This window comes from Eleutherodactylus coqui, chromosome 5 (genome assembly GCF_035609145.1).
Source record: "Eleutherodactylus coqui strain aEleCoq1 chromosome 5, aEleCoq1.hap1, whole genome shotgun sequence".
NCBI classification, from domain to species: domain Eukaryota; kingdom Metazoa; phylum Chordata; class Amphibia; order Anura; family Eleutherodactylidae; genus Eleutherodactylus; species Eleutherodactylus coqui.
This window is the reverse complement of record NC_089841.1, coordinates 269,147,002-269,219,090: the sequence shown is the minus strand read 5'-3', so window position 1 is coordinate 269,219,090 and position 72,089 is coordinate 269,147,002. Positions and strand designations below refer to the sequence as shown.

General features: G+C 50.3%; 1 protein-coding gene across 1 annotated transcript; it reads right to left on the bottom strand.

Annotated features, from left to right (window-relative positions):
- Positions 1 to 30,179: 30,179 nt before the first annotated feature.
- Positions 30,180 to 49,963, bottom strand: WDR18 (WD repeat domain 18). The gene is made up of 10 exons (XM_066604658.1): positions 49,621 to 49,963; positions 49,437 to 49,547; positions 47,317 to 47,450; positions 42,787 to 42,928; positions 40,609 to 40,752; positions 40,102 to 40,160; positions 36,409 to 36,533; positions 36,166 to 36,329; positions 33,247 to 33,315; positions 30,180 to 31,096 (listed from the first exon to the last, which is right to left on the bottom strand). Exons 1-10 carry the CDS (start codon positions 49,828 to 49,830, stop codon positions 30,971 to 30,973), a joined length of 1,284 nt encoding a protein of 427 aa, XP_066460755.1. The 5' UTR covers positions 49,831 to 49,963; the 3' UTR covers positions 30,180 to 30,970.
- Positions 49,964 to 72,089: the final 22,126 nt, after the last annotated feature.

The following is a 72,089-nucleotide window of genomic DNA, read 5'->3' as shown; positions in this document are numbered from 1 at the left end:
AGGGGGGTGATTTAAACTTTTATAACTTTTTTTTTTTTTTTAACAATTAAAAAAACTTTATTGATTATTTTTTTTACATTACTTTGAAGTCCCCCTGGGGGACTTTAACATGCGATGCTTTGATCGCTCCTGCAGTATGACGTAATGCTATAGCATTACGTCATGCTGCTTTTTTACAGGCAGTCTTTCAAGCCACCCTGTGTGGATGGCTTGATAGGCAGTCTGCTAAGGCAGCCCTGGTGCCATTGATTAGGCCCCCGGCTGCCATGACACCTGCACGGCTCCCCCGATCTCACCGCGGGGGGGGCCGTGCGGGACCCCCGAACAGCATTCGGGGGATTTAAATGCCGCTGTCAGAATTGACAGCGGCATTTAAAGGGTTAATAGCCGCAATCGGCCGAACGGCCGAGCGCGGCTATTACCTGCGGGTGTCAGCTGTAATAAACAGCTGATGCCTGCGCTGTATGGAGGGAGATAGCGCCGCTACCTCCCTCCATACACGTCCTGCAACAGCAGGACGTAGTTTTACAATAGGGCTGTCACTAAGGGGTTAAAGGTGTTTTCCACTCTAAAAAATTCTAACAGCTGAGCATGGCAGAAAACAGCAATAGAGGTAATGTCTGTGTTTAGCCCCCTGGGAAACAGCTGAGCAGCTTTGATGATCCCAGTGTGGAGGGGATCCAGCAGAAGTCAGGTGACAGATGCAGCCAATCAGAGGCTGTAGACAGAGGTGTAGCTAAAGGCTCATGGGCCCAGGTGCAAAGGTTTACCTTGGGGGCCCCCAACTTGTCTTAACCGCTTAATGCAGTGGCATAACTTGAAGCATCTGGGCCCCCAACTATAATACCTTATTCATAGTACTGGGTGCCCTATATGTAGAAGAGAGACCTTATGGGCCCCCTAAGGCTCCTGGGCCCGGGTGCAACCGCATCACCTATAGTTATGCCAGTGGCTGTAGCATCACCGACTGTTCTCCTGGCTCACATCCTAGGTGCCATGATGCCAAAAGTTCAGGATGGTCATGCCGTGGTCTATGATTGGCTGCAGCTCCCACCTGGCTTCCACCGAGCGTACATACCAGGATTGTCCCCGGCTGTTTCTCAGGGGACTGAAGAGAGGTGAGCATTACCTCTTTTTTATTTTATGCCGTGTCCAGCTGTTGAAGTGTTTTATAGTGGAAAAAACATTTAAATCCAGGGTTAGACAAATTAATAACAAATAGTGAAAATTCTGAACTGTTTCTACTCTCCCTAGGAATAAACGTTCTGTTAAGATAACCCCATTAGCACAACAGTCCAAGCTGAAAAAAGTGAGAAAGAACCCAAGAATAAAGGCGCATTTAAACCAGCCGATGATCCCTTAAAAGATCGTTTTAGCGATAATCAGTGCGTTTAAATCTGCACCCATGGTGCGCTTTTCAGGCACTGCTAGCTTATCGTTAAATTCAAGCTAACCTAAAAATCGGTGTTCAGCCTTATCAGCAGTTCTCCACGGGGAGTGCTGATAGCATTGTTTCCCATGGAGAACAAAGGATCTAAATGCAGATAAGAGCCCTCAGGCTATTAACTGCATTCAGGGAAGGCTTCATTTGCACACTTAATTGGTACTTAAAGGGGTTGTCCCGCGAAACAAAGTGGGTCTATACACTTCTGTATGGCCATATTAATGCACTTTGTAATGTACATTGTGCATTAATTATGAGCCATACAGAAGTTATAAGAAGTTTTTCACTTACCTGCTCCGTTGCTAGCGTCCTCGTTTCCATGGAGCCGTCTAATTTTCAGCGTCTAATCGGCAAATTAGACGCGCTTGCGCAGTCCGGGTCTTCTTCTTTTCTCAATGGGGCTCCGTGTAGCTCCGCCCCGTCACGTGCCGATTCCAGCCAATCAGGAGGCTGGAATCGGCAATGGACCGCACAGAAGCCCTGCGGTCCACCGAGGGAGAAGATCCCAGCGGCCATCTTCAGCAGGTAAGTAAGAAGTCACCGGAGCGCCGGGATTCAGGTAAGCACTGTCCGGTGTTCTTGTTTAACCCCTGCATCAGGGTTGTCTCGCGCCGAACGGGGGGGGGGTTGAAAAAAAAAAAAAACGTTTCGGCGCGGGACAACCCCTTTAAGTAGCTGAGTAGCTACTTAATAGTTTATGCAAAATGATCTCTCAAAGCTGTCACTCAAACTGTCGTTTGAGTGATCTTTGAGCAATCATCGGCCCGTGTAAACCAGAATTTAAGCCTGGTTTAGACAACGATTATCACTCAGAAGATGTCTTTTGAGTGAATTTTGAGCGATAATCTTTGTGTGCCTTTACAGCACAAGGTGTTATACAGCTGAGCGCTCCGAGCGGGGTATGCAGAACACAGCTGTATCCCGTTGTGAATTCCTGATAAGGCTCATCGTTCTCTTTCAGCTCGCTGAAAAACAACAATCAGCGATTCTTTAACGAAACTGCACGATGTAGGTGCACTTACACACAACGATTATCGCTCAAAAGACGGCTTTGAGCGTTTTTTCAGCGAAAATCGTTGTGTCTAATCAGCCTTTACAAACTGTAAAAACCTCAGTTCATGTGTCCACTCTTAGAAAAACACAATAGTAGTGTTCGTGGAAGGACACCATGATGCTCCCCAAGCCTTAAAAAAACATTGTGGCTTGTCTCAGATTTGCCCAATCCCACCTGGATGTTTCTCAGTGCTTCTGAAGAAATTGCACTTTTTTCCAACAATCCAGATAAGACAATAATTCATCATGCTTCAAGAGCCTCATCACCTGAGTCATGGCTGAGATGCTACATAACTAACTCTTTGCTACAAGATGTCCCTTATGTAAGCATGCACCTTTATATTTACATGATGTAATGGTAGACGGCACTATAGTCATGTTACGGTTTACATTGTTGATTTGTTATGTTACTCTAAGATTACAGGTGAATAGAGATGAGCGAACGTACTCGCCGAGCTTGATATTCGTGCGAATATTAGGGTGTTCGGGATGCTCGTTACTCTTAACGAGTACCACGCGGTGTTCCGGTTACTTTCAGTTTCCTCTCTGAGACGTTAGCGCGCTTTTCTGGCCAATTGAAAGACAGGGAAAGCATTACAACTTCCCCCTGCGACGTTCAAGCCCTATACTACCCCCCTGCTGTGAGTGGCTGGGGCGATCAGATGTCACCCGAGTATAAAAGTCGGCCCCTCCCGCGGCTCGCCACAGATGCCTTGTGAGTTAGCTGAGGGAAAGTGCTGCTGCTGGTGCTGCTGTAGGGAGAGCGTTAGGAGTCAGTGTAGGCTTCAAGAACCCCAACGGCCCTTCTTAGGGCCACATCTAATAGTGTGCAGTACTGTGTTAGCACAGTATTTATTTATTTTTTTCCAAAATTGGATCTGCAGAGCATTGCGCCCTGCAATAGGGACAGAAGTGGGGGTTAGGCAGGGAGAGTGTTAGCAGTGAGTGTAGGCTTCAAGAACCCCAACGGTCCTTTCTAGGGCCACATCTATCCGTGTGCAGTACTGTCCAGGCTGCTGTTAGCAGTGTTGCATTTTTTTTTTTCTTTCTCAAAACCGGCTGTGCAGAGCATTGCACCCGGCATTAATACTACAGGGATAGAATTGTGTAGGCAGGGCCAGAAGACATACATTATTCATTGAATACACGCAGTGTGGGTGTTCCTTGTAAAAAGCAGGGAAAAAATTCTATTTGGCCTGCCTCTTACAGTACTCAGGGCTCTGTGTACGTGTGTGCTGTTCGCTGAACGTTCAGAAAAAATCAGACGCAGTCAGCTACGTTTTACCGCAGGCGTGCGGCAATTTTTTTCCTGCATGGGAAATCCCTGATCTGCTGTAGGTAGCTAATTACTTTGCATCACTGCAGTTCTGGGAAAAATTGGCAGGGCCACAACACAGTTATTAAACTTAGTATTCATTGAATACACGCAGTGTGGGTGTTCCTTGTAAAAAGCAGGCAAAAAATTCTATTTGGCCTGCAGGCTTGCGCCAATTTATTTCCTGGCTGTGAAATCACTGGTAATACAGCATGCTGAGGGGTAGGGGTAGGGCTAGAGGACGTGGACGCGGCCGAGGACGCGTAGGCCCAAGTGAGGGTGTGGGCACAGGCCGAGCTCCTGATCCAGGTGTGTCGCAGCTGACTGCTGTGCGATTAGGAGAGAGGCACGTTTCTGGCGTCCCCACATTCATCGCCCAATTAATGGGTCCACGCGGGAGACCTTTATTAGAAAATGAGCAGTGTGAGCAGGTCCTGTCGTGGATGGCAGAAAGTGCTTCCAGCAAGCTATCATCCACCCAGAGTTCTGCGCCGTCCAGTGCTGCAAATCCGAATCCTCTGTCTGCTGCTCCTCCTTCCTCCCAGCCTCCTCACTCCACTACAATGACACATGCTCAGGAGCGGGAAGACTCTCAGGAACTGTTCTCGGGCCCCTGCTCAGATTGGGCAGCAGTGGTTCCTCTCCCACCAGAGGAGTTTATCGTCACTGATGCCCAACCATTGGAAAGTTCCCGGGGTCCGTGGGATGAGGCTGGGGACTTCTGCCAACTGTCTCAAGACCTTTCAGTGGGTGAGGAGGACGATGACGATGAGACACAGTTGTCTTGCAGTGAGGTAGTAGTAAGGGCAGTAAGTGCGAGGGAGGAGCGCACAGAGGATTCGGAGGAAGAGCAGCTGGACGATGAGGTGACTGACCCCACCTGGTGTGCAACGCCTACTCAGGACAGGTCTTCATAGGGGGAGGCAGCAGCAGGGCAGGTTGCAAGAGGCAGTGCGGTGTCCAGGGGTAGAGGCAGGGCCAGACCGAATAATCCACCAACTGTTTCCCAAAGCGCCCCCTCGCGCCATGCCACCCTGCAGAGGCCGAGGTGCTCAAAGGTCTGGCAGTTTTTCACAGAGACGCCTGAGGACCGACGAACAGTGGTGTGCAACCTTTGTCGCGCCAAGATCAGCCGGGGAGCCACCACCAACAGCCTCACCACCACCAGCATGCGCAGACATATGATGGCCAAGCACCCCACAAGGTGGGACGAAGGCCGTTCACCGCCTCCGGTTTGCACCGCTGCCTCTCCCCCTGTGCCCCAACCTGCCACTGAGATACAACCCCCCTCTCAGGACACAGGCACAACCGTCTCATGGCCTGCACCCACACCCTCACCTCCGCTGTTCTCGGCCCCATCCACCAATGTCTCGCACCGCACAGTCCAGCCGTCGCTAGCGCAAGTGTTGGAGCGCAAGTACGCCGCCACGCACCCGCACGCTCAATCGTTAACCGTCCACATCGCCAAATTTATCAGCCTTGAGATGCTGCCGTATAGGGTTGTGGAAACGGAGGCTTTCAAAGCTATGATGGCGGCGGCGGCCCCGCGCTACTCAGTTCCCAGTCGCCACTACTTTTCCCGATGTGCCGTCCCTGCCCTGCACGACCACGTCTCCCGCAACATTGTACGCGCCCTCACCAATGCGGTTAGTGGCAAGGTCCACTTAACTACGGACACGTGGACAAGCACAGGCGGCCAGGGCCACTACATCTCCCTGACGGCACATTGGGTGAATTTAGTGGAGGCTGGGACAGAGTCAGAGCCTGGGACCGCTCACGTCCTACCCACCCCCAGAATTGCGGGCCCCAGCTCGGTGCTGGTATGTTCGGCGGTGTATGCTTCCTCCACTAAAGCACCCTCCTCCTCCTCCTCCTCCTCAACCTCTGTCTCGCAATCTAGATGTGTCAGCAGCAGCAGCACGTCGCCAGCAGTCGGTGTCGCGCGGCGTGGCAGCACAGCGGTGGGCAAGCGTTAGCAGGCCGTGCTGAAACTACTCAGCTTAGGAGATAGGAGGCACACGGCCCACGAACTGCTGCAGGGTCTGACAGAGCAGACGGACCGTTGGCTTGCGCCGCTGAGCCTCCAACCGGGCATGGTCGTGTGTGACAACGGCCGTAACCTTGTGGCGGCTCTGCAGCTCGGCAGCCTCACGCACGTGCCATGCCTGGCCCATGTCTTTAATTTGGTGGTTCAGCGCTTTCTGAAAAGCTACCCACGCTTGTCAGACCTGCTCGTAAAGGTGCGCTGGCTCTGCGCACATTTCCGCAAGTCCCACACGGACGCTGCCACCCTGCGGACCCTGCAACATCGCTTTAATCTGCCAGTGCACCGACTGCTGTGCGACATGCCCACACGGTGGAACTCTACGCTCCACATGTTGGCCAGGCTCTATGAGCAGCGTAGAGCTATAGTGGAATACCAACTCCAACATGGGCGGCGCAGTGGGAGTCAGCCTCCTCAATTCTTTTCAGAAGAGTGGGCCTGGTTGGCAGACATCTGCCAGGTCCTTGGAAACTTTGAGCCGTCTACCCAGGTGGTGAGCGGCGATGCTGCAATCATTAGCGTCACCATTCCTCTACTATGCATCTTGAGAAGTTCCCTGCAAACCATAAAGGCAGCCGCTTTGCGCTCGGAAACGGAGGCGGGGGAAGACAGTATGTCGCTGGATAGTCAGAGCACCCTCCTGTCTATATCTCAGTGCATTCAGGAGGAGGAGGAGCATGAGGAGGATGAGGAGGAGGGGGAAGAGACAGCTTGGCCCACTGCTGACGGTGCCCCTGCTGCTTGCCTGTCATCCTTTCAGCGTGTATGGCCTGAGGAGGATGAGGAGGAGGAGGAGGAGGAGGAGGATCCTGAAAGTGATCTTCCTAGTGAAGACAGCCATGTGTTGCGTACGGGTACCCTGGCACACATGGCTGACTTCATGTTAGGATGCCTTTCTCGTGACCCTCGCGTTGCACGCATTCTGGCCACTACGGATTACTGGGTGTACACACTGCTCGACCCACGCTATAAGGAGAACCTTCCCAGTCTCATTCCCGAAGAGGAAAGGGGTTCGAGAGTGTTGCTATACCACAGGACCCTGGCGGACAAGCTGATGGTAAAATTCCCATCCGACAGCGCTAGTGGCAGAAGGCGCAGTTCCGAGGGCCAGGTAGCAGGGGAGGTGCGGAGATCGAGCAGCATGTACAGCCCAGGCAGTGCAACAGTCTTTAAGGGCCTGGACAGCTTTATGGCTCCACACCAAGACTGTGTCACCGCTCCCCAGTCAAGGCTGAGTCGGCGGGAGCACTGTAAAAGGATGGTGAGGGAGTACGTAGCGGATCGCACGACCGTCCTCCGTGACACCTCTGCCACCTACAACTACTGGGTGTCGAAGCTGGACACGTGGCCTGAACTCGCGCTGTATGCCCTGGAGGTGCTTGCTTGTCCTGCGGCTAGCGTCTTGTCGGAAAGGGTGTTTAGTGCGGCTGGGGGAATCATCACAGATAAGCGTACCCGCCTGTCAACCGTCAGTGCCGACAGGCTAACACTCATCAAGATGAACAAAGCCTGGATTTCCCCAGACTTCTCTTCTCCACCAGCGGACAGCAGCAATACGTAAGCAATACGTAGGCTGCACCCGCGGATGGAAGCATCGTTCTCTCTCACCATCCAAAATGGGGACATTTCTGCTTCATCAATCTGTGTCTAATATTCCTCCTCCTCCTCCTGCTCCTCCTCCTGAAACCTCACGTAATCACGCTGAACGGGCAATTTTTCTTAGGGCCACAAGGCTCACTCATATAATTTTTCGAAACAATTTTTATATGTTTCAATGCTCTTAAAAGCGTTGAAACTTTAACTTGAACCAATTTTTCGTTAAACTGGGCTGCCTCCAGGCCTAGTTACCACTTAAGCCACATTAACCAAAGCGATTAATGGGTTTCACCTGCCATCTTGGTTGGATATGGCCAATTTTTACTGAGGTACATTAGTAATGTTGCTACACCAATTTTTTGGGGCCCTCACCTACAGTGTAATCATAGCAATTTGTATGTTCTTCGCCTGCACTCATGGTACAGAAGTGTGTGTGGGGTTGGCCTACACTTTAGCTACATAAATGTAACTTGGGCCTTGGCTATACTGCAGCTACTGAAATGGAACTAAGACTGCGCTCCCACTATACTGCTGCTTCGCAATTGTTATTGGGGCCTGTCTTGAGTGCTACTATTACTGACATGGAACGAAGACTGCGCTCCCGCTATACTGCTGCTTCGGAATTGTTACTGGGGCCTGTCTTGAGTGCTACTATTACTGACATGGAACGAAGACTGCGCTCCCGCTACACTGCTGCTTCGGAATTGTTACTGGGGCCTGTCTTGAGTGCTACTATTACTGACATGGAACGAAGACTGCGCTCCCGCTATACTGCTGCTTCGGAATTGTTACTGGGGCCTGTCTTGAGTGCTACTATTACTGACATGGAACGAAGACTGCGCTCCCGCTATACTGCTGCTTCGGAATTGTTACTGGGGCCTGTCTTGAGTGCTACTATTGCTGACATGGAACGAAGACTGCGCTCCCGCTATAATGCTGCTAGTGATATGTTAGTGGGGCCTGTCCTAATGCTACGGCTGAAATGTTACGAATTCTGGGCTCTGCCTATACCGCTGCTAATGGTATGTCTCTGGGGTGTGGAAACAGAGGCTTCCCAAAGACATGATGGCGGCAAGGCCATTTCCCACCAACGCGGTTACTGTTAAGCTGCATATAACCACGGACACGTGGAGAGGACACGTAGTGCCTCAAAAACATCCCCCTCCTCCTCTAACAGGGAAAACATTCTTGGCAAATGCCTTTGCATTGGTTCGTCTGGTGGCAGTCCAAGAATTTCACCTTTACCGACACTACAAGAGAGCCCCCCCACCATCCCCCCGCCACGGCCCACTTAATCCTGGCCACATTCCGAAAACCAACAAAATAAAACCGCGCTACTAGGTCCGCAGTCACCACCACATTACCACCAACGCGGTTACTGTTAAGGTACATATTACCAGTCTGACTGGGGCATGCAGACACCTTGACAGAATGAATAGTGTGTGGCACATAGGTTCCCCATTGCTATGCCCACGTGTGCAGCTCCTGATGGCGGTGGCACAGGATTCTATTTCTCATTGCTTCTGTACAGCATTGTGGGCTATCGCCCCGCCCCTTTTAAAGAGGGTCGCTGCCTAGCCGTGCCAACCCCTCTGCAGTGTGTGCCTGCGGTTCCTCCTCATGGCAGACGCACTTCTAAATAGACATGAGGGTGGTGTGGCATTAGGGCAGCTGAAGGCTGCCTCCCAGCTTTTAGCGCTTACCACCTCCCTCGGACCTATCACAACTCTCAGACTCACAGAGATGGCAACACTCTCAGCCTAATTTTTCTCCGCCTCTGCTCTGCCTCTTACTTCACTAACTCCCCCCTCCCACTCTCGGATCACAACCTCTGCTCTTTCGCCATCAGGCACCCTAACATCTCCCCAAACTCTCCCACATATCGGACCTCTAGAAACCTCCAGACCGTCTACACCCCGTGACCTGGGCCATCCACTGCAGATGACGGCAACCTTGGCTCACGCCCCAAACGTGCTTCATTTGGCAGTGCTCTTGGCTGAGCCGAATGGCTGTGGAGAAAGTCAAAGCTGCCCGCAGACTTCCTCCACTTCAAATTTATGCTCAAAACCTACAACCTCGTCCTCCACAATGCCAAACAAACTTATTTCACCTCCCTCATCTCCTCACTATCCCACAACCCCAAATAACTTTTCGCTACATTCCACTCCCGCCTCAGCACTAAAGAACAGGCCCCTGTGACGGATCTCAGTGCTGGAGAGCTAGCCACCCATTTCAAAGAAAAAAATCTAAAACGTCCAAAAAGAAATCTCCGAAAACTGCATGGCTAGCCCCGATCTCTTTAGCATCTATCATTATCCACTCACTATCTATACTACAACCAGCAATAGAGGAAGAAGTCTCCAGGCTGCTCTCCGCTGCTCGGCCCACCACCTGCACTAGCAACCCTCTTCCCTCACACCTCCTTGGGTCCCTTTTCCCAGTTGTCATTACCCAACTCACCCCCATCTTCAACCTCTCTCTTTGGTATTTTCCCCTCCTCATTCTAACACTCCATCATTTCCCCTCTGCTAAAAAACGACCCTTGACCCAACCGAAGCTGCAAATTACCAACCCATTTCAAACCTCCCCTTCATCTCAAAATTACTAGAATGCCTGGTCTACTCCTGCCTTACACACTTTCTCTCTGAGAACTCTCTTCTCATCCCTCTCCAGTCCAGCTTCCACCCCCTACAGTCGACCAAAACCACCCTCACAAAAGTGACAAACGACCTGATGATGGTGAAGTCGAGGGGCGACTATTCCCTACTAATCCTCCTCGACCTCTCCGCTGCATTTGACACTGTCGACCATGACCTCCTCCTCGCTATATTTATCGGCCTAAAGGACACTACTCTCTCCTGGTTCTCCTCCTACCTTTCTGACCGCTCCTTCAGAGTCTCCTTCACTGGCTCTATCTCCTCTCCCTCTCGCTGTTGGGGTCCCCCAGGGCTCGATCCTCCGTCTCCTACTCTTCTCTATCTACACAGCCACAATTAGACAAACCATCTGCCGATTCGGCCTCCAATACCATCTCTATGCTGACGACACCTAACTATACGCCTCTTCCCTGACGTCTCAGCACCATTCCTCCAAACCATCACCGACTGTCTGCTGCTGTCCCTAACACCATGTCCTCCCTTTTTTCAAACTTAGCCTCTCTATTAGGGTGAATACCCCCTAGCGTTTTTTTTTTCTGCTGCAAATTCGCTGCGTTTTTTTTTTTCAATTGTCAATGGGACTTTCTAATGTTAAAAACGCAACGCACCAAAAACACAAGTTGCGTTGCGTTTTTAACATTAGAAAGTCCCATTGACAATTGCAAAAAAGAAACGCTGAGAATTTGCAGCGGAGAAAAAACGCTAGTGGATAGTCACCCTAAAACTGACCTTCACGACTTCCCGCCTTCCAACTGACCTCCCCCAGCATCTCCATTCCAGTGTCTAGCATCATAATAACCCCCAAACAGCACGCCCACTGCCTTGGGATCACACTGGACTCCAACCTCTTCTTTCTCCCCCACATACAATTTCTGTCTTGAACATGCCATCTGCGCTTCAGAAATATGGCTAAAATCCAGCCGTTCCTCACCACAGACACGCTAAAGACACTCGTTGTCACCCTCATCCATTCCTGACTTGATTACTGTAACTCACTGCTCATTGGCCTTCCCCGCACCAGACTCGCTCCACTCCAATCCATACTAAATGCGGCAGACGCTTCTCAGACGATTCCACGCTATGCCAATTACTGCACTGGCTACCCATCCACTATAGAACTAAATTCAAACTCATCACCCATACCCACAAGGCTCTCCATTGCACTGCACCACTGTACATCGCCTCCCTCCTGTGCGTACACCACCCAGCCCACACACTGCGATCAGCCAACACATTGAGATTAAATGTCCCTCTAATACGGACCTCACATGCTCGCCTCCAAGACCTCTCTAGAGCAGCACCGATCATCTGGAACACATTACCCCAAAATACCTAGACGATCCCCGACGCACGGAACTTCAGACTCGCCTTAAAAACGCACCTCTTCAAGTAGGCATACCAAACCTACTGGTCTAGTACCCCACCCCTACTTTGCCTATCGTATACATCTTCTGCACCTCTACTTCTTTATCACCACCCCCCATTTGTTTTCCAATAATTAAATACTGTATGTAACTTTCATACTGTTTTGTTTTCCCCCTGTACCTCCTCTCCTGCCCCTCTACCTCCTGAACCACCCCCAGCCCGTCTCTCTCCAAATAAGTTTATGCCACGTGTAATTGTCTTGTCTGCGTTCTCCCATGCCTGAAAGTGCTGCGGAATAAGTTGGCGCATTACAAGTAAAGATTATTATTATTGATCAATGTTTACACAACACCCTCATCTTTCTCTCTGTTCAGCGTATTGACCAGCATGGTTCTAACAAAACAGTTGGAAATATAGAGGTTGAAGCCTTAATTTAGGACATGTCATGTTGGAGACATAGAGGTGTCTATCTCACAGTCAGTCCTGGTTCTGTGTGCCCACCACAGTAAGTGTCTACCTCTCATATGGGCAGCAGCCTAACCAGGTCTTGTAAAATGTTCATACATACTATCATATGTACCCTATCCACACGGAGTCTCACTATCACTATCCCTTTCTGGCAAATAGATCTGCCAAAGGTCTGCATCCATCCATGTGATGCCCACCACAAGAATGGACAAGTTGTTGGCGCTGTTAAGGTTAGCCATGGAGGCTCAAGCCTTTCAGTGTTTTGGAAGAAGATCTGGCACAGTTTGTTTGAAATAGTCACTGGTTTGGAGGTCCTGACTATCAAAATGCCAGCACAAGTCTGTTGATATGAGCCTGTACCACTGGGAAGAATCCAGCATTTTTGTCTCTGAAGTGCTCTGGAAGACAGTAGAAAGAATTTCTACTGCTAATTCATCAGCTTCAGAAGTCATTAGTTTGAAGGTAGCAGTTCTGTGCAGTTGGGCCAGCTAGCAGCACAGTCTCTGGCCAAATGACCCAGTTCATTGTCTCACCAGCATCTCAAGTACACTGTTGGGCAACCTTATTTGCCCTGTCTTCCATGATTGAAGTTGGTATTCCTCATCTGGGCATTTTCTCCTACCAAATCCAAATCAAATCACAGAGTTCCTTGATGAATTCCAAGAAGGATCCTTTGGTGGTGTTAGTTTGGGGGATGACTCCCTGAGCAGTTACATATACATTCTCATCCTTGTCTCTCACTAACTCTGTCTTCATGACCCAGATCTTGTAAACTGGCTTTGTCTTCCAGTCAGGCACAATCTCATTCTCGTAGCCCCAAGACAAATTGATCTTGCAGTAGTCTGTTCTGGAGCCTCTCCTTCTTGTGGTCTCCTGGTGTAAAATTTTTCTCTCAAATCAGTGCATGTTGTGATATTTTCATAGTGCAACTCTAAGTGGTCAATGACAGCGTCCATTATATACCTCTATTCTAGGGTTAATATACCTACGACCTTCTGAGACTCTGGTTTATGCAAATTCATAGTGAATTTAGAATGGGCTGTCAGTACTTGATATATTCTGGCTGCAGTTCTCAATCTGACGATCAATAGATTTTCCATAAATATTGGATATGTAAATCATTACTACTGCCATGGGAATAACTATAGGTGTTGTTAGTCCCATGCTCTTGGTGGCCTCTGAGGTCTTTCGACTTTGGCTAATCCTGCTTATTTGCCAAAATTGTGGGAGGATCCTGGATTGATGAAGAGGCCAGTGAGATGGCTCTTCAAAACAGAAATTTTATTCCACCAACAATAGGTCAACACAAGAAAACACAAGTGAGCTAAGTAACTGCACAGATGCTCGGTGAAACTGACCGCCATGAGAGGTTTTACTGGGGTCCACCCATGCCTGGACAATATCTATCAAGACCAATGTGCCTCCACAGGTCACTTAGCCCCCCTATACCATGCAGAATACTACAGCAGTTGAGCATGACCATGCCGGTGGTCCTGAGCATGCTCTCCAGAAGGCACATGTGCACAGGTCATTATGGTGTCTGGCTGCTACATCTTACTAGGCTGACATGCCACTTGTTGGCACTTGGCATGCACAAATGTAGTGGCCCAGAGTTGTCAGGGCCCCTCCATAATGTTATATGCCAATGTCTTGTCAGTGTCTTGTTTATAGCATGCATCAGATTTATGTGTATTGCATGGCTGCAGATTGAAAGTGTTAATGCCTGGTATGTGCTGTCCTGTCTGAGCAATCTATCATTTCGCATGTGTCCATTGTAGTCACGTGATGGTGTTTGATATATGTCTTGGCTGAATGCAATTGAGGAGAGACGAGTAGGAGAGACCAGCAAAAGAGAACCTGAGAGGAGTAAGTCAGCAAGTCGGTCTGTGCGTGGGACATGGAGGAGGCCGAGCGGCTTCCCCGTGCCCAGCCTGGGCCTGCCCAGCCCAGGAGGCCTCGGAGCTTCTGCTTCTGCTGAAAGAAGGACCAACCTCTAGATAGCGAGAAGAAGAGAGAGTGAGTGTTTGCCAGTAGAGAGAGAGAGAGAATGTCCCGGGAAAGGAAGTTCGCAAATAACTTGGACTGTGAATGATCTGAATATCCAGAGAAACCTCCCTGCTAGACCACTACAATTTATTGCTATGAAAGAGACTATTTGATTGGTTCTGAGTTCAGAAGTGTTCAGCAAACAAGCAGAACCGACCGTTCCCGATTCTTTTTCAGAAAGTTACCCTGTGTGTGGACTACTTTATTTCATCTGGATATCAGCCGCAGAAGACATAACGGATGAACTTAAGGTACCCCCGCTACAAACCCCCTTGATATTCCCCAGCAGTAACGTGGTTGGGTACCAAGCTACCCCCATGGGAGGAAATGGTAGAGCCCTATGACAAGGCCGTTCCCCTGCCTGCGCTGGACATGTTGCCTGATCCCCGCACCTAACCTGCTAGTTGGCCCTCTGAACTGCGTCTTCTACCGCTAGCGCTGTCAGATGGGAACTTTTGCATCAGTTTTTCCACCAGGGCCCTGGGGTATTGCATCACTCTCGTACCCCTTTCCTCTTCAGGAATGAGAGTGGAAAGGTTCTCCTTATACTGTGGGTCGAGAAGGGTGCACACTCAGTAATCCATGTTCGCCAGAATGTGTCTAACGCGAGGGTCGCGGGAAAGGCAGCCTAACATGAAGTCAGCCATGTGTGCCAGGGTCCCAGTATGCAATACATCGCTGTTCTTACTAGGAGGATGACATTCATGATCCTTCTCCTCCTCCTCTTCAGCCCATAAATGCTGAACAGATGAGAGGGAAGCAGCATAAGTACCCTCTGCAGTGTAGCCAGCAGTATCTTCCCCCTCCTCCTCTTCCTCCCCCTCCCCCTCCTCCTCCTCCAAAATGCACTGAGATATAGACTTGAGGGTGGTCTGGCTATTAAGCGACATACTGTCTTCCCCTATCTCCTGTTCTAACCGCAAAGCGTCAGCCTTTATTCTAAGCAGCAGGATGGTAACGCTAATAATGGCCGCATCGCCGCTCACCATTTGTGTAGACTCCTCAAAGTTTCCGAGGACCTGACAAATGTCTGCCATCCATGCCCACTCCTCTGTGAAGAACTGCGGAGGCTGACTACCACTCCGCCAGCCATGTTGCAGATGGTATTCTACAATTACTCTACGCTGCTTGTAAAGCCTGGCCAACATGTGCAGCATAAAATTCCAGTGCGTGGGCACGTCGCACAGCAGTCGGTGCTCTGGCAGCTGGAAGTGATGTTGCAGTGTCCTGAGGGTGGCAGCATCCGTGGTGGACTTGCGGAAATGTACGCACATGTGGCGCACCTTGCCGAGCAGGTCAGACAAGTGGGGGTAGTTTTTCAGAAACCGCTGAACCACCAGATTGAACACGTGGGCCAGACATAGCACGTGTGTGAGGCTAACAAGCTGCAGAGCCACCACCAGGTTACGGCCGTTGTCACACACAACCATGCCTGGTTTGATGCTCAAACCCTGTAACAGCTGTGGGGCGGTGTGCCTCTTGTCACATAAGCTGATTAGTTTCAGCACGGCTTGCTGACGCTTCCCCACCACTGTGCTGCCGCGCCACACCATACCGACTGCTGGCGACGTGCTCACACTTCTTAAGAGGTGAAGGTGACGGAGGAGGAGAAGGGGGGAGGGTTTGGAGGAGGTGGCATAATACGACGCAGAAACCATCACTGAGGTAAGACCCATTATCCTCGTTGTGAGTGGGATGTGAGCGGTCCCAGGCTCTAACTTGGTCCCAGCCTCCACCAAGTTCACCTAATGCTCACCTTCAGGGAGATGTAGTGTTCCTGCCCACCAGCACTTGTCCACATGTCCGTCATTAAGTGGACCTTCCCAGTAACCGCGTTGGTGAGGGCACAGTTTATATTGCGTGCTGGTGTAGGGCGGGGATGGTGCACCAGGACAAATAGTGGCGACTGGGGACCGAGGGACCGCCGCCGCCATCATGTTTTTGAAAGCCTCCGTTTCGAATAGCCTGTATGGCAGCATCTCCAGGCTGAGTAATTTGGCAATGTGCACATTTAAAGATTGTTCATGCGGGTGGGTGGCCGCGTATTTCCGCTTTTTCTCCAACGCTTGTGTTAGCAACAGCCGAACGCTGCGCTAGGAGACATTGCTGGAGGCAGTGGAGGAGAGGGTGTGGGTGCAGGCCGGGAGGCGCTCGTGCCTGCCTCCTGGGAGGGGGATTGGATCTGTGTGCCAGGTTGTGGCACAGGGGAAGAGGCAATGGTGTGTGGCCTTCGTTCCACATCGTGGGGTACTTGGCCATCATATGCCTGCGCATGCTGGTAGTGATGGCTCCCCGGCTGATCTTTGTGCGGCACAGGTTGCACACCACTGTTCGTAGGTTGTCCATGCTCTCACTAAAGAACATCCACACTTTTGAACACCTAGGCCTCTGCACGGAGGCTTGCTGCGAGGTGGTGCTTTGGGAAACAGTTGGGGGATTATTTACTCTGGCCCTGCCTTTCCCCTTGGCCATTCCACTGCCTCTTCCAACCTGTCCTGCTGCTGCACTTGCCTCCCCCTCTGAAGCCCTGTCTTCAGTAGGCTTAGCAAACCAGGTGGGGTCAGTCACCTCATCGTCCAGCGGCTCTTCCTCCGAATCCTCTGTGCGCTCCTCCCTCGGACTTACTGCCCTTACTATTGCCTCACTCACAGACAACTGTGTCTCATCATCCTCATCCACAAAAAGCTCTTGAGACAGTTGCCAGAAGTCCCCAGCCTCATCACCCGGACTCTGGGAAATTTCCAAATGTTGGGCATCGGTCACGACAAACTCCTCAGGTGGGTGAGGAACCGTTTTTTCCGACTCAGGGCAGGGACCCAAGAACAGTTCCTGGGAGTCTGCCTGCTCAGAATCTGTCATATTCCTGGAGTGAGGAGGCTGGGAGGAAAGAGGAGCAGCCAGAGGATTCAGAAGTGCAGTCCCTAGCCCGGTAGTAGTGGACTGCGTGAAAAACTGGGGGTTCGATACATTGCTGGACGCATTATCCGTGATCCACGACAGGATCTGCTCACACTGCTGTGCTTGTAATAAAGGTCTACCACGCGGACCCGCAAAATGTGTGATGAAGCTGTGGAGCGGAGAGACGCGGGGCTCTCCTAATCCCTCAGCAGCCGGCTCTGTTTCACCCCACCCAGGACCTCGGCCTGTGCCCACACCCTCACTTGGACGCCCGCGTCCACGTCCTCAATCCTTGCCCCTACTCTTCATCATGTCGGATAAGGGAAAGAGCAGGGCCTAAATAAATTTACCTACTGTATAGCGCTGAGAACTGGGTCTAATTCACCGCACACAGAGACTTGTAGATACCAGAGGCTCTATGCTGTGACAGAAAAAATTTAACCGCTGTGTTACACTGATACCTAGGGGTAATTTACCGCTCACAGAGACTTGTAGATTATAGAGGCTGTATGGAGTGGCAGAAAAAAGTAACCCAGTGGATAGTGCTGATAACTTCGGCTACTTCACCGCACACAGACAATGCTAGATGTGAAATGCTGTGCACAGGGGCAGAAAAATTACCCATTGTTTAGCGTGGAGAATTTAGGCTTGTTCACCACATGCAGCGATTGGCGGATGTGAGATACTCTGCACTGGCCCAGCCAACAATTAACTGACTGTTTAGCGATGAAAACTATGACTAATTCACCGCACACAGAAAATGGTAGATGTGAAATGCTTTGCACAGGCCTAGATGCTTGAAAAAAAAAAAAATTGGTGCACTACTGCTCCCAGCCAAAAAAATAATGCACACAATGAGGAGTAGCCCTAAGAAGGACTGTTGGGTTCTGGAAGTCACTATCCCAGCCTAACACTTTCCCTATCTCAGCAGCAGCTCTTTCCCTAACCTTTGCCAGCATGCATCTGAGGCGAGCCGCGGGCGGCACCAGCTTAAGTGCTCGGCGGCCACCTGATGAGCCCAGCCACTCACTGCTGTTGGTGGGCAGAGGGCTGGCACCTCATAGCAGGAAGTGGTAATGCCTTCCCCGCATGTTTAGTGGCTAAAAAATGGTGCTAAACATGCGGGGAAGGAAATAGAATTGACTCGAGTAATGAGTATCTCGAGTACCCTAATACGCGAACAAGCATCAAGCTCGGATAAGTGTGCTCGCTCATCTCTACTTAGGATCAAAACCAAAAGCTTGCCAGAGGCTGCCCTTAGTCACAGTTAAAGTTACAACTCCAGGTTGCCCTTGGTTAGTCTGGAACCTGCAACCCCAACACCACAAAGCAGCAGCTCTACCAACTGAGCTAACACACTTTTGGGTTTTCACCTTCTGGAGGAGAAGTCTGGCTATAGTCTGGCTGATACATGCGTGTCCCGCATAGTACTGTAACCTTTGCGCTTGCAAGGCCAGTTTACACGCGTGTGATCCTCCCTTTCAGTTGAATCGAATGGCTACCTAAAGCATAAAAAGGGGCCGCTGTCTTCTTTTCCCTGCGTTGTCCAACACCCTTCCCCTTGCTTTTTTGTTTATCCTGCCGTAGACTTCTATGGCAGCTTTCTGCGTGAACCCATGGCTCATGTGTCACGCTTTGAGGGCGTTAGTTTCATGCATGCAAACAAGTTCATCTGTTTAAGCCCTAAGAGATAAATAATATAAGGGCAGACTGGATGGACTAACATGCTTCTACTGAGCCTCTTTCTAGTGCCATATTTATAAGCTCTGCTGGCTTCTGGTGCCGTACTTATTTACTGTTCTTATAATTTAAAGCTTAAAAGCAGAGACACGGGCACTTTATAGGGAACCTCCGTGAATGAATGATGTAGCAATAAGCAATTGTGAACATGCTCACCTGATGCCGTTATTCATAGAGTGCACAATGTATGTTTCCTAGGCTGATAAGACGCAGCCAGGGATGTGATCAGTGCAAGCAAACAGGTCAGATAAAAAAAAGGTAAGCATTCAGAAAAAAATTATTCCCACAGGGACCAACTTGGTTCTAGTATCATATTTATTGATTGTGCTTGGTTCTGATACATTTGTTGTGTACAGAGTTTGGTTCTGGGGTTGTATTAATTTGATGTGCTTTGTCCTGGTACCGTAATTATTACTTTAAATGCAAAATGAAAGAAAACAGCTCTCCATAGTGTAGCACAGCATTAGCACCCTGGCAGGAGAGTAAGACAGGAGTGTTGGTGCTTGAAGCGGTTGTACAGCTGTAAGTATACTGGATTCTTAGGCCTAATGCACACAAGTGTATATACACTGCGTGATCTGGAGCTCTGGATCCCGCAGCAAATACAGCCCATAGGACATGCATTCCATGCCCACGAGCCGAAATCAACTGCGATATTCTACTCACGGGGTGGAAATCGCAGCATGTCCTATTTCATTGCTGACGTGCCACCTTTGCACTACGGATGTGCGGCTTTGTCCCAGCCAACACACCCGCAGCACAGAGTGAAGACGCCAGACAGGTAAGCCGGAGGTCACTGCAGAGGCACAGGGTTGCATCCTGCTGCGAGGATCTCACAGTCGGAATCTGACCCGGCTGTCTGCATTCAGCCTTAAAGGGGTTGTCCCGCGGCAGCAAGTGGGGGTATACACTTCTGTATGGCCATATTAATGCACTTTGTAATGTACATCGTGCATTAATTATGAGCCATACAGAAGTTATTCACTTACCTGTTCCGTTGCTGGCGTCCCCGTCGCCATGGTGCCGTCTAATTTCGGTGTCTTCTTGCTTTTTTAGACGCGCTTGCGCAGATGGGTCTTCTCTAGAGATGAGCGAGCACCAAAATGCTCGGGTGCTCGTTATTCGGGACGAAATTTTCGCAATGCTCGAGGGTTCGTTTCGAGTAACGAATCCCATTGAAGTCAATGGGCGACCCGAGCATTTTTGTATTTCGCCGATGCTCGCTAAGGTTTTCGTTTGTGAAAATCTGGGCAATTCAAGAAAGTGATGGGAACGACACAGCAACGGATAGGGCAGGCGAGGGGCTACATGTTGGGCTGCATCTCAAGTTCCCAGGTCCCACTATTAAGCCACAATAGCGGCAAGAGTGCCCCCCCCCCCCCACTGTCAGCGTAAAGATCGTTCTCCTCTGCCATAGCTGTAACAGCTGTGGCAGAGAAGAACGATGTTTGCCCATTGAATTCAATGGAGCCGGCAATACAGCAGGTTCCACTGAAAGCAATGGGCTGCCGGCGATCGCAGGATGAATGGTCGGGAAGGGGTTAAATATATAAGCCCTTCCCTGCAATTCATCCAGAAATGTGTTACAATAAAAATATATACCGGCGTATAAGGCGATGGGGCGTATAAGACGACCCCCCCCAACTGTCACCTTATACGCCGGCAATACAGTGGAGCAAAAAATAAAAATCATTACTCACTTCTCCTGGTGTTCTGCGGCGCTGCTGCAGGCTGTCGCTCCCTCCTGGTTCCCGGCAGAGCATTGCTTTCTGGATGCAGGGCTTGAAATCCCCGCCTCCAGAAACAAAGCCAATCACAGCCATTCAATGACATCATTGTCATTGGCTGTGATTGGCTGAAGGCACGTGTGTTTCTGGAGGCGGGGATTTAAAGCCCTTCGTAGAGAAAGCAATGCTCTGCCGGGGACCAGGAGGGAGCGACAGCCTGCAGCAGCACCGCAGAACGCCAGGAGAAGTGAGTAATGATTTTTATTCTTTGCTCCACTGTATTGCCGGCGTATAAGGTGACAGTTGGGGGGTCGTCTTATACGCCCCCTCGCCTTATACGCCGGTATTTATTTTTATTGTAGGTGCGATCTGCGATTTCTATGGCCTTAAGAAGGACCGTTGGGGTTCTTGAAACCTAAAATACCGTATATACCGGCGTATAAGGCGACGGGGCGTATAAGACGACCCCCCAACTGTCACCTTATACGCCAGTATACAGTGGTGAAAAAAAAAAAAATTCATTACTCACCTCCCACGGCGTTCTGTCGCGCTCCGGCAGGATGTCGCTCGCTCCGGCAGGATGTCGCTCGCTCCTCGTCCCCGCCGCAGCATAGCTTTCTGAATGCGGGGCTTGAAATCCCCGCTTCCAGAAAGCTAATACACACGCCGGCAGCCATGACATCATTGAATGGCTGTGATTGGCTAAAGCGCACGTGGCTTCAGCCAATCACACTATTCAATGACATCATTGAATGGGTGTGATTGCTAACACGTGCGCCTTCAGCCAATCACAGCCATTCAATGATGTCATGGCTGCCGGCGTGTGTATTAGCTTTCTGGAAGCGGGGATTTCAAGCCCCGCATTCAGAAAGCTATGCTGCGGCGGGGACGAGGAGCGAGCGACATCCTGCCGGAGCGAGCGACATCCTGCCGGAGCGCGACAGAACGCCGTGGGAGGTGAGTAATGAATTTTTTTTTTTTTACCCTTTTTTTTTTTTTGTATTACCGGCGCATAAGACGACCCCCGACTGCAGAGCAGATTTTTCGGGGTTCAAAAGTCGTCTTAAACGCCGGTATATACGGTACTCCTAACACTCTCCCTATAGCAGCTCCACCAAGATACCACTTTCCCTGAACTAATGTCAGAACGCATCCGTAGCGAGCCGCGGGAGGGGCAGATTTATATACTCGGGTGACATCTGATCGCCCCAGCCACTCACTGCAGGGGGGTGGTATAGGGCTTGAACGTCGCAGGGGGAAGTTGTAATGCCTTCCCTGTCTTTCTATTGGCCAGAAAAGCGCGCAAATTTCTCAGGGAAGAAAATGAGAGTAACCCGAACACCGCGTGGTGCTCGTTACGAGTAACGAGCATCTCGAACACGCTAATACTCGAACGAGTATCAAGCTCGGACGAGTATGCTCGCTCATCTCTAGTCTTCTCCCTTCGGCTCGGCTTGGCAGCATCGGCGTTTTGGCTCCGCCCCTTGTACGCGTCATCGCGTAGCTCCGCCCCGTCACATGTGCCGATTCCAGCCAATCAAGAGGCTGGAATCGGCACATGTGATGGGGCGGAGCTACGCGATGACGCGTGCAAGGGGGTGGAGCTAAAACGTCGATGCTGCCGAACGGAGCCGAAGGGAAAAGACCCATCTGTGCAAGCGCGTCTAAAAAAGCAAGAAGACACCGAAATTAGACGGAGCCATGGAGACGGGGACGCCAGCAACGGAGCAGGTAAGTGAATAACTTCTGTATGGCTCATAATTAATGCACGATGTACATTACAAAGTGCATTAATATGGCCATACAGAAGTACTTAACCCCACTTGCTTTCGCGGGACAACCCCTTTAAGCTTTCTACCTTATCTCCTTTAATGAATGAATGAATGAAGACTGGCTATTGACCCTAAGGCCGGCTTCACACGGCCGTGACGGGCTCCGCCGCGGAATTCCGCGGCAGAGCCCGTCACGGCGCCCCCCCCCCAGAGACCCCAATACTTACCTCTGGATCCGGCGTCCTACGTCCCGCAAGACGCTTCGGCGTGCATGCACAATAGAGCGCGTGACGCGCTGGCCGCGTCATATGACGCGGCTGGCGGTAGGCGGGGAAACGGTTTGACTGCAATGGAAGCCATCCTCACATACACCCGCGGCAAATAAAGCATGCCGCGGGTGAGGACAGGTGATTTCACGGTGCGGAATTCCACGGTGGAATTCTGCACGTAAGCATTGTGCTATTAGGTTCAATAGAATTTTTGTTCTCCACACCTTCTTCACAGCCAATTGGTGTTTATGTTTCTTTACTATCCATTAGTAATTTAGTTATTTTTCTCAGTGCATTCCTATATACGAGGGCGTTCATTAAAGATTTCCTCTGATCTACTTCTATTTATCGCAGGATGCTGAAGCTGCACGTGTGTAATGATATAAGTCTCTATAGGTTACGTGCCAATTTGCAACTCCGAACTGATAACGGTCTCTATTTTGCCTGGTGCGAGGCCTTATAATGGACCCAGTGGAATACAGAGTTCCTCTACTTGAAAGGCCGCACACCAAGGGGGACGTTCGATGAGATGAAAGAGATTTATGGGGAGGATTGGCATCGTCAATACAAATGTCATCGGACTTCAGTGGAAACTCACTCCGCTATCAATGACCACACCATCCAGCAAGTGGAGGCCGCCATTTTAGAAAATCACCATTCGCGGCCTAGCCCAAAATTTCAAGATTAGTGTGGGGTCCATGGAAAAAATAATCCAAGACCATCTTCGTTTGCATAAGGTATCCGCTTGCTGGGTTCCCCCGCTGACATCTTTCCAGAAGCAGGAAAGAGTCGAATGCTCCCAGGCTCTTGACGATGCACCATGGAAACCAGGAGGACTTTCTACAGACTGATCACACAGGATGAAAGCTGGTCCATCACTAGGATCCGGAAACTATCAATGCAATGGAAGCATCTGGACTCACCACCCTCGGCAGGCAAGGTCATGCTCACAGTCTTTGGGACCAGCACAGAGTAGTCTTGATGGATTTCCTAGCAGGGGGTACAACTACTGGGGCATACTATACTTCACTGCTGCGGAAGGCCATCAAACTCAAGAGATGTGGCATGCTCACCAAGAGTGTCCGCCTTCTGCAAGACAATGCCCCAGTTCACAACTCACATGCTGCCCACATGGAAGCACGCTGCTGCAGGTATGAAATTCTACCACATCCCCCTATTTCACCCAACCTCGCACCATCGCACTTCCACCTCTTTTCAACAATGAAGTCATTTTTGAAGGGCAAGCATCCTGCAGATGATGAGGCTCTGATTTCCGAAGTCACAACGTGGGTTTTGGAGGAACCTGTCGACTTCTACGTAGAGAAGGTCTAATAAATGGGCCATTTCGTTGCTCTCAGTTCACGGGAAGTGGGTCAGGGAGAATCTCTAACGAACACCCCTCATAATCATTCAGTGTTTGCATTTAGCTTGTTATACATAGTTTGGGGCTAATTAATATGTCATTTTAATATATTTTCACCTATTCTCTCCCCATTTGCCATAATTAATCATGTTGGCATCTGGTTATATATCGGTATTCATGGTCATTGTATGTGATTCATCAGCATATGGAGCGTGTTCTTTAATCAGCTCCTGTCACAGTCATTGTATGTTTAGCATCACTGCTCTCTATTTCATATTTCATCTTTTTTATGTTTTATTTACACCCAATTTGTATGAATTCATTTTTTATTCCATATTTTAGTTATTTTGGTTTAAATTGAGGTCTACATTTACACCAGTGTTCCCCAACTCCAGTCCTCAGGGAACGCCAACAGGTCATGTTTTCAGGATTTCCTCAGTATCGCACAGGTGATGTGATTATTGTTGGGGCCTCGGACACGGCCACAGGGGTACTTAGCTCCACCCCGCCCCTCCCATTGCAAATAGTGGCGAGGGGCAGGGAAGGGGCGGGAGCTCAGTTCCTGCTCCTGGCTCTTCCTCTCCCCCCCCCCCCCCCCTGCACATGAGGACACCGTATATCGGCTCGGCCTGAAAACCGAGCCGCTATACGGTCGTCTAAATAAGCCCTTATACAAATGTCAGTTCATGGTGTATAGACGCAATATCTTTATCTTTCAAATATCGTCTGGTCTACTCTTAGATCCGCGATTATGAATGAGGAATTGGCTTATGACTTTCATTCATCCATTCATACATTTTCAGATGGGCTTGTTTATTTGACTATTATTGTAATAATATCTAGTAGTGATCACTGTAGTCCGTTGGTAAAATAACCATTTTGTTCTCTTTCAATGGTTATTTAACTCCTTATTGACCAAGCTTTTTTCTGTTTTTAAATTTTGGGGTTTTTTTGCCCCCTTTTAAAAAAAAAAATCGTACCTCCTTTATTTATCCATCGCCGTCGCTGTATGAGGGCTTGTTTTTTGCGGGACGAGTTGTAGTTTTCAATAGTGCTATTTAACCCCTTCCCGCTGCAGGGCGTAAGTTTACATCCTGGCAGCCTGGTACTTCCCGCAACAGGGCGTAAACTTACGTCCTGGAGATAGCGCGGGATCACATATGATCCAGCGCTATCCCGCAGCGGGAGCCGGCTGTCAGTCACAGCCGGCGTCTCGCTGCAACAGCGGGGGGACATCGGAGATGCGCCCGCCACTGTTAACCCCTTCCCTGCCGCGATCTAAGTAGATCGCGGCAGGGAAAGAGTTCACAGAGGGAGCGCGGCTCCCTCTGTGTCTCTGGCCGGAACTCGCGATGTCATCGCGAGAGCCCGGCCTGTCACCATGGCAACAGGACGCCAGACACTGGCGTCCTGTATTGCCTATGCCTGAGATCGCTGTATGAGCGATAAGGCATGGGAGAGCAGTAGCTCTGCCATGCCTTATGACAGCGATCATCAGGGCAGTGGTTAAAGTCCCTCAGAGGGACACAAACAGTGTAAAAAAAAGAAAGATTTAAAAAATGAATTAAAAAAATGTAAAAAAAAGAGTAAAAAACCATTTTTTATGCTTTTTCTCAGATTAGCATAAAAAAAGGTAAAAAAAAAATAAAACCCCACATATTTGGTATTGTTGCATCCGTAACGATGCGTACAATAAGTTGCACATGCTTTTGACTGTGCACGGAAAAAAACGCTAAAAAAAACGCTAAAAAACTGAGGCAAAATACTCATTTTTAGCATTTTGCCTCACTAAAAACGCAATAAAAGTGATCAAAAAAGCCGTATGTACGCCAAAATGGTACCAATAAAATCTACAGCTCGTCTCGCAAAAAATAAGCCCTCATAGAGCTCTGTACATCAAAAAATAAAAAAGTTACGTGACTTTGAATGCAGCAATTTAGAAGAGAAAAAAGATTTCCAAAAAAAAGGGGTTTTAATTATTGCAGAAAAGTGGGAAAACCTAAAAAAAAGTTAGAATTTTGGTATCGTTGTAACCGTACCGGTCTGCAGAAAAAATGGAAAGTCTCATTTATGCTGCATCATTAACGGTGTAAAAAAAAAATAAAAAAATCTATGGCAGAATTGATGCGTTTTCTCTCTCTGCTATCATTAAAAAAAAATAAAAAAATTTTACAATATAGTCTATGTACCCAAAAGTGGCACCGATAAAAACTACAGATCGCCACGCAAAAAACAAGCCCTCATACGGCCGCGTCGACGGAAAAATAAAAAAGTTATGGCTTTTGATAAACGGAGAAGAAAATCCGCCAAAAATTGTTGAGTCCTTAAGCCCAAAATAGGCCGTGTCATGAAGGGGTTAATGTACTGAAGAACTTTTACAAAATTGTAAGTGGAGAGAAACGACAAAAAAACAACATTCCGCCATCTTTCAGTGCGCCTTGTTTCTACGGTGTGCAAACTGCAACAAACATAACCCGATAACTTTATTCTGTGGGTCCGTACGATTACTCCCATACCAAACTTGTGTCGTTTCGTTTGCTGTACTAGTATTTTTTTTCAGAATTTTTTAAAATTAGTTTCTGCCGCCGTCTTCTGCGCACTAGAGCTTTTTTATTTTCCCATCGACATAGTTGTGTGAGGGCTCATTCTTCGCAGGACCAAAAAAGCATATTTCTGGCGTTGCTTTGATAGATCGGACTCTTACGGACGCAGAAATACCAAAAATGTATTTTTGTTTTATTATTTAGATTATTTTATTAAAAATATGGCAATTAGTAAAACTTTGTTCTTATTACTTTTTTTTTTAAACTTGCAATGCTTTGATCACTCCTGCAGTATTCGATCGGGCATACAGTCTATCTGCAAGACAGCCCAGGGGCCTTTCAGAAGGCCCCCAGCTGCCATTATACCCGCACGGCTCCTGCGATCTCATCACGGGGGAGCTGCACGGGACCCCCCAAACATCGTTTCAGGTATTTAAATGCCGATGTCAGAATTGACAGTGGCATTTACAAGGTTAACAGCTCCGATGAGCCGCGAGACTCATCACAGCTGTTGCCGCCAGGTGTCAGCTGTTAGAAACAGCCAGCACCTGGGATGTATGGAAGTCCCCCCTCGATCTCCCTTCATACATGTCCTGCCTCTGCAGGACGTAAAAATAGGATAAGCCATTCACTAAGGGGTTAATGTCCCTAACTAGCAAGTGGTCCCGTGGATCTGATAACAATTACCGTGACGCCATCGGCCACCTTCCCTGCTCCTTCTAAAGGTCTTCATCAGTCTGTATTGTGTACCGTGTTTCCCCGAAAATAAGACAGTGTCTTATATTAATTTTTGTTCAAAAAGGTTTAGCTTTTTTTACATGTATAGCTGCCTGGACACTATTTAAATAGACTTTTTAAATTAACTGTTAGCAGGGTTTAATTTTGGAGTAGGGCTTATATTTCAAGCATCCTCAAAAAGTCTGAAAAATCATTTTGCATCCTCAAAAATTCTGGAAAATCATGCTATGTCTTATTTTCAGGGAAACAGGGTATTATGGGCCAGATTAAGGCACCAGTGTGGCGCTGAAACAAGTTGTCATAACTCCCCTTCTTTCTCTATTCTGCTATAGTTATGACCTGAGCTTGGGTCATGTGGGAAAATTGTAGGAGACTTTGCCCAAGACCAGAGTCCCGCGAGTGATGTGTATTTATGCACGTATTGTTGGGGCAGCTGGTGTTTTAGCACAGAGCCTCATGAGGTCCATCCTGTAAAAGCTCATCCTAGACTTACTTCATCTGGCAGCATTTATCACACATGCTGGCAGTTCATGCAGGGATCCAATCACTTGCCCTAACTTTAGCCCATAGCAGTGTATTCCTGCATGGTAGCGCACCAAGTGTTAAGGCCCATTTATACGCAATGATTAGCGCTCAAAATTCGTTCAAACTATGGCATGTGAGTGATCATCATTGCGTGTAAACATGGCTATCGTTTACTTTTCGCTGAATGATAATTTTAAGGTGAGCTTAAAATCCATCCTTCAGCTGGAGAGAAGATAACACAAACCACAGACTGTGCTCTCCACGGGAGTCGGAGATTACATTGTATTCTGCCTACAGCCCATGCCAGAACAAAAGAGCTGTGTGCAGAGCTCAGACCACATGCTATGATCTGCAAACTGCTCCCAGGGTCCTTTTACATGCAAATGAAGCTAATGAAGTGTTAATGGACATCAGCATCCATGAACACTTGATCTAAAATGATCGCTAAAGCTGTACATTTTTCAACACTTGTTGGGTCTTTAGTCGTGATCCTGATATTTGCGCAAAATCAGCAAGGCAGGGTAGGGTAGGGTTTCTCTTCGAGTCTGAATAGAATACAATAGACAAAACTGGTCTAATTCATTGCTATTATGTTTTATTACATATCCATAAAAGTTACCTTTGAAGGGGACCCAACTAAGGGCTTCAGCTTATGGCAAAGGCTGTGGTGGGATTGCTTTCCTCAATTCTGTCCTCATGCCCTGGAAAATTTGGAAATTCCTCTGTGGGTTCTTTTTTTTTTTTTTTTGGTGGGGTGGGTGAAGTCGTTCTCTGAGCCAAACGCTGATCCAACAAGAAGCAGTACAAGTCCTCCCTTCATATATCCCAGTGCTCCCCCAACCCCAGTCCTCAGGGACCGCCACAGCTCATGTTTTCAGGATTTCCTCAGGTGATGTAATTATTGTTAGTCCTTAGACATTGCCACGGGTGTTCTTACCATAGGATATCCTGAAGACATGACCTGTTGGTGGTCCCTGAGGACTGGAGTTGGGAAACACTGATATATCCTTTTCTTTTTAACCCACTGACAGAAAAGCACAATTTCTTCTCAATGTTCCAAAACCTGCACCTCTGACCATGTTCTAATATCATTTTTTTCCTTTTCTTTCAGGACTGAAAGGGGTTGTCCCGCGGCAGCAAGTGGGTCTATACACTTCTGTATGGCCATATTAATGCACTTTGTAATGTACATCGTGCATTAATTATGAGCCATACAGAAGTTATTCACTTACCTGCTCCGTTGCTGGCGTCCCCGTCTCCATGGTGCCGTCTAATTTTCAGCGTCTAATCGCCGGATTAGCCGCGCTTGCGCAGTCCGGTCTTCTTCTTTTCTGAATGGGGCCGCTCGTTACGGAGAGCGGCTCCTTGTAGCTCCACCCCGTCACATGCCGATTCCAGCCAATCAGGAGGCTGGAATCGGCAATGGACCGCACAGAAGACCTGCGGTCCACCGAGGGAGAAGATCCCGGCGGCCATCTTCAGCAGGTAAGTAAGAAGTCACCGGAGCGCGGGGATTCAGGTAAGCGCTGTCCGGTTTTCTTGTTTAACCCCTGCATCAAGTTTGTCTCGCTCCGAATGGGGGGGCTATTGAAAAAAAAAAAAAAACCGTTTCGGCGCGGGACAACCCCTTGAAGTCATTTAAAAATGTTGGCACAAATCCCTTAAAAGTTTATTAGACAATAAGAAGTAGACAGAAGAGTTTGTGTTCTGCAGCACATTCCTCTATTCTACCTGAAATGGTTAGCAGATCTCGGGTCAGGCTAGTATTCTGGCTGTGCGCCATACATGTTCAGGCTTGGTACGCTGCACATTCTTTTATATAGCGTGTAACTCGACATTACTTCAGTGCTGCCAAATGTGTCATTCACACAGCCGTAGCTTTGGTCTATACGTCTCTTAACAGAATGGGAGCAGATCCCAAACTAAGACAAGATCTCATATGGGCTATAACTAGAGATGAGCGAGCGTACTCGGAAAAGCACTACTCGCTCGAGTAATTGGCTTTATCCGAGTATCACTGTGCTCGGGGCTAAAGATTCGGGTGCCGGCACGGAGCGGGGAGCTGCAGGGGAGAGCGGGGAGGAACGGAGGGGAGATCTTTCTCTCCCTCTCTCCCGCCCGCTCTCCCCTGCTCCCCGCTGCGACTCACCTGTCAGCCGCAGCGGCACCCGAATCTTCAGGGACGAGCACAGCGATACTCGGATAAAGCAAATTACTCGAGCGAGTAGTGCTTTTCCGAGTACGCTCACTCATCTCTAGCTATAACTGAGCAAAACTATGGCTTTGGGGTTTAACTTTTGGTCTATTACCGTTCTGCGCCGCACTTTGCCCTTTCAATAGCGTTTGGTTACAATAACAAGAGCTTATAAATGCTTCTCATATTATAGAAACGTATCACAAGCCCACCTTTACCGCATCAGTAACTCCGCTCTCTCCCTCTAACTCCACTCACAAAACTTGCTCCAATATAATGTGTACCAACAGATACATGGAGTTCTCTTTTCACAACGAGTCCATCTTTAAAGATTCCGTGCCTCCTGATACGGCTTGAAGCATTGACTTCTGTTTACACGTCTACAGGGCCATAACGTCGTTATACAATTAGCAACTTAGGCATTTAAATAGAAAAAATAATTAGTTTTATGTAGTAAAGGCCCCTTTACACGAGCCGGCTGTCGAGCACACCGGACCTGGCAGACCTCCGGCAACTAGCCCTCCTATGCCTATACAGCCCATTAGTCACTGGGTTTGTAGGGGAGCTAAAAAACAAAAGACTCCGACAAATGGGGCAATGTGTTGCCCTGTCTGCAGACGCTTGTACGAGGGGCGGCCATTGTTCGTAGCTGCTGTTATCAGAGATGATTCGGGTGACACCTGCCCCGTGGAAAGGTTCCTTTAGGCGCAAAATATTTTATAAATGGACTTCAGTCATTTTTGAAAAAAAAATCTGTATTATTTCTTAACTTGATTCTCTCAGCACACAACATGGTGGAGGTAGTGCGCCTCTACTATTTACGTGCCAGTAGCCAATGGACTACGCAAACAGTGCAAGGTGCCGATGGGTCCTCGCATTAGGCGCACTGACTTTTTAGATGTGGCACCAAGTGGCAATACGCTCAGTGAACAGAATACAACGAAAGTTCAGTTATGGCAACAAAATCCTTGAACAATAAGGGGGAAACAAACAGAAAAATCCTTTTAATATGAATTGACGAAGGTTGGCTATTGCACCTCCGAGAGGAGATCCTATTATCCTGGTTGTAGAAAAATCTACGGTGGCCTATCCAAGTGCCTATTTACTATCCTACAGGAGTGGGAGGGGCAAGGGGAACACAGAAAAACCTGCTTCTACAGAAACATAACAGGAAGATGATAATGTCCGCATTGAGCACATTTCATGGACTGCGTCAGGTTTTGGTGATGATGTTTGCTGAGAAGTCAAACAGATCCTTGTTGATCTTCCGCACCATATTCAGCTCATCCTCCAGTTCGGACGTCCGAGAGCGAAGCTGTTCTACGATGCCAGAAAGGTTCTGGGGGAGAAGCAACAAATACCATTAGAGTGATAACGCATACATTATAGTGCTAGGCGATGGCCGCCACGGGCTGGGCTGACCAGCGCACTGATAGATCTCCTACTTTACACCTAGTGATCATCGCTCCCCCAAGTAAACGATGGCGCGGGTTTGTGCGCTCCGGCAGCCGACTCAAAAACAACGAATTCTTTTCTTAAACAAGATTTAGTTTGCTGTAGCAGTCAATGAGAACGACTGAATAATAGAAACCATCAAGCAAACGAGCCGACGACGGCTTCTATGCTGGCATAAAATGGCTAAGGCCTCATGTCCACGGGGAAAATCAGGCCCGCTCCGGATTCTACATGGAGAATCCGCAGCGGGTCCCTCCTGCCCCGCGGACATGAGCGCTGAAAATAGGAATTTAAAAGAATTTACTCATCCGGCGCGGGCGGGGAAAGCCTTCTCTTCCTCACGGCCGGATCTTCTTTTTCGGCCGGCGGATGAACTCGTCACGCCGGAGGCACGTCGCCGACGTGCCGCGCGCATGCGCCGGGCACATCCGCCGAGCCGAAGCAAGAAAGATCCGGCCGTGAGGAAGAGAAGACCTTCGCGGTCCGCTCCGGATGGGTAAATTCTTTTAAATTCCTATTTTAGGTCTCCCGCGGATCCGGACGGCTTCCATAGAAGCCCGCGGGATCCGTCCCCGCGGGAGACCCGCACGAAAAAGGAGCATGGTCCAGATTTTTTCATGCTCCATTTTTTTTAAAATCCCTTTTATTGACGATCCGCGGGTATTTATCTACCCGCAGGTGGGCAATGCATCCCTATGGGGTGCGGATCCGCGGGCAGGAGAAGAGTCAAAATCCGCTGCGGATTTTAATTCTTCTTTTGCCCGTGGACATGAGGCCTAAGAGAACGAATGATCCTTCATCGTTCGGCCGGGTTGTTTACGCCGAGATGATCGTTCAAATTCAAATGATCCAGAGATTTTTTTTGAAATTATAATGATTCTGTGCAGAAGCGTCCTCAGGGTAGGTTTACACTTAGTGTCCACTTACCACCCCACCCCCAAGGTATCCATAAGCCTTTAACCCTTCAATACCAAGTCTATTTAGCCTTAATCACCAGGCCAAAAATGTTAAAAATATGGCATCTGTCACTTTAACAGAGAAAAGCGAGCTTTCAAACCTACTGAGGGTTCTTCTTCAGGCCCGAGGCAGAACCCCGAGAGGCTGGAAAGCTCGCTGTAACATCATGTATCCTTGTTGGCTATTAAAAGGTCTCATGTCTACAGGATTACTTGGTTTCTCTTGCCGGGAACAATCACACTTCGCTCTGCTGGAGACACCGGACAACTCTTTTCTTTTTAGCAGAGAATAACTCGTTTTACTCATCCAAGTATTTTTTTTTCCTCGATATTGAACTTTAGGTGCAAAATACACAAATTTGTATGTTTATTAAAAATGCCAAGAATGAGGTAATAAATGTTTTACATTTGTTTTTCATGTTTTTCACTTCCGTATGACTGTGTGTACATGTATAATTGTACTCATTTTTTTTATTTTCATCAGGTATATATTTCCACTTCTTCATTTTGCAAGCACATTTAAGATGCTTCTGAGCAATTTAGGAAACTTCGTATATACGGCAGCACTTTAAAACATGAAGGTTCACTTACTAACATTCTCGATGTACGTATATACGTGGTATCGATAATTGATGGAATAACCATGTTATGTAAAATTAATGTAGTAAACAAACTTCTCCGGCCGGCACTGTGATTGGCGGGCAGTGATGACATCACTGGGACCTGAACCAATCACCTATGACATTCGTACTATCCTCATTACGTTTTCTTTTTACTCTGTGGGTGGTGGCGATGGTCAGCAGAGTCACCAACAAATTTATGTCACTGCTGCACAGAGCGCAGGCAGCAATGTCCATTTACAGTCAGGGGTTGCTAAGGGGTTAAAGGGGTTGTCCCACTTCTAGCAGTTTTGCTGCAGGAAGCAGACCACGCCGTACACTGCACAGTGGCACAGGTTGGTAATATATGGGAAGACTCTAGTACCAACCCTGCCTACTGCACAATGTATGGAGCTATCCGCTTCCTGCAACAAGACAGCTAGAATTCGGAAAATCCCCTTAAGGAATCCAGCACTCACCTTGCCTTCAGTTTCACCCAGCAAGAGGTGTAATTGTTCCGCTCGCTGCAAGTAAGTTTCCTCTGATCCCTATAATAGAAAACACTAAGTTGTACAAAAGCAGCAAGAGGAAAAAAACATGAATTATGCCAACTTTAAACCTGCACGCACCCGCAGCTGAACTACCATTCATTGTTCCCTTCATACAGCAGAGTCCCCAGATACTTACTGCAAATTTAAGAGGCATTTCAGGACCCTACTACGATGACCGATCCTTAGCGTAGGTCATCAATAGTTGATCATCAGGAGTCTGCAGCTCGAGATCCCTGCCAATCAGCTAATGGTCCGGTTTGCCGACAGTGCAGCGGGGGCCAGATGTCGGCACCGGTGGTCAGGGCTGAAAATATAACAGACGGGTTCACACTCATTGAAATCAATGGGACTGATGCTTTCTATTACACTTCGGCCTCCAACCACACAGAGGAGCCAAAACTGTAATAGAAGACATTGCTTCCATCGATGTAAATGGGCGTGAAGTTGTCCGTTATTCTTCCAGCCTTGACCACTGATGACCAATTCTGGCCCCGTAGCGGAAAATATAACTCAGAATGGCGTCACGTGCAAGAACAAAGGGAACACTTCAACCAGGAGGAAAAAACATAAAGAAAGTAACAATTCTTGGAGGATGCAGTGTCCCCTGCGAAAAGGGCAAAGATTTTACAGCCAGTACAAAAATCTTGTTTTCCCATCCTGATCATCGGGGGATCCAGCTCAAAGACCATGGGACATCCCAGTGCAGTCCCCCGGAGGGACAGTTTACAGCCGCCTGTAAAACCCTACGACCGAGGAAATATCTGCAGTTGCGGGACTATGCACTCGGTAAAACTTTGAAAAGTTGTGCAGACAAGACAATCTAGCGTCTTTTTACACCTAGACAGTCGAGCCCCAGTACATAACACGGAATGGAGGTGCCCTGCTCCTGGCACAATAGGCTTCTTCCACCGCAGATCGAATTCAGTGAGAAATGACGACTTCTGACGCCCAGAAGACTCTGTCTCAACCATCCAGAATTCGGAAAAGCCAATCAGAGCACCTAAAAAGGGGCCATCTGACAGATCGGCAAGACTATGGCTAGATCCAGTGTGTGAAGGGCATGTTGTCTCGGATGAACTGTGGCAGGGCAGAAAAATGTTAGGACCATATCCTCGTTAAGGTGGAACACTGACACCACCTTGGAAAGATGCGACTGGATGCAACACCAACTTGTCCTGATGAAAGATGGTGAACAGACGTTTTGGCTGACAAGACTGCCAGCTCCGAAACAACCACCACCAGGAAAGCCACCTTATAGGTCAGAAGGCGCATTGGAACTTCGCCCAACAGTTCCAATGGATGAGATTGCAGCAGTCCAGCACTAGATTAAGGTCCCAAAGAGCTATAGGAGAACAGTACGGAGGGGCAGCACGAGTGACCCCTTGCAGTAAAGTACGGACAGGCACTTTCAGGGATCTGAAGTTCAGGCCAACATCTAATCCCTACTGTAAGAAAGACAGGAAGCGGGATAAGGAAAAACACACTGGGTGGAAGCCACGATGTTCACACCAGAGAAAAAAAAACTCTTCCAAACGCAATGATAAACCCGAGAAGGTGGTTTTCTAGCGCTCAATATAGATTGATTGACTGGCTCTGCAAAATTACAGTCTCTCAAGATTGCAGCTTTAACCACCATGTTATTAAATGAAGTGTGGGCAATCTCAGATGGAAGAGGGGTCCTTGTGGGAGAAGATCCTCCCGAAGAGGAAGGCGCCATGGAGAGTTGTCAAGCGGATCCACAACATCTGTATACTACGCCCTGCGGGGCCAATCTGAGGAGAATCATTGGGAAACCCTCCATCTTGATTTTATTGTGAAGTTGTGAGATTATTCAGAAGGAGGGGGTAGTGTGTGAGTGTGTGTGGGGGGGGAGACATTTGGAAACAAAGTCCATCCTTGGGATTACAAGTGCGTCTACCAGTTGAGCTTGGGGTCCCGAAATCTGGTCACAAAGGCTTGCACCTTGTGCCTGATTTTGGATGCCATCAGGTCAACGTCCAGATGGCCCCCATCTCTGTGAAATTGCGCAAAAGACTTTGGGATGCAGACCCCTATTCTCCCAGGTAAACGGTCTGCTGCGAAAATTGGCCATTCAGTTGTCCACCCCTGACATGTGAACCACTGAGAGTTCGGGAGGTGATCTCCAGCCCAGGTCATGACTTTCATAGCTTCCGCTCGACCCTTCAGCTGTGGATTCTGCCCTGTTGATTTATGTACACGTCAGCTATGGCACATTCAGTCTGGACCCAAACTGGATGACCAGTTAGTTGGAGAGTGAAATGATTAAGAGATAGAAGAATGTCAGGAAGTTCAAGCACTTTCATCGGTAGTGTGGACTCTTGCCTGACCCAAGAGCCTTGCATTGGAGAGTACATCGCTCTGGTGGGGTAACAGGGAGAGTCCTGCCTCCCCATTATTCCCCAAATCCAACAGTCCTTGGGGAGCAGTGACAAAGACAGATCTGCCTCCTACAGACACCAAGCTAAAACCTGATTATCTTAGTCTCCTGCAGGGACAGTATAGCGAAGTAGGAGGAGCTAACACCTTTTCTGCTTAGTGCTGGCATCCTAGTGGCAGGAGCTAAACCCCATGATCTTTAAGCTGTGTCCCTCAATGATACGGATGAGAAATTGCTTTTTTTCCTAATTGACCTCAGCCAAAAAAAAAAAAAGTGCTTCATATACATTGTACGTAAACAAAATTGATTCCTATAGAAAGCTAGCACTCGTCCCACAATGTACAAGGTGTCACACAGCTACATTGATGAAAAACTCAAAAAGTTATGGCCACCGGAATACAAAAGGGGAAACGACATATCATAATCTCATCTGATCTAATAAAACTCACTTGCTGTTTGCCAAGCCGCAAAATGACGCCATCACTCTCAGAACCCTCGCAGCCCTCGGCACTCTGGAAGTGTTTACTAAAGCGAGGAAGGGGGAAGCTCGGCTTACTGTCGGCTCGTAACATGTTTCCTGGTGCAGGTATGATGACGGCATTGGTCACCGGACCTACAAACACCGGAGAAACCCATCAGCAAACTATTCTCTGACTGCAGATATTAGATTGTAAGACAAGAAGAGTCCGTACCTCTGTGGTTCACCGTCCGCAGGCACTGCTTGCTGTGGATGTCCCAAACACATACAGTCTCATCGTGAGATCCTGATACTAGCATACTCCCATCCAATGACACCGAAAGACACGTCACCTGGTCTCTAGAGTCAAACAAGAGGTCATCTATTTAGGCACCACAACATTATGGAGCGGTCTCTGCTGCGACCAATAATTCCCCCCCGCAAATAGTATAATCTATCTGACAGCGCTGCCTGTATTCCCAAATCAGACATCCACTATATAGGTGAAGGTCTGACCATTTGCCCCCGTGCCACAAGACCATGGCCAGGGCTTTGGTAAAAAGGAAGGAGTAACCGCTGGATGAGGTTTTCCTTTAAAGGTTGGCCCTAGTGCAGAAGATCTGACACCGAAGGTCGCATTAGTTACATGAACGTTCGGTCCCAGCAGATGTTGGCTGAACAATATGTTGGACGTTTCCCCATCTGTGATGTGTTTATGGGGATGCCAGCGTGTGACTAATGCTCCATAAGCCGGCCCAAGAACAAATGTCAGACGCAGGGAGCGTGAAGACCGAAGCGGCAGCAGCTGGTCGCCCTAAAATGCAGCATTTCAAAGAGAAGTTTATGAATGACTGTCTACATTATATACTGCGCTTTTCTCTTCCATCCGTTATATGCATAACCACACAGGGGAAAAAAATAAAATTTATATATATATATATATATATATATATATATATATATATATAAAAAACACACACACACACACACACACATACACACACACACACACACACATACACACACACACACACACACATACACATACACATACACACACAAGCGTACCCGTCGCGCGTTGCTGCGAAGACAGACAGACATTCATTCGTTTTTATATATCTAGATAACAACCAATCACAGCGCAGCTTTCATGTTACCTTAGCAGTATAAAATATAACAACCAATCACAGCGCAGCTTTCATGTTACCTCAGCAGTAAGAGAAATAACAACCAATCACAGCGCAGCTTTCATGTTACCTCAGTGGTATAATATATAACAACGAATCGCAGCGTAGCTTTCGTGCAACCTCAGTAGTATAAGGAGTAGCCACCAATCACAGCGCAGCATTCATTTTACCTCAGCATTCTCAATATCCAGGAATTGTCTTGTGATATGTTCGGCTGATGCATCATTTTGTAGTTGAGCACTCATCCCGTTGCTCGTAATGCCTTTTGCTTTCGTGCTTGAGATGGAAATCAAACGATCTTTGTCTGGGGGGCATAACTGTCGACGATGCTCGCACGCGCCCCACCTATCGTAGGATAGTTGTGCTATACCAGTAATCTTCCCAGGAGTGTACTCAGCAACTTCCCAAAGTCTCATGGCGATTGGATGAATGGTGTAGTAATGCATAAAGGGCAGACAGACATACATTCATTTATATATATCAGGAAGTGAGAGAATTAGATTCCGTACGTAAAATTTGGAGTCTAATTGTTTGGCGCATAGAATTGAATAATCGAGTTGGGACCCATTACCTTTTCCTATTTATGACATAGTGAATGCCCCTGCCAAATTTCATGTTTCTACAATATCGGGAAGTGAGAGAATTAGTGGCAATGATGGAAATCGAACGATCTACGTGGGGGGGGGGGGCGTAACTGTTGACGACGCTCGCACGCGCGCCATTTATCGTAGTATAAATGTACTATGCCTATAATCTTCCCAGGAGTGTACTCAACAACTTCCCAAAGATTCCTGGTGATCGGATGAATGGTGTAGTAGTGCATAAAGGACAAACAGGCAGGCAGGCAGGCAGGCAGACAGACAGACAGGCATACATTCAATTTTATATATAGATATATATATATATATATATTCAGTTTTGACCCCGGCACTAGGGCCTCGTTTCCATCTGTCGGAGGTTCTGGCAAATCTACGGCAAGCATCAGTGCGGTGTACAGCGCTAGACTTCATGCATTGCACTCCCTCATATGGCCCATTCATATCCCGCAGGGCTGTACAGTCTTCATATAGGGGCCTGGCGAAGATGTCTGATATAATGTACCCCAGTTTGTGGAGTCAATGCTCCATGCCCCTGCTGGTCCGGTGGTAACTACTCCTTCCCGACAAGCCACATGGACGTTTAGAAAAAGTAGCAGGGCGGCGCAGAAAGCTCCAGTGTCAGTGGTTTGTGCCAGGAAGTGAGGTAAAAGCTTACAGATATTCGCTCCACTCACTCCATAGATTTCTCTGTGCTTTATAGGAAAAGTGGAAACAAACTAAGAGAACCCACAAACTACCCCCCCCCCCCCCCCGCTTCCTCCTCTTCTACATGAATGCGGTTGTTAAAGCCAAATAAATGAAGCCCGTAAAATAATCCTCCAATTCTCCCGAGTAGAAAGATCCGCGATCAGTTAGTGGCTGCCAACAGACTCCCGGAAGGGTTTCAGTCCGGCCCCCCTGCCTGGCATTTATGGGGCACAGCGGATGGAGAAGATTTTTCATTCAGAATAAAAGCAGAAGGTAACAAGTGCAAAAACAGAGAAGGGGGTTCAGTTTTATGACACTTCCATTCTGTATCAGGTGGGCACATTGTGGAAGGGACGCTGGCATTCTACATCAGGTGGGCACATGGTTGGCATGGGACACTGGCATTCTGCATCAGGTGGGCACATGGTTGGCATGGGACACTGGCATTCTGCATCAGGTGGGCACATGGTTGGCATGGGACGCTGGCATTCTGCATCAGGTGGGCACATGGTTGGCATGGGACGCTGGCATTCTGCATCAGGTGGGCACATGGTTGGCATGGGACACTGGCATTCTGCATCAGGTGGGCATGGGACACTGGCATTCTGCATCAGGTGGGCATGGGACACTGGCATTCTGCATCAGGTGGGCACATTCTGGTATGGGATGCTGGCATTCTGCATCAGGTAGGCACATGGTGGCATGGGACACTGGCATTCTGCATCAGGTGGGCACATGGTTGGCATGGGACACTGGCATTCTGCATCAGGTTGGCATGGGACACTGGCATTCTGCATCAAGTGGGCACATGGTGGCATGGGACACTGGCATTCCGTTAGGGGCATCTGTTATCCAGAATACGTGATGTGTGCCCACGCTGCTAGCTTGTGATTTTTCTATTTTTAGAAACTAGAAAAATGATCCCGTAATTGTGGGAACCCGCCGCCTACATTTGGTGCCATTGTAGTAACGGGCACATCATTATTTCACTTCTTTGCCATCTCATCTCCATGACAGCGGTGGAGTTTAACCCCACATTGTTTGTATCTGGTAGCCCTTCCCCATCCAGTCTAGGGTGGGCTTCTCACAGGATACACGGACGGCAGCTATTTTGTTAAATTCATAGAAAACCCCTTTAACATACGTTGGGCACATGAAGTGGCCCGCTGCCCTGTGATCGCTCGCTGGGGGCAGCAAAGCAGGGTTTTCTCCATTAAACAATTTAGTAAAACGATGCCGCTCCTCTCTTCTACAAACTAAGTCACTTGCATTGTGGAAACCACAAAGCAATGCCGGATTGGTGGCACGAGTGGCACCGTTGGTGGCGGACGGCCCCCGCGGACTTACAAGCTGGTCAGCATGTCTCCAACCAAATCTAATAGGATCTGCAGAAGTTTGGTTGGAAAGAAGAAGCGTCAGTCTGAGTCTAGAGCAAAAGCCAGAAGCCCTTCTCACCGGTGTCCTCGGAACACCTTCTCCTGTTCAGCGCTGAAGGTTTTGTCTCGCTGCACCGGCTGGAAGGATAAAAGGAAAATACAGATCAGAATATGTGGGCCACCCCTAACCTGGCAGATTCAGGGCTCATTCCCACAGCCATATAGAGAAAATGCCGCATGTGCCACGCAGTATGTTACCGCCGTGTGAGTCCGCTATCACTGCGCATGGCAGCGTATCTCATGTACACCGTCATGTGCAGCGTGACTAGTGCCGTCTCATTGGTGGCGTTGCGTATTGAATGCCACACATCCGCAATGTATTGTATATGGACAGTGTTTAATATGCAACCCACAGAGAACAATAGGGTTGTACATGTAATAAGCAGTACAATAGCACAGGCTGCATGTATTAAACATAATGTATACACGGATCCGGACACGCTACAACCGCCCATGGCGGACATGCTACAGCCGCGCACAGCGGGCCGCTTTAATCTTCTGACCCAGACAGCCGAAAGCCTCTTACCCATTCACACAGATCCACCTGGAATATGGAGCCGTCGCTTCCCCCACAAAATAAGTGATATTCAGCCGGGTCAAATGTTACCGACATGATGCGAACATCGAAGAGGACGGACAACAGGAGCTCCCCGGATGCGACATCCCAAAGCTAGAGATATAGAAAGGGACAGAATGTTAGTATGACGGCCATTAAAGTCAACGCCGCCCGCAACGCTGAACCTCGGAGAGGAAGCTATTACAGTGCGGGCCCTCACAAAACAGTTTGCTGTTTGGCGACGGGACGGACCACAAGCCGAGCTGCAGGCGGTAGCATCCAGTGCTCCTCTTGGCGGCCATCTTTAGTGTGGGAGCTGGCACGTTGGCATGTAAGCGACCAGTAAAGCAAAAGTATTTGCGATAAATTAGACTTTTGTAAACTAACCCCTATAATGCCATTTTAGATGTGACTGAAGGTGCGTTCAGAGGGAACGGTTATTGTACAAATGGACTAAAGGGAGCGATAATCCTTCAGTGTAAATGCCAATAATGAACGAGAATCGGGTGCTTCCCTTCGTCATTCCATTTCAGACGGTATAAAAACCGTTGGCTTCATGTAATGTGCCACAAAGAACGAGACGGTCCCTATGCCCAATGATTTACCAGTCTAAACAGGTGGCACGAGCGCGAACAAGCGCCATGATGTCACCAGCTCGCTCGGGCAAACAGGAATTGTTGGGTTCTTGTTTGGTGTAAAAGGGTGAGAAGACACAATATTAGGGCCGGGCAACCAATCGGATTCATTTGTCATTTTGCTGAGAAAAGACTCAGATTTTCGTTAGAATTGGGAAACCAATAATAATGCCGCGAATATCAGGAAGAGGGAAAGACAGCCGGTGAGCCGGACGCCGGTGAGCCGGACGCCAGTGAGCCGGACGCCAGTGAGCCGGACGCCAGTGAGCCGGACGCCAGTGAGCCGGACGCCAGTGAGCCGGACGCCAGTGAGCCGGACGCCAGTGAGCCGGACGCCAGTGAGCCGGACGCCAGTGAGCCGGACGCCAGTGAGCCGGACGCCAGTGAGCCGGACGCCAGTGAGCCGGACGCCAGTGAGCCGGACGCCAGTGAGCCGGACGCCAGTGAGCCGGACGCCAGTGAGCCGGACGCCGGGAGCGCAGTACACAAGCCTAGTGCTGGCTGGCTGAGACTAGGGCCAATCAGCGCTATACCTGTGATGATAGTGAGACGTGTCGGCCAACTATCAGTCTGAGTGAGAGCCGAACCATATTAAATAGATAGCAAAGGATGGGGAAAATACAAAGCAAAAATTCTTAAGAAGTTTAACCCTTTCCAATCCACTGTCTGACCTCTGAAGACATTATGATTTAAGGCTGTACAGCTCTGATGTTGGAAGACATCCGTCGGGGTTCTCTTACTGTATATTGCCAGCCTCTCTGCTGTCAAAGCCTATCCAACGTGTCACCTCATGCAGTACTGGCTTTAGCCAGCATACAGTGCTGTTGTATAACGGCAGAAAAAGAGTAAGCCCTCTAGGAAAACCAGGATACAAATTGGATTGGAAAGGATTAAAGGGGTTGTCCCGCGGCAGCAAGTGGGGTTATACACTTCTGTATGGCCATATTAATGCACTTTGTAATGTACATTGTGCATTAATTATGAGCCATACAGAAGTTATAAGAAGTTTTTCACTTACCTGTTCCGTTGCTAGCGTCCCGTCTCCATGGTGCCGTCTAATTTTCAGCATCTAAGCTCCAAATTAGACGCGCTTGCGCAGTCTGGTCTTCTTCTTTTCTCAATGGGGCCGCTCGTGCCGGAGATCAGCTCCGTGTAGCTCCGCCCCGTCACGTGCCGATTCCAGCCAATCAGGAGGCTGGAATCGGCAATGGACCGCACAGAAGCCCTGCGGTCCACCGAGGGAGAAGATCCCGGCGGCCATCTTCAGCCGGTAAGTAAGAAGTCACCGGAGCGCGGGGATTCAGGTAAGCGCTATGCGGTTTTTTTTTTTAAGTCCCTGCATCGGGTTTGTCTCGCGCCGAACGGAGGGGGGGGGGGTTGAAAAAAAAAAAACCCGTTTCGGCGCGGGACAACCCCTTTAACATAAAAACTGGATTAATACAATGGGTCCTCGTCTGCCGCCGCATTCTCTTTAAGGCCAGCAGCTCTCTGATAGAGACACGGCAGTAATTACCTTAACCGTCTGGTCCAAGGAAGAGGTAACTGCTCGGGATTGGGGCCCCCCGGATCCACACTGTACATCTGTGATGGGGAGTGAATGTTGGGTCCACATGTGACGAGGTTCGGGGCCCCGGGAGCCTTCAGCCTGCAAAACACTGGAGCAAGACGACCGTTAGATTGAGGCGACCAATGGGGGATGACTTTAGATGAACATGACCATAACCGCTGGAGCACGCTGTAGACTCACTGCGATGTAAGGAGATCGGGAGGAGATGGTGGGGAGCATTCAGGTCTATGGGAGTCACAGACAGTGGCGAGCGCTGCTTGTTCTTTCCGGGACTCCCATGGAAGGAGTCATACAAGAGTGACACCTCTCTATAGCAGTCTATGGGGAGCACTGCGTACAGACGGGGGCCCGCACCGCTCACACATTTTGGCACATGGTGTGATACAAAGTATCCAGCCACTGCGGACATCTACAATAAAACGCCTTCCTTTAGGCTACTTTAACATTGCGGTTCTGTGATCCATTTGGGTCGGGAAGGGCATCGCTTCTCCTTAAGGAGAGCGCCTAAACGGTTAGTGAGGAGACTTATGAGGCTGCTCTGGGTAATATGCAAATAAGGAAGACGGAACAATACCTCTGCAGCGCCACCTGCTGGAAGGCAGTATGCCTGCAAGCCAATGTCTGACCCTTTATACAAGCCCTGTAACAATAACTGGAAATTGAGACCCAAGCCAGAACCCACACAGACGGCTGTTTCGGGGCGGTTTCCCCCTAATCAGTGTGCAGTAGGTTTCTGGCTTGGCTAGCAGTAATGCTGCCTTCCAATAGGTGGCGCTGCAGAGGTATTGTGCCATCTTATTTGCATGTGATCCATCTGACGTGTCTGGAGAGCTTCTTGGCCACAGGTCAGCCGGTCTCCGTCGGGGATAACCCAGACCCATCTGTTAAAGGGACACCACGTTATACTATGGGTGATGGATGCCATCGGGCTATTCATGACATATCTGTTAAATGGACACAGTGGCCCTTTTACACGGGATGATCATTGTTGAGGATCGCTCAGATTCCCGCTCTCCCATGGGAATTTGACCAAATGGCGAGGCCCGCAGACGTGAAGGTCTGCCGTTTGCACTGCTCCCTGTGAATGGAGGCGGCCGGCGAACGCCTCCATGCTGTGAGCGATACTCCCTCCAGTGTAACACCACTGGGACGCACGGCCGGACACGGTTTGCCCTACAGCTCGTCCCGTGTAGAAGGGCCTTAGTGGTGGATGCCATCACCCACGGGCTATAAACAAGGTTAGACAGCACCTCCGAGCATCGTAAGACACATGCATGCAGCGGCGCGGCCACCAGCGGCGCTCTACACATGGGACGAAGGGAAGGATTGGAGTAGCATCACTGCTAGATTTACCAGACTTATAAACGGGTTCTCCGCGCCCGCTTACACGGAAACTCAGCGTTGGATCGTTGATCGTGTCGAATTGAACGTTTTATGTTCCGTGTAAACATGGCCGACAACCTACGTCACGTTTCACTGGTAGCACTTTTCACGCAGGCAAACACACTGAGTCGCCGTATACAGCAGTCGCTACAGTGAGTGAACGACTAAACTACAATCTATCTACATGTATATACTGTCCGCAGTGGCAAATAAGTGATATCTGTCATCGTTTCCTGTGTCAGCGGCCTGGGGGGTGCGGTTACACCTCGTGGGAGGGCTATGAGTGTCTGCGGGGGACGGTTACACCTCGGGGGAAGGTTATGAGTGTCCGCGAGCTGCGGGGGACGGTTACACCTCATGGGAGGGTTATGAGGGTCGCAAACTGCGGGGGGAGGTTACACCTCATGGGAGGATTATGAATGTCCGCGAGCTACGGGGGGCGGTTACACCTTGTGGGAGGATTATGAGTGTCCGTGGGGACGGTTACACCTTGTGGGAGGGCTATGAGTGTCCGCGAGCTACGGGGGGACGGTTACACCTTGTGGGAGGGTAATGAATGTCCGCGAGCTACGGGGGACGGTTACACCTTGTGGGAGGGTTATGAGTGTCCGTGGGGACGGTTACACCTCGTGGGAGGGTTATGAATGTCCGCGAGCTACGGGGGACGGTTACACCTTGTGGGAGGGTTATGAGTGTCCGTGGGGACGGTTACACCTTGTGGGAGGGCTATGAGTGTCCGCGAGCTGCGGGGGACGGTTACACCTCGTGGGAGGGTTATGAGTGTCCGCGAGCTACGGGGGACGGTTACACCTTGTGGGAGGGCTATGAGTGTCCGTGGGGACGGTTACACCTCGTGGGAGGGTTATGAGTGTCCGCGAGCTACGGGGGACGGTTACACCTTGTGGGAGGGCTATGAGTGTCCGTGGGGACGGTTACACCTTGTGGGAGGGTAATGAATGTCCGCGAGCTACGGGGGACGGTTACACCTTGTGGGAGGGTTATGAGTGTCCGTGGGGACGGTTACACCTCGTGGGAGGGTTATGAATGTCCGCGAGCTACGGGGGACGGTTACACCTTGTGGGAGGGTTATGAGTGTCCGTGGGGACGGTTACACCTTGTGGGAGGGCTATGAGTGTCCGCGAGCTGCGGGGGACGGTTACACCTCGTGGGAGGGTTATGAGTGTCCGCGAGCTACGGGGGACGGTTACACCTTGTGGGAGGGCTATGAGTGTCCGTGGGGACGGTTACACCTTGTGGGAGGGCTATGAGTGTCCGTGGGGACTGTTACACCTTGTGGGAGGGCTATGAGTGTCTGCGAGCCGCAGGGGCGGTTACACCTCGTGGCAAGGTTATGAGTGCCCGCGGGCTTCGTGGGAGGGTTATGAGTGTCCGCAAGCTACGGGGGGCGGTTACACCTCATGGGAGGGTTATGAGTGTCCGCAAGCTGCGGGGGACGGTTTCACCTCGTGGGAGGATTACGAATGTCCGCGAGCTACGGGGGGCGGTTTCACCTCGTGGGAGGGCTATGAGTGTCCGCGAGCTGCGGTGGACGGTTACACCTCATGGGAGGGTTATGAGTGTCCGTGGGGACGGTTACACCTTGTGGGAGGGTTATGAGTGTCCGCAAGCTACGGGGGGGCGGTTACACCTCGTGGGAGGGTTATGAATGTCCGCGAGCTACGGGGGACGGTTACACCTCGTGGGAGGGTTATGAGTGTCCGCGAGCTACGGGGGGGCGGTTACACCTCGTGGGAGGGTTATGAGTGTCCGCGAGCTACGGGGGGCGGTTACACCTCGTGGGAGGGCTATGAGTGTCCGCGAGCTGCGGTGGACGGTTACACCTCATGGGAGGGTTATGAGTGTCCGTGGGGACGGTTACACCTTGTGGGAGGGTTATGAGTGTCCGCAAGCTACGGGGGGACGGTTACACCTCGTGGGAGGGTTATGAATGTCCGCGAGCTGCGGGGGACGGTTACACCTCGTGGGAGGGTTATGAGTGTCCGCGAGCTACGGGGGACGGTTACACCTCGTGGGAGGGTTATGAATGTCCGCGAGCTACGGGGGGACGGTTACACCTTGTGGGAGGGCTATGAGTGTCCGTGGGGACGGTTACACCTTGTGGGAGGGCTATGAGTGTCCGTGGGGACCGGTTACACCTCGTGGGAGGGTTATGAGTGTCTGCGAGCCGCAGGGGCGGTTACACCTCGTGGCAAGGTTATGAGTGCCCGCGGGCTTCGTGGGAGGGTTATGAGTGTCCGCAAGCTACGGGGGGCGGTTACACCTCATGGGAGGGTTATGAGTGTCCGCAAGCTGCGGGGGACGGTTTCACCTCGTGGGAGGATTACGAATGTCCGCGAGCTGCGGGGGGGGGCGGTTACACCTCGTGGGAGGGCTATGAGTGTCCGCGAGCTGCGGTGGACGGTTACACCTCGTGGGAGGGTTATGAGTGTCCGTGGGGACGGTTACACCTTGTGGGAGGGTTATGAGTGTCCGCAAGCTACGGGGGGGCGGTTACACCTCTAGGGAGGATTATGAATGTCCGCGAGCTACGGGGGGCTGTTACACCTCGTGGGAGGGTTATGAGTGCCCGCGGGGACTGGTTACACCTCGTGGGAGGGTTATGAGTGCCCGCGGGGACTGGTTACACCTCGTGGGAGGGTTATGACTGTCCGTGAGCTGTGGTGGCTGGATAGGTTAGGACTTTCTGCAGCGGCAAATTCCACATCCAAACCAGTCAGGCCCGCTCAGCAGCGGATTCTGCCTCCAGCAGGCTCTGTACCGCTGCGGACATCAGAAGATGCTCTGCGCTCCTCCCACGTCTCTGTTGTGGATGGCGACTTTACACTGCAGAGATTTCACAGCATTTCGGCTGCGTGTAAACGTTCCCTAACAGAAGACGATGTCCCAGGAACACGTAACCCGTGCAGGAAGAGGAACGTGTAGAAAGAACCCTTCCGGAGGAGTTTACCAACAGCGCGGCGTGCCGGAGACGGCAGGGACCCTTCTACACCCTGCGAGGCACCGTGAAGAGTAGAGATCTAACCGGAGCCCAGGAGGACTACATGTGCCAGCAGACTGCGGCTCTGCACCCACCTGAAGAGGTTCCACACCAGAGTCAGGCTGTCCTTGGCCCCGGAGAGGAAGTGGCTGCCGTCATCGGTGAAGGTCAGGCAGGTGACATCCTGGTAGTGACTGCTCAGAATGGCCTGTAGATGTCCTGTGCAGACCTGCGGAGACACCGCCGTTATCCCCCACACCGCCGTTAACCCCCAACACCGCCGTTAACCCCCAACACCGCCGTTAACCCCCAACACCGCCGTTAACCCCCACACAACAGTAACATTCATCTGTGTCCATAGGGGGGCGCTGTACTCACCATGGCGCCACTGAACGGACTGGAAAACTTTTAGTAATTTAGGGGCCGCGGGGGGTGGGTGAGGGGTGGCAGCGGTAGAGGCCGCAGGGGTGTGTGCCAGTGGTAGAGGCCGCGGGGGGGGGGGGGGGGGGGGGGCAGCCGTAGGGCCCGTCAGAGCTGTTACGGGGTCTCACCGCTTGTGCAATGTACAATACTTCTGTACTGCAGTATACTGGGCTTTCACCGCTCGCCGGCCGGAGCCCCGTTTACACGCAGCAATCGTGGTTTACACGCACAAATTAACGACTTTTATACTTTCACACGCTGAGCGTGAAGATGGCGGTGTGAGCGCTCCGTGCGGCTCGCTGAGCGTGAAGATGGCCGTGTGAGCGCTCCGTGCGGCTCGCTGAGCGTGAAGATGGCCGTGTGAGCGCTCCGTGCGGCTCGCTGAGCGTGAAGATGGCGGTGTGAGCGCTCCGTGCGGCTTGCTGAGCGTGAAGATGGCGGTGTGAGCGCTCCGTGCGGTTCGCTGAGCGTGAAGATGGCGGTGTGAGCGCTCCGTGCGGCTCGCTGAGCGTGAAGATGGCGGTGTGAGCGCTCCGTGCGGCTCGCTGAGCGTGAAGATGGCGGTGTGAGCGCTCCGTGCGGCTCGCTGAGCGTGAAGATGGCGGTGTGAGCGCTCCGTGCGGCTTGCTGAGCGTGAAGATGGCGGTGTGAGCGCTCCGTGCGGTTCGCTGAGCGTGAAGATGGCGGTGTGAGCGCTCCGTGCGGCTCGCTGAGCGTGAAGATGGCGGTGTGAGCGCTCCGTGCGGCTCGCTGAGCGTGAGGATGGCGGTGTGAGCGCTCCGTGCGGCTCGCTGAGCGTGAAGATGGCGGTGTGAGCGCTCCGTGCGGCTCGCTGAGCGTGAGGATGGCGGTGTGAGCGCTCCGTGCGGCTCGCTGAGCGTGAAGATGGCGGTGTGAGCGCTCCGTGCGGTTCGCTGAGCGTGAAGATGGCGGTGTGAGCGCTCCGTGCGGCTCGCTGAGCGTGAAGATGGCGGTGTGAGGGCTCCGTGCGGCTCGCTGAGCGTGAAGATGGCGGTGTGAGCGCTCCGTGCGGTTTTCCCTCGTCGGCGCTGCAGACTCTGTACCCGTTCGCTCTGGCGGGGGGGGGGGGGGTTTATTGGAAGCCGTTCTCTGCTGCGGTGGCGGGGGGGCGCTGTGCTCAGCTGGGGGAACAATCGCCGCTCCCCGCAAGCCGAAGGCTGAAAGAACGGCGTGTAAACCGACCAGTGAACAAATAGCGCGGCGGTTTGCGGTGACACAAAGTGATTATCGCTCGGTTTTGCTCGCTGCGTGTCGATGGAGCGCGGCGACCGGTAGAGCTCAGAGATGGCAGACAGCTGGCGAGCGGCGGACCCCATAGATCCCGTGTGGTGCCAGTTACTGGCCTGCGGGCGTACGAGAGACGCGCGGCACTGGAACAGGACCTGCTGTAACGCCACTTTTACATTAACATTTGCGCACGTCCCGCGGGGCGAATGTCAGATCCCAGCGGGCATCCTGCATCCGGACCCCCCCCTCCCCCGTTCGCGGCGCAGCGTGAATTCACCCCTCGTTGAGCAGTCGGACTCCCCAGCAAACGACGGACCGGCGGTGGAGGTCGGCTGCGCACAGGCTCTTCCTGCAGCGTGAATGAGATCTACGGACTTTGGCGCGTGTGAGCGCGGTCGGAGGGCGGCTGCCCGTGTGAGCGCGGTCGGAGGGCGGCTGCCCGTGTGGCGGTGAGTCTACTGCGCACCAGCAGCCCGCTGATATCTATTGCGCATCTGCAGTGTTCACTGCGGCACGGACGGCCACAGCAGGTGACGGTACCTACCTCCCACAGGTAGATGCTCTCGGCGATGCCCGCTGCCACGTACAGCCCCCCGGCGGGGGCGGCCAGGCAGGTGACCGGCGCCGGGCACACGATCTTCTGCTGCAGCTGGTCCTGCGGGGAGACAACAAGGCATTAGCAGGCTGTAACCCCCAGCAGCAGCACGGCGCCCCCTGGCGGCACGCACCTTTCGCTGCAGCTCCCACACATTGATGTAATTCTTCCCCAGTTGCCCGCCCAGCAGGTATTGTCCGCCGAGCAGCGCCAGGCCGCGGGGCGAGCTGTTCCCGCCGCGGTAGGTGAGCAGCGCCGCTCCCGTCTGCGGATCCCAGGCCGAGCAGTTGGCCACCTGTCCCGCCGCGTCAGTGCTCAGCACGAGCTCTAAGGGCGCCGCCATGTTAGCGCGGGCAGAGGGTCACGTGTCCTACACAACCGGGCGCCCGGCGACACGTGACTGCACGGCCTCCTCTCATTGGTGGGGATGTGGGACTAGGGGCGCGGCTGTAACATCCTCGGCTCAGCGTGTACTTGTCCCTCACAGCGCCCCGTAGGAGCTCTGCAGCCGCAGCGAATGACCCCCAGAGGGGCGGGGCTTCACCGGGTGACCTTATATAGCAGAGCCCTGAGAAGCGCCCCCATGCGGCCGTTACACGGGGCGGCTGGAGTAGCGCACAGTCCCGCAGACAGCACCCATGGTCCTTCATGTTTTTACGCTTTGAGCCCTAATAAAGAGCGGCGCCGGTTGTCGCCCGCAGACCTTCTTCTAACATAACCAGCAACCCTTCCCAATCCACTGTCTGACGGCTGAAGACATTCTGATTGAAGACTGTGAAGCTCCCATATGGGAAGACGTCCGGCAGGGTATTCTTACTGTAGATTACTGGCCGCTCTGTTGTCGGGGGTCTCCTGCATGTCCCATACCGCAGTACTGGCTCTAGCCAGCAGATGGCGCCATTGTATAATGGCTGAAATAGAAAGCCCCCTAGGAAACTCTGAATCCAAAATTGGATTGCAAAGGGTTAACAGTAGAATGGCTAAACCTGCTATCAGAGCGAAAAGTAACACATAAGCTCCGAAGGCGGGTGACCAAAGGTACGAGAGGACATCTGCCTGCTCTGGTGGGGGCAAACACTGAATGCATCCAGGAAGGAGATCATCCGCAGGGTGCCCACCTTACCCAGGGGTCCTGCCCAGGAATGTAATCAGGTGGGGAGCATCAGCACTCTACAAGACATAGGGGGTCTTGCCAAACGGAGAACCTCCCTAGTCCAGCTGTCTCCCAAGGACAGAGTGCCCCAAAGGTGGTGGAGCCCGTCGGGCCCAAAGAGCGGCATTTAGGGTGTCAGACAAATGGGAATTCGTCGGTCAGCGGAGCCCAAACAGTTGGCATCGGGGCGACGCGGTTCTGCTGTGAATGATGACCTTTTCAGCAGCGGTAATGAGCCGATCGGGTATTCAGGAGAACCCTCGGCCATCCAGAAGCGGAGGAACACAATGGTCCCCTAGACCAGTGATGGCGAACCTTCTAGAGACCGAGTGCCCAAACGGCAACCAAAACCCACTTATCGCAAAGTGCCAACACGTCAGGGGGCGGGGCTGATCACGACGTATGATTTAACCCCCGTCATCATAAAAAGGACCGGGCCGCTTCAAGATGGACGGCGTGCAGATTGGGACTGCTTTTTGGATGTGGAAATGCTGCGGATTTGACACAGAACTTTCCGGGTCTGCAGAATTTCCACCATGTGTAAACATATCCCAGCAGTGATAGTGACATCCCACAGTGGCTCCAGCGGTAATAGTGACATCCCACAGCAGCCCCCAGTATAATAGTGACCCCCACAGAGGCCCGAGCAGTAATAGTGACTCCCCACAGCGGCCCCAGCAGTAATAGTGACATCCCACAGCGGCCCCAGCGGTAATAGTGACCCCCCACAGCGGCCCCAGCAGTAATAGTGACTCCCCACAGCAGCCCCAGTGGTAATAGTGAGCCCCCACAGCGGCCCCAGCGGTAATAGTGACCCCCCACAGTGGCTCCAGCAGTAATAGTGACCCCCCCACAACGGCCCCAGCAGTAATAGTGACCCCCCACAGCGGCCCCAGTGGTAATAGTGACCCCCCACAGTGGCTCCAGCAGTAATAGTGACCCCCCACAGCGGCCCCAGCGGTAATAGTGACATCCCACAGCAGCCCAGCGGTAATAGTGACCCCCCACAGCGGCCCCAGCGGTAATAGTGTCCCCCCACAGCGGCCCCAGCGGTAATAGTGACCCCCCACAGCGGCCCCAGCGGTAATAGTGACCCCCACAGTGGCCACAGCGGTAATAGTGACCCGCCACAGCGGCCCCAGCGGTAATAGTGACATCCCACAGCAGCCCAGCGGTAATAGTGACCCCCCACAGCGGCCCCAGCGGTAATAGTGACCCCCCACAGTGGCTCCAGCAGTAATAGTGACCCCCCACAGCGGCCCCAGCAGTAATAGTGACCCCCCACAGCAGCCCAGCGGTAATAGTGACCCCCCACAGCGGCCCCAGCGGTAATAGTGACCCCCCCACAGCAGCCCCAGTGGTAATAGTGACATCCCACAGCGGCCCCAGCGGTAATAGTGACATCCCACAGAACCCCCAGCGGTAATAGTGACATCCCACAGCGGCCCCAGTGGTAATAGTGACATCCCACAGCCATTTCTGCACTATAAAACAACGAATCGTCCGTGTGAACAGGCACTTATCGCTTCTGACCTATGGCCGGCTTACTCCGAAGGGAGGTGGTGGGAGCGACCCCCAACCGCTTCGCCTCCGATCACTAATGATGATTATTCCCTTGTAAGATTGCAGGAAAGATTAGCGGGACATGCTGCCGGGACATGTCGTCCCGTGTAGAAGGACCCAAAGACATATTTATTAAGAATTTTTGGTGATTTCTTTATTACTTTTTGTCAGAATGTAGCAGCCGGCCCTGATCTGTAGAGGAAGCTTTGCAGCAGTCATCTCACCGACATCACAGACAGGATTATACTGAGAGGTGACACCTGTGTGTAGATAATACAGGACCCACCATTCATGATAGTCACAGCTCACCTCCTCCTCTCCCTGCACACTGACCACTAATCCTAATACTAGTCTTATACTTCCTGAGCTGTACAGAAAGCTTTGCAGCAGTCATCTCACTGCCATCACAGGCATGATTACACTGAGAGGTGACACCTATATGTAGATAACACAAGATCCACCATTCACAGCTCACCTCCTCTGCACACTGACCCCCGCGGGTCACAGATCATGTCTAGAACAGTCTCCATATAAGTCACTGGTCCCTCCTGCCCATCATCTGAATGGCCCATGAGCCTGCTGTAAAGCATCTCTCTAAAAACTGTTAAATGTAACTCGGGCAAGACAGCCGCCCTCATAGCCCTGTGCAGGCGAGACAGCCGCCCTCATAGCCATGTGCAGGCAAGACAGCCGCCCTCATAGCCATGTGCAGGCGAGACAGCCGCCCTCATAGCCATGTGCAGGCGAGACAGCCGCCCTCATAGCCCTGTGCAGGCGAGACCTCTGCCCCCACATCCCTGTGCAGACGAGTCGGCCGCATCCTTTCAACGCTACGTTTACTGCAGATTCCGCCCCGTTTCAGCAGCGCTGGCATACTTTATGCCAGCATTTTGGCTGCGTTTTCAGCTTGGCTGAAAACGCAGCCAAGGATGCTGAAAAGAAAAAAAAGCAATACTCACCTAGCCGCTGCAGTCCGGGTCGCGGCCGCTGGTCTCTGCTGCTGATCTGGGCTTCCTCTGCACTAACAAGTCTATTGCCGTAGGCCAGGTTTGAGAACCCCGCCTCCAGCATTAGAGTGCTGTGATTGGTTGTCGGCGCTGGCTCGATGCCCAATAACAGCCCTTCATTGACTGTCTCAGCCAATCAGAGCTTGCCGGCGCTGATTGGCTGAGACAGTCAATGAAGGGCTGTGATTGGGCATCGAGCACGCCGACAACCAATCACAGCACTCTATTGCTGGAGGCGGGGTTCTCAAACCTGGCCTACGGCAATAGACTTGGGAGTGTTGGAGAAGCCCGGATGAGCGGCAGAGACCAGCGGCCGCGACCCAGACTGCAGCGGCTAGGTGAGGATTACTTTCTTTTTTTTCTCCACCTAGCTGGGACTGATTTTCGGGGTACGGCTTCTATTACAAGCCCTCACCCCGAAAATCGGCGAGCGGTTAACGCTGCCAAAAACGCGGCACCAAGTGTTGCCACGTTTTCAGCAGTGCTCAAACCGCTGCCCATTCATTTTAATGGGCGACACAGGGCTGAAAACGCCCCAAAATAGAACATGCATCACTGTCCAAAGCGCAGCGTTGGAAGGCGCTGCGTTTTCAGCCCTGTGTGAGCAGCCCCATTGAAATGAATGGGAGCCTTGTACAGCGTTTAGCGCTGGGCTGAAAAGGCAGTGTTAAAGCTGTATAAAACGCCTGCATGAGGGAGGCCTTAGTCCTGTGCAGACTAGATGGCCGCCACCAGAGCCCTGTGCAGACGCGATGGCCGCCCCCATAGTCCTGTGCAGACGAGTCGGCTGCCCAAATAGTCCTGTGCAGACGAGTCGGCCGCCCCCTTAGTCCTGTGCAGACTAGATGGCCGCCCCCATAGTCCTGTGCAGACGAGTCGGCCGCCCCCATAGTCCTGTGCAAACGTGACTGCCACCACCAGAGCCCTGTGCAGATGCGATGGTCGCTCCCATAGTCCTGTGCAGACGAGTCAACCGCCCCCATAGTCCTGTGCAAACGAGTCGGCCGCCCCCTTAGTCCTGTGCAGGTGAGTCGGCCGCCCCATAGTCCTGTGCAAACGAGTCGGCCGCCCCCTTAGTCCTGTGCAGGTGAGTTGGACCGCCCCATAGTCCTGTGCAAACGAGTCGGCCGCCCCCATAGTCCTGTGCAGACGAGTCGGCCGCCTCATAGTCCTGTGCAGACGTGATGGCCGTCCCCATAGCCCTGTGCAGATGAGTCGGCCGCCCCTATAGTCCTGTGCAGACAAGTCGGCCGCCTCATAGTCCTGTGCAGACGAGATGGCCGTCCCCATAGCCCTGTGCAGACAAGTCGGCCGCCTCATAGTCCTGTGCAGACAAGTCGGCCGCCTCATAGTCCTGTGCAGACAAGTCGGCCGCCTCATAGTCCTGTGCAGACAAGTCGGCCGCCTCATAGTCCTGTGCAGACGAGTCGGCCGTCCCCATAGCCCTGTGCAGACGAGTCGGCCGCCCCTATAGCCCTGTGCAGACGAGTCGGCCGCCCCTATAGTCCTGTGCAGACGAGATGGACCGCCTCATAGTCCTGTGCAGACAAGTCGGCCGCCTCATAGTCCTGTGCAGACAAGTCGGCCGCCTCATAGTCCTGTGCAGACGTGATGACCGTCCCCATAGCCCTGTGCAGACGAGTCGGCCGCCCCTATAGCCCTGTGCAGACGAGTCGGCCGCCCCTATAGTCCTGTGCAGACGAGATGGACCGCCTCATAGTCCTGTGCAGACAAGTCGGCCGCCTCATAGTCCTGTGCAGACAAGTCGGCCGCCTCATAGTCCTGTGCAGACGTGATGACCGTCCCCATAGCCCTGTGCAGACGAGTCGGCCGCCCCTATAGTCCTGTGCAGACGAGATGGCTGCCATCTCCGGTTCCCAGCGCCCTGTTCAGGTTAGTGCCACTACAGGCTGCTGGAATCGGAAGCTGGAGAGCGCTGACAGCGGGAAGCTTTCGGAGGAGGTGAGGGGGAGCGCCGCATAGTATGAAATCGGCTGTGGATATGTGGCTGATTTCCAGTCAAAATGCACCAAAACATAAAAAATGTGAAGGAACCCATAGGAAGCCAAGAGCTTCACATACATGTGATTTGTCCCAACCCGAGAAACTTGCGCAACTTTGTCGTCCGTGTGAAAGAGGCCTTATAGTGGAACACACTACACAGTTCTTGCTGGGGCAACATCAACTGGGTTCCGAAAACCAAATGCCCAAATTAGAGGCTTCCTTGAATGGCTGCCCCTGCCCATGAGGTCCCTGAGAGTCTTATGTTAGGGGGGCTGGCGGCTTTGGTCGAAGTTCCCCTGTGTTGGTGGTTGGCCGCTCCCCCCGGCGCCATGCTCAGGGACGGGCTCCCTATGGCCAGCCACGTGGCTCTCTGTATAGTGCATAGCCCCGGGGGGAGCCGGTCTTATCATCTCCCCTATAGGTGTGTCACCTTTCCCTGCCCTGTCTGGGTGGGGACTTTCACATATAAGGCTGCTGAGTGCTAGCAGAGGTTGCCAGTATTTGGTTAGACTTAGCTCTGCTAGCACCCGCATTTACTGTTCTCGTCTAATCTGTGTTTCTGACCCATTTATGCCTTTGGCTCTGCTCCTGTCTTGCTCCTTTTGTACTGCGCACGTGCCTCCCCGGTTTGACTCAGTTTTCCATGACTACTCTCTGTGTTACCCTCTGTTGTTTCGCTCTCAGTAGGTTTTCACGCGGCTTGTTTGACCACCCGTCTCCTGTCCCTCTCCCTTGGGGTCCCTGTCACTAGGTCAGAGCAGGGACCGCCGCCCAGTTGTCGCCCTGGGGCTTAGCCCAGGGGGGCAAGTAGGTAGTGATACGGGAGTGGGCTGATTGTAGGGACCCCCCTCTGGTCATCTGTCTCCTACCAGCCGTAACACTTATACCTTTGAAACGTAATTGATGGTTTGGCCGGTAAGTACGATTTAAGAATTGGATCAATCAATAAAATGTCCCAATATCTAGCAAGGACCGGATGCATCCTCCTACTCTTTGACTTGAAAGATCGAATGAACATTATTTGTTGGTCGTTCCAGTTCCTTGGTTGTTGGGACATCAATAGATCTTGATGGCGTGCACTCTTAACTCGGTGGTAGGCTTTATGAACAAAGCTCTTGTTATATCCACAAGCCTTAGAATGGTCCTCCATTCAGTTACCAGCTTCTCAGAAACCTCATCGGTGGACCAAACCCTAAGCTTACGAAGAAAGTGCCCAACAGATACTGTTGACAAGAGGAGGTGGGCAAGAAGACTGAGGATGCAGGAGAGAATTACCAGATGTAACAAAATACATCAGGCTGCAGGGCACCTGTGGTGTCAACCTGAAATAAGGCGTTCAAAAAATTAATTTGACCCCAAAGCTATTGACAGGTTCCTTGTAAAGGGGTTCCCTACCACTTAAAATTGCTTCACAACTGCTCTGCACTTCCTGGTTACTTCTGATCAGAACATGTGACTGCTGAGACCTTCTCTAGCCACTGATTGGCTGCAGTAGTCACATGACCTGGTCAGCAGCTGCCAGGAAGTACAGATACAAATAAAGTACATCTGTGGCATATATACATTGATGACATCATCATGACCTCACCTTCTGAGCTCAGATAGTTTGTGGAGTCACTGAATGGATTAAACATTAAACTGACATATAAATACGGTCCAACTGAAATTAAGTTCTCTGCAGGAGAACTTCAAACAAGTCTGCCGGAGCTTCACCGGTGTGAGAGCAGCCTCACCTGAACTAACCCTAACGCCACTGTGAGAGCAGCCTCACCTGAACTGACCCTAACGCTGGTGTAAAAGCAGCCTCACCTGAGCTAACCCTAACGCTGCTGTGAGAGCAGCCTCACCTGAGCTAACCCTAACACCAGTGTGAGAGCAGCCTCACCTAGACTGACCCTAATGCCGGTGTGAGCAGCCTCACCTGAACTGACCCTAATGCCAATGTGAGAGCAGCCTCACCTGAGCTAACCCTAACGCTGCTGTGAGAGCAGCCTCAGCTGAGCTAACCCTAACACCAGTGTGAGAGCAGCCTCACCTAGACTGACCCTAATGCCGGTGTGAGAGCAGTCTCACCTGAACTGACTCTAATGCCAACGTGAGAACAGCCTCACCTGAACTGACCCTAATGCCAATGTGAGAGCAGCCTCAGCTGAGCTAACCCTAACACCAGTGTGAGAGCAGCCTCACCTAGACTGACCCTAATGCCGGTGTGAGAGCAGTCTCACCTGAACTGACCCTAATGCCAACGTGAGAACAGCCTCACCTGAACTAACCCTAACCCCACTGTGAGAGCAGCCCCACCTGAGCTGACCCCAATGCTGGTGTGAGAGCAGCCTCACCTAGACTGACCCTAATGCCGGTGTGAGAACAGTCTCACCTGAACTGACCCTAATGCCAATGTGAGAGTAGTCTCACCTGAACTAACCCTAACACTGCTGTGAGAGCAGCCCCACCTGAGCTGACCCCAATGCCAGTGTGAGAACAGCCTCACCTAAACTGACCCTAACACCGGTGTGACAGCAGCCTTCTCCTGACCTTGCAACCAAATGCCAATTTTCTGGCCAGTAATGTTTGGTGAGTCAGGTGGGGATTGTCAGTAGACCAGCACCTTGTATTCTGTGAATTTACGTGACCTGATAAATGAAAACCCACTTGGCCCATCATGAAGTGCAGCAATGGCTCCAAATGTCCTCTAGCAATCATAGCAAATCCTTGCAGTAATATACGCGTTCGGCTTTGTCGTGCTCTGCCGGTTCCTGCAAACGTTATTTTGTACAGTTTCAGGTCCAGATATTTGTGACACATTGTGATCCACCGACTGGTGGGGACGGCTTCAGAATTGATTTTTCAGGGCTATTTGCAATTCGCTGCTGAATGTCTGACAATTTAGGACATCTGGACTGGCAGAGGCCTTCCTTCATGTCTGACAGACTTGTGTTGGCGCCATTTTTGAACCAGGGTCTGAATACAACAGTTAGCAGGTGGTTTTGTATCTCGGCACTTGTCAGTGAAGGTCTCTTCTGTTTCCTTAATTGATCGGCTTCGCACATAGTCTTCCACAATAATCTGTCTTTGTTGCCCATAGACACCCATCCCAGTGCAGCTTTCACTTCTTGTGCGGCTGTGTGCGATGGCCGCTTGTTGCTACTGGAGGGTCTGTGGATGAGAACTTGCATGGTGGCAGCCTGCAGGCAAGGAGGCCACGATGAGGCTTGCTTGGCTCCTTCCAGAAGTTATTCTGCTCCTCCGAACCTTTCCATCTTTGCTCTGGATGGTTTCTTCCTCCGGTAGAGGCGCCCCTTTTGTGTCTGACCGGCTCCAGATTGAATCTTGGAACATCTTGTACATACGGAGTCATTGTTTCACAAACCTATACTATACAGAATCTGGCTCTGCCAGCAGTGGCGTCCGCGTATACCTGGTCTGTCGCCCGGTAATCTGTACTGCGGATGGACCCGGCGGCTCGCTATCAGGCATGCGCAGTACAGATTCTTTTTCCTGCTCCATCGCTAGGCGATGACCTGTCAGCAATGTTCATTGTGGACGGGCCGTGGATCAAACAACTTCCATTGACTTCAATGGAAGCCGTCTACACGGAATCCACGGAAAAATGGAGCGTGGAGGAAGAAGCAATTTTCCATAGCATGCTATGGGCGCTATTTGCTGCGGATCCGCTGTGCAGACGCCCGCCACAGATTCCATAGCAAATAACCGCCCGTGGGCAGGAGCCCTAAATCTCTTTATATTCTGGAGTGTCAGGCCAAAGCTGGAAAACAAAACCAGACATTTTACTAGTCAACAGGACAGGAAAAATGAGTATAGAACCTGCAGTGGCCAATGTGTAAGACAGGGACAATGTAGTCCCAGGAAGCACGTCGGCAGAACGCGGCTCTAGAAACCTTGGGTAATGTTCCTGATTGCTGCAGCATCAACCAGAATATTTAGGGGAGGCTGCAGTAGCCAGAGACTTTCGATGATCTGGCCCTTCGTATCATGAGACCTTAGTATGTACAAGTGCTGTGGCCAGCAGATGGCAGTAAAGAGCCAGAGAAGCCCACAACCTGAACAGCAATGGGTCCTGTACTACAGACCCTCCAAGTGCACCAACTCTGGTGCTGGAGTTACATTCCTTTGGCCTTTGTCCCCAGAATCCTCGGCTTAGATTTTTTTGTTTTCAGGTAAAGAAAATATTTTCTATTTTGAAACGCTGACAGATATAGAAACAGACGTGGGGTCCTGTGAACACGGAGGAGATGGCAGATACAAGAAGGTCTGCTGAATTATAGGCAGTGAATCCCAATTTTCAAAAGCAGTTTGTGTCCCATTTATAGCACATCTCCAAATACACATTAACTTCTAGTGGAGTTTAAAGGGGTTGTCCGGCGAAAGCAAGTGGGGTTATGCACTTCTGTATGGCCATATTAATGCACTTTGTAATGTACATTGTGCATTAATTATGAGCCATACAGAAGTTATTCACTTCCTGTTCCGTTGCTAGCGTCCTCGTCTCCATGGTGCCGTCTAATTTTCAGCGTCTAATCGCCCGATTGGACGCGCTTGCGCAGTCCGGTCTTCTCCGTTTTGAATGGGGCTGCTCGTGCTGGAGAGCTGCTCCTCGTAGCTCCGCCCCGTCACGTGTGCCGATTCCAGCCAATCAGGAGGCTGGAATCGGCAATGGACCGCACAGAAGACCTGCGGTCCACCGAGGGTGAAGATCCCAGCGGCCATCTTCGCAAGGTAAGTAAGAAGTCACCGGAGCGCGGGGATTCGGGTAAGTACTGTGCGGTTTTTTTTTTAAAGCCCCTGCATCGGGTTTGTCTCGCGCCGAACGGGGGGGCTATTGAAAAAAAAAAACCCGTTTTGGCGCGGGACAACCCCTTTAAGTTGCAGCCTTTACAGTAAGTAAAGTACAATGTTAGATCTTATACCTGATAGACTGAATATATGGCTGTTGCAGGCACTTCCTGCTGTCTGGGTTAGGCTGGGCTGACACTACTGTGTGTGCCGATGCGCCACGTGTGAATCTCTCACACGTGGGCACACAGCCGAGGAGATAGCGGGGTAGATAAGGCCTTGTCACGGGGCTCTACCATCTGCTCCCCTGGGGGTAGCACAGGACCCGTCCAACTTACTGCTGGGGGATTTTGATAGGGAAAACTCAATCCACGGTTTAACTTAAAGTCCTGTCACTCGTGACGCCACCGTTCCATCCTCTGCAGTGAATCCAGAAGCAATAAATAGTCCACAAACAGGGATAACTTTCTGAGCAAAACCGGGAACGGTCAGTGTAGCTCGTTTACGTGAATAAACTATTAACAGTCCATAAATGTTACATCAGCCAGTATATCACAGGTGCCAAACAGGATAGTGGTGTGACCGGGAGGATTCTCAGGATGGCAGAAGAAGCCACAGTCCCAGTTATCTGTGGGGTTCCGCTCCCGGTGACTCTCTTCACTTTCTCTCCAGCTCTCTACTGCTACACACTCACAATTTGAAGTTACACTCAGTGCTGCATGGCGGCTCATCTCTCTCTCAATACTTCATACTAGTACCGATGTGGCCTGGAGTAGATTGGGCCCAGGGCAGAATTAGGGCCATCGCTCAGCCTCTTCTATCTTAGAGATCCTCGTAAGACAAGGCTCAACATCTATTACTCGATAAGAGTTCCCTTTTCTCCTCAAGACAGACTCTACTGCTTGCACTCAGAATGACTTCCCAGACTCTCTTGGACTGCTTTAGACTGACTTGCACAGCATCCTTGCAAACATATATACATAGCACGATCACATGACTTACAACATGATACATTTCTCAGACATAACCCAGACATTAACCCATTCAGTGATGCAGAGGTGCAATACACATCAAATGCATACACATTGAAGACATTGACAATACAAAGGCATGAAACAAACACATTCACACTTATGGAGGGGCCCCGCTAACTCTGAGCCACTACATGACATTGCATACTTGCTGCATGCCGCCAATTCCCATGCACTAAATTGGCGTGTATGCATGTGTAACACGTGCCAAGATAGAACATGCTGTGTTTTGGGTTTTTTTTCGCGCTAGTCATACGCATGCAAAAAAACCCTCTGGTGTGAGTGGCCCAATATGAATCAATGGGCTACTGAAATCATGCAACATGCAATTATAATACACCTATATGAGAGCAGCTCTAGGTGTAGAAATACACCCCCTGCTAGTGCAGTTAAATATGGGAATAATAGCCTCCCCTCCATTAAACCCTGTTACAGTTGTATGAAAAAGTAAGTGAACCCTTTAAAATTACTTTGCTTCTGCATTGATTAAGACCGGCTGCACATGAACGTGTTGGATTCCACCTGCGGGAGCCGACAGAAGAATCTGACCCTGTGCCCGGCCAGGGGCTGCGCATACCTGTAAAAACGCTATCGGACATGCAGTACAGATTTTTATTATTTTTTTAAATCCCTGCTTTTCTCTTGCCGTGGCTGGGCAATGACGTGAAATCTGCAACCTATCCGCAGTGTGAATTGCGGAGGGGCCGTGGGTCGGACAGCTTCCATTGACTTCAATGGAAGCTGTCCACGCAGAATCTGTGCAAAAATGGAGCATGCTGCGATTTCCTTTGTTTTCATGGGTGGAAATCGCAGTTGCTGTCCACTCATGTGAGCGGACATTCGAATGCTCTATTTCAGTGGTGGCAAACCTATGGCACGCAGAGCCCTCCCTACTGGCATGCGCCACCATCGGCCGCTCCCCTGCCGGCATTCACAAGTGGTGAGCGGCAGGATTCACTGCCCCCTTTTGAGATGCACATCTCAAAAGGGGGCAGTGTAGGGGCGGTGAATCAGCCAACCCAAACAACCAATCCAGTTGCTGGAAATGCTGAATAAGGCAGAAGTCTGGTGGAAAAAGTTAATATACCCTCGGTACTGGTATATTATGTCACCACCGGAAGTAAGGGGTGGCGACATAATACACCTCTCACCCAACTGATTCTTGCCCCCAGCTTCTGATTGGCTGGGAGTGGTGCGCCTGAGGTTGGGAGCACCGGCCGGCGAGGCGGAGAGCAGTGGCAAAGATACCACAGAGCCTGCTCAGTGGCATACAGGACACCGGCGAGGCTGGGAGCACCGGGACAGAGAATAACGCTGACCCTGGGAGCTGCTGCGGCAGAGGCTGAGGCGCAGGATGACAGCACAGAGCGCACCACAACTGAGTGAGGGAGGGAGGGAGGGGAGGGTTGCTATGGGATGTTGCTATTACTGCTTGGGACACTGTGGGATGTCGCTGTTACACTGGGGGCTGCTGTGGGATGTCGCTGTTACACTGGGGGCCGCTGTGGGATGTCACCGGCCTCTTAATAACGTGGGCTCTGATTTGTTATCTTAGACACAATATAGACAAACACAAAACTAAACTAATAATACACAGCTGTAACCAAGAAGTAAGTGAACCCTTGAACTTTATAACCTGTAGATTCTCCTTTCACCACAAAATGTTTCCTCCAGTTATAACTAAGATTTGCACAACATTAAGGAGGAATTTTGGACAGTTTATCAATATTTCTGGGATGCCTTGCATGCACAGCCCTCTTCAGAATATACCACAGCATCTTGATAGGGTTGAGAAGAGGATTCTTTTCCAACCCTTCTTTAATTGATTTACTTGTGTGCTTTGGGTCATGGTCCTGTTGCCTCTTCCCAGTGTCTCTTCAGCTTGAGGTCACGAAATGCTTCACTTACATTCTTCTATCAAATGTTTTGATACACCCTACAATTCATTGTTTCCTTGTTGTTTGCAAGGCATGCCAGCCCTGGGGCAGCAAGGCATTCCCAAACCATGATGTGAGCAAAAAAGAAAAACTCGCACAAGTATGAACTCCATTGTTTTGAATGCAGTTATTCGCATGAACAACTTTTTTTTTCTTACAGCGATGCCGCGAAATTAGAAATCACTGCATGTTCTATTTTTTGGCGTTCTCTAAGAATTCCACTCCCATTATTTTCAATGGGATCTTTAAAGACATCGCATGCTGTATAAGAGCGTTGAGATGATTCCTATTGGAAACACGTTCCTGAGAATCGCAATTTCACAGAAATGATGGAAGGGGTTTTTGAATCCACTTATGTAAGGTCTTACCGGCACTGGGTTGGAGCCCAGGTGTAGTAACTAAGCCGGACTGGAGGGTAGTCGGGAGGAAGCCGGGTAATTAGCAGGTGGTCACGGTTGCAGTAGCAGAGGAGCAGGCAGCAGTGGAGCTTAATTACAGGCTGGCAGCTCAATAAATCACGAACTGAAGGAGTGTCAGGGCTAGGCTTATAGGAAGTGCAATCAGGAACAAGGGCGGTGTAGGTTTTAGCAAAAAGGCTAGGTTTCAGCAAGGAAACTGTCCTGGTCCTGAATAGCCTAACAGAGAGAGCTGCCAACTGGAATGCAAGAGGTCGTGGGTTCGAGCTATAAAATGTACGTTAGTAGGTGCAATATCAAATAGATTTTCTCAGCCTGATATCACGCTGGACTGTGTGAACGTAGCCTTAAAGGGGTTCTGACACAAATAATGTTTTTATGCTTTAGCAGCCATTGTTCCCTGGTCTGCCTAATGGACCCAGGGAACCCATGGTTTAATGGCTGCTAAAGCATAAAAAGATAATTCTTACCTGTTCTTCTGTTGTTGTTGACATCGGGGGGGGTCATCTCCCAGCAGGCGCTGTTCCTCCTCTTCTGTCTGCACGAGCCGCGCCGCTCCGGGATCGCGCGCATGCGCAGTGGAGAGGTGCCCTCTGACAGGAGTCAGGACGGGCTGCGTCTCCACTGCGCATGCGCAGCACTCCGGAGTTCAGCAGGACGGACGGGCCGCCCACAGCAAGCACTGCTTGTGACGTAGCGCCCGTCCGTTGACCTCGGAAGTGCCTGACGGACGGACCAGAGCAGGAAGCGGTCTTTTTGACCGCTCCTGCTCTGCTTTAAAGGCACAGAAGAAGATGCCGGCTGGAGGGGACATGCCTGGCGATCGGGCCAGGCCAGGCAAGGTGAGTACAATTTTTTTTTTTTGATGTCAGAACCCCTTTAAGCCACTTTCATACAGGTGACAGCCATATCACCGCTACAAAATTGTGGTAATATCGCAGCCTTGTTGCCGCGATTTTGTAGCGTCAGCAATGCTTTTTTTATTTTTTAGAATAATCTCGCATCACATGTCTGCCGCTTGCGATAAAATCGCGTGACTTTTTTAAATAGGAGTTTGTAATGTTAAAATCGCATTGCACGAAAGTTGCAAGTTCATGCGATGCGATGTGATAAATAAGGAGGCTCCATAGGGAAACATAAAAGATAAAAAATAGCACATAGCAGAGAGATAGGATATGCCGCCATTTTTTTTTTTGCGCAACATTGCATCAGTGAAAGCATTGCTAATGTGAAGGAAACCATTGAAAAGCATGGGTTTCACAAACGAGCGTTTTATAGCGCTGTCGCATCGCCGGAAAATCATGTGATTTTTCAGCCCGTGTAAAAGCGGCGTTAGGATGAGCTTTTTGTCTTCTTGTGCAATGTTTTCGTTCCTCTAAACATAGCGCTATGCTAAAAGAGTTCCACTTTTTTCTCATTTATCCACAGAACCTTTTTCCAGAACCCCTGTGAAGTGTCCAGGTACGAGGGGGTTCTTATAAGTCCTCGATGTTGACCAAAAAAAATTGACATAGAACAATGAAATTTCAGTTATTCTACATAGTTCCCTTAGATATCGATGCAATGTCGCCATTTCTTTAACCCTTTCCAATCCAATTTCTATCCTGGTTTTCCTAGGGCCTTACTCTTTTTCTGCCATTATACAACGGCGCTATCTGCTGGCTAAAGCCAGTACTGCATGAGGTGACACGTTGGATAGGCTCCGACAGCAGAGAGGCTGGCAATATACAGTAAGAGAACCCCGATGGGCATCTTCCAACATCAGATCTGTACAGCCTTAGATCATAATGTCTTCAGAGGTCAGACAGTGGATTGGAAAGGGTTAATCCATCCACAAAGAATTTGTTTCATTGGGCGGCAATCTAGGCGTGATCTGCTGCAATTGCATCAAAAATAGAGGCACATTTGATTCCCTTGAGGTAATTCTTCAAATTAGAAAACAGATGATAGTCCGAGGGCGCCAGATCAGGTAAATAAGGTGGATGATAGTTAGTTATCTCGCTTGGACAACAAAGGGTCCGTAGCGCCGATATAGAATGACCACAACCGAGAGCATTGTTCCATTCAGTGTTGATGTCAGAGGAGGTACTGTTGCCTATCTGTTGCACCCACGAGCGCAGCTGATGACCAGGAAGTCTCCGCCTTACGGCAGGGGGTAGTGTCTCGATTTTCCTAGTAATTGCTGCGGTTAGAGCACCATGGGCCGGGACAGCTTCTGACAAGCGTGCAACATGACCAAAAAGTGCGAGTCGTCCCCTTGTTATTGTTTCTATGATTGACTCAAGCCCCGTGCGAGCCTGTATCTCGCTGTTTCTGATGAAGTCAAACCAACGGACACGGAAAATCTGGTGTTGGCATCACATGTGAAAGGACTATAGACACTCAGTGGTTTGTGACAGCAAGGTCCAAGTCTCCGAGTCGTACAATAATATTGGCATTACTCTGGTCTGGTCAAATCAAATCTTAGTCCTGAGTGTTATGTTCTGCCTCCGCCATAGTTTATCCAGGGACCTTATCGCTGAGGCTGCCAGCGCTATTCTCCGCAGGATGATTGGAAGCGCCCTCCCATCTGTGTGCTGAATGCTTCCGAGGTACACGAACTCACTGACAGCGTCGACTCTCTGTTCGTTTACGTCTAGGTCCGGAGAGATTGCGCCGGCTCCTAGTTTCTGCAGCTTGTTTTTTTGCCCGGAAATGTGAAGCCCAAGACAGGATGCCTCAAAATCGAACTGTTCCAATGAGTGTCTCAGATTATTAGATGCAACATCCAAGAGTGCAACATCGTCGCCATAGTCCAGGTCGGTAAAGTGGTATTCCGGAAGAGTGACCCCATTATATTGGACTATACGCTGAAGAATCCAGTCTATGGCCCTGCAGAAGAGCGTGGGAGTCAAGACGCAACCTTGTTGAACACCAAACAAGGTCTCAAAACTAGCAAAGGTTGAACTGTTGGTACAGACTTTGGCGGATGTGCCCTGTTGCATGTCTTTCAGTAGGTTTAGAAGGGATGTGGGGATGCCAATGCCACACAAGGTCTTCCAGAGGGCTTCTCTGTTGACCGAAAGGAACGCCGCCCTGAGATCGACATACGCGATGAGGAGCAGTTTGTTAAATTCTCTATGTATCTCTGAGAAAAGCCTAAAAACGAGTATTGCATCCATGGTGGAGCGGCCTGCTGTGAAGCCTGACTGCTGGAGTCTCCGCTTGGAGGTCAGGAGTGGTTGTACCCTTGAGAGTAGAACGTGCGCAAAGACCTTGCCAGGAACCGAAAGGAGCATTATCGGCCTGTAGCTAGAGCATGCTGTTTTTGGGCCCTTCTCTTTGTACAGGGCAAGGATGATGCCCTCCTTCCATTCGACAGGGACTTTCCCACAAAACCAGATGCACAGAAATAGCTGATGTCAAGCAGTGCTTGTTGGCTCAATTGCACATTTCAGCAGCTCAGGTGGAATGCCATCTGAGCCGGCGGTCATGGCATGGATTAGCCGGTGGATGGTTTAGGGCGGATGAGAAATGTTTATGCCAGCGTTGAAGTGTCTTGTCATGGTTGGTACTAGAGCTGCTATCGGATTTGTGGATTGGCGCATGCCGGCTGGTCCCTGAGGACCCTCGGATTCTGGCGACTGCTTTGTATGCTGCTCTTAGATTGTTTGACTTCAGACCCTCCTCAGCTTCATCAGCCAGAGCATTACACTACCACTCTCTGTCTTTCTTGGCCTTTGTCCGGAACACGCCCTTCAGCCGCTTACATTTCTCTTGGTCGTGTTTAGGGCAGGCTTTCGCCTTCTCTTCAAGGACCTGTATAGTGTTGTCCATTAGCCAAGGCTGCCTATGGGGACGCCAATATCCAAGAACGGTCTTTGTGGCTTCACAGATAGCGTCTCTTGTGACATTTCAAGCTTCCTCTGGTTCATCTGGGAGATTGCCCAGAACGTGGAACCAGTTTTCGATTGCGATATTGTATTGACATTCGGGTGCTGGATTTTCCTTCAGGGCGTCAACAGTTAATGAAGAATGTGGAACTGCTATTTAGACAACAAGCAAACGGTGGTCTGTGTTTGCTGGAGCTTCTGCCCTGTGGTACACGCGACACGATTTGACAGAATTGCGATGACGAATGAGTATATGGTCCAGTTCCTTTTTTGTACGTCCATCGTTGGATATCCAGGTAAACCTATGAATGCTTTGTCTCTGGAACCAGGACCCCGCCACTGCAAAGCCCATTGAGGCACAGAATGACAGCATCCGGTATGAATTGTCATTGGTTGGGCCTTCGCTAAAGGGTCTGATGACGTATTCATAGCCAGGAGTGCAGGGACATGGGTTTTCATTCAGGTCGCCGAGCACTATTAGTACATCATGCGGAGGGACGGACTGCACAGTGGCAGCGAGCTGGTCATAAAAGGCATCTTTGTCTACAGTTGGTGCATATGCCACAATAATGGACATGTGACCGTGACAATGAACAAACCTGGCATACAGCAGACGTGGAGAGATCGGATGCCACATTACCATGGACTGATTTATGGGAGGGCAAAGGATCAGTGCTACTCCCTGGGTTTGGTCCGAGCCACCGGAGTGTAATATGATGATCCCGCACCTCAAAGTCCAAATTAGCCATTTTCCTCTGGCTGATGGCCAATGTGTGGGACGAGTCATTGTGCAAAAACAAGATAATTTTGGATCAACTTTTCGTACTTTTTAGATTTCAGTGCCTCCTTTAATTTATTCAGAAGTGTTGTGCAATACACAGTTAGTAGATCCCATTGGAAGGCAGTCCACAAGCAGCATTCCATCATCATCCTAGGACCCAGACGCCATCACCTTGGATGATGACTACTGCACTCTATACTTCCTTGAACCTAGGGAACCACTGTATCTCCATTCTGTTGGCCTATCTTTTGAATCAAGAACATAAAAATCCATGTCTCATCCATCAGCCTCAATCGAGACCAGAAAGCACCACATCCTACCAAAAACGCTGCAGTATTTCCACAGAAGTCTTGCACTTGGGAGCACTTTTTAGCTGATGACAAATGTTTTAGGTCACACTTGGCAGACAACTTCCTTATATCTAGCTGATTTTTAATTATGAACCTGACTCTTTATCTGTAAATGTTCAGAGCTTCTGCTATCTTAGCAGAAATTGGCTGGTCTTCCAGAATGATATAATGGATGGCATCTGTGGTTTCTGGTATGGTCTTCATTGTTGGTTTTGAAGTGACCGATTTTAAATTTGGCAACTAAATTCTTCACTTTGAAGTATGAAACAGGGGTGTAACAATAGTGAATGCAGGGGATGCGGTTGCACCCGGGCCCAGGAGCCTTAGGTGGCCCATAAGGCCTCTCTTCTCCATATAGGGAGCCCAGTACTATGAATAAAGCATTATAGTTGGGGGCCCTGTTACAGATTTCGCACAAAAGCCTAGAAGCTTCAAATTACACATCTGGGTATGGATATAGATGGAGGGGGCCCAGCTGAACTTTTGCACCCAGGCCCCTGAGCCTTTAGTTACACCCCTGGTATGAAGGGTACTTGTGGCATTATGTTTTTGCACCATGTCACTGTGAATGTCTTTGCCTTTTAGGAACAGGAACTTCAACACTACTCTCTCCTTTGCAGTGAAATCTGCCACTTTGTCTTCAAACCTGCAGAACATAAGAGCGGCACATGAGATTAGGACAAAATCTGCTCACAAAGTATTGGGGAAAAAATGAGCTTTCAAATTTATATGACTTTTATTGATCTGAAAGCAAATTAAGTTAAAAAAACAAGGATTTATTAGCACCCTCTTGTAGTGTTGTGAAAACCTGAGAAGGGCTGCAATATGTTTGTGGACAACAGCAGCTTTGAGCTTCTGGAGTGTTTTTGTAATAGTTGACCCAGGAACAGAGAAGTTTCCAGCCTGTAGACTCTGCTGTAGGTCTCTTGGTTTCTTTTTCTCCTCCTCCAGGATTGCTCCTTGTGCTGTAGGAGTCATTTAACAAGCTGTCCACCCCTAGAGAGCAGCACAACAGTCACAAAGTTTTACATTTGTAGATAGTTTGTCTAACCCTTGATGATGTTCACCAAGTTCTTTAGATGACTTTTGTGGAGTTTTTCAGTTTTGTGCATCTCCCGGTCTCCTGAGGTCCAAACTAAGCTAGATGACGTATGTAAATGCATCTTGCAGTTGCATGCAGTGCAGTTTAGGCATGGGTATTAGTACAGATGTAGGAAAGGGCGCGCTGAACTTTTGCACCTAAAGCCCCTGAGCTTTTAGCTACGCCCCTGGTTGTCACCTTTGTCCCCCAAAATTACCAGCAAAAGTATAAAAAAATGCATGACTCTCTTAACAACGTGATTTTACCTCCGTAATTCCTCACGGAAATGTATGCATAAACTGACAACTGGTCATATATTGTGGCACTGAGTTCAAAGGCTCCTTATAGTGAGATGTCAGCCACCAATGCCTCCTGTTTTGTGTTGACAGCTGGCAAAAGCCTCTTAATGAGCCGCCAGCCATAGATGCCCTCATATTGGGACAGAAGAATGCACAGGTTGTTCAGTGGCTACGAATGACCTACTACGGTCAGGAGCATACATAGAACTCATGGAGCCTAATAACAAATACAGGATTCGATCCTCCAGGCCCTTTCCTTCATGAAAAAATAAAAACTTATATCTATAATGCAGTCATCCCATAATAGTCAGACACCAGCTCTACACAGTGTTAGTGTTTACAGTGCAGTTACTCCCACTGATCCCACCGTTTGTCTCCTCTGATAGCATTTGCTCACTCTTCTTTATCTGGGCCTATATTGCAATGGAGACATTTTCCAGCCACAAATTGTCTCTGCAGACTCTCCTCATCCTGACGTTATCCCTCAGTACTCCCTTATTGTATTAGTGTTCCCTTTTGTAGCCCTGAAAACTAATAGCAACCCTGCTGTGGTCCCTCAAAGTACAGTAATAGTGTCTTCTATATGGCCCCACAAAGTAATAGTGCCACCCATCTGTGGTCCCATGGCCTCACTTAGATACCATGCCCCTGCTCTTTGGCACCCTCTATTGCCTTCCTTTCGCGATAATGAATACATTTGGACCCCACCTTATATATAAGCAGTAGGAACTACTCACACTATCACATACAAAATTGCTGCAGCTGGTGGTTACATTTGCTCTACATTGCCCAACTCCTTCCCCAAGTCTCCTGCACACACACTACTCTGTGCGCAGGCGTTGGCTATGTCTTGTATGTGACAGTGTGAGCAGTTTCTACTGTTCCTGGAGATTTGTGAGCGAGGCCTTACAAGTGAAAGGGAGGGTTGCCACCCATCCCGCGATGAGGACTTAAATTATTTTTTTACCAGCGATTAAGATTGCCAGCAAAAGATAAATGCTTCCACTGGTCTTTGGATTTAATTGCTAGCTGGGTGGTAACCCTACCTGGGAATGAGTCCTTGTTCGCCTACATCGAGGAAAACCTTGAGAGGGGCTTTATCCATAAATCATCATCTCCCACTGCTGCAGAGTTCTTGAAGAAAAAGGAGGGGACCCTCCATCCAAGTATTGACTACCATGCTCTCAATGCGGTAACAGTAAAAATAAGTATCCTGAAGTTGTTCAAGATGATCTGAGGAGCCAAAGTCTTCACAATGCTTGATCTCAGAGGTGCATGCAACCTGATATGAGTGATCAACGAGTGGAACAGGTTACCATGGGAGGTGCTGAGTTCTCCTTCAATGGAAGTCTTCAAACAAAGTCTGGACAAATATCTGTCTGGGATGATTTAGTGATTCTGCACTGAGCAGAGGGTCGGACCCGATGACCCGGGAGGATGCTAAGTGAAGACTTTTCTTCTGTGCCTCCATGTCAGTGGTCTGTAAGCAAAACTAGAAAGATGTGGTCTTTGAGCAGACCAGCCAACTCTTTCTAGAATTCATTATTAGAGATGAGCGAGCACCAAAATGCTCGGGTGCTCGTTACTCAGGACGAAATTATCGCGATGCTCGAGGGTTCGTTTCGAGTAACGAACCCCATTGAAGTCAATGGGCGACCCGAGCATTTTTGTATATGGCGGATGCTCGCTAAGGTTTTCATTTGTGAAAATCTGGGCAATTCAAGAAAGTGATGGGAACGACACAGCAATGGATAGGGCAGGCGAGGGGCTACATGTTGGGCTGCATCTCAAGTTCCCAGGTCCCACTATTAAGCCACAATAGCGGCAAGAGTGCCCTCCCCCCCAACAACTTTTACTTCTGAAAAGCCCTCATTAGCAATGCATACCTTAGCTAAGCACCACACTACCTCCAACAAAGCACAATCACTGCCTGCATGACACTCCGCTGCCACTTCTCCTGGGTTACACGCTGCCCAACCCCCCCCCCCCCCCCCGCCCCTGCACGACCCAGTGTCCACAGCGCACACCAAAGTGTCCCTGCGCAGCCTTCAGCTGCCCTCATGCCACGCCACACTCATGTCTATTTATAAGTGCGTCTGCCATGAGGAGGAACCGCAGGCACACACTGCAGAGGGTTGGCACGGCTAGGCAGCGACCCTCTTTAAAAGGGGCGGGGCGATAGCCCACAATGCTGTACAGAAGCAATGAGAAATCCAATCCTGTGCCACCTCCATCAGGAGCTGCACACGTGGGCATAGCAATGGGGAACCTATGTGCCACACACTATTCATTCTGTCAAGGTGTCTGCATGCCC

Bases quoted from the DNA above. Each gene is read 5' to 3' on its own strand.
- WDR18 (XM_066604658.1), bottom strand. From the start codon at position 49,830: ATGGCGGCGCCCTTAGAGCTCGTGCTGAGCACTGACGCGGCGGGACAG. The intron at 42,929-47,316 runs GTGGGTGCAGAG...GTCTTGCTCCAG, and splicing joins CTGGTGTGGAACCTCTTCAG to TGTTTTGCAGGCTGAAGGCT. The intron at 36,534-40,101 runs GTGAGAAGGGCT...GTTTGACTCTAG, and splicing joins AAGGTGTTCCGAGGACACCG to AGACCAGGTGACGTGTCTTT.